Source organism: Petromyzon marinus, chromosome 18 (genome assembly GCF_048934315.1).
Source record: "Petromyzon marinus isolate PM22_M1 ecotype Great Lakes invasive population chromosome 18, UKy_Petmar_22M1.pri1.0, whole genome shotgun sequence".
Taxonomy (NCBI): domain Eukaryota; kingdom Metazoa; phylum Chordata; class Hyperoartia; order Petromyzontiformes; family Petromyzontidae; genus Petromyzon; species Petromyzon marinus.
This window is the reverse complement of record NC_133684.1, coordinates 2747026-2813345: the sequence shown is the minus strand read 5'-3', so window position 1 is coordinate 2813345 and position 66320 is coordinate 2747026. Positions and strand designations below refer to the sequence as shown.

The following is a 66320-nucleotide window of genomic DNA, read 5'->3' as shown; positions in this document are numbered from 1 at the left end:
AAGCAGTGGGAAGGCCTTTATCCGGGACTGGATAGAATGAATGTTGATGATGATGGACGAGTCATTATCATGAATGATGTGCAGAAATCTTACAACCCTAGTTCAAGAATAAGGATTGTCTGACCATATCGTACCACGCTAATCAATGCGGGTTGGTGATGGGGAGCAGACAGGCCCGGTTCAGACATCACTTTGCCACTGATGTTCACCGTGGCCTGGAATACAGTAAGATCTTAAGTTTCCCAGGTGTGGTACGCTAACCGCTGCACCACCGCTCAATCGACTCACTCCCGGGCGATTACATGAATTGGTTGCGATCCGTGCAGCGATCTAATCGACTGAGCGGTTCTCAGAGAAGCACAACAGCTCCCGTTGTCACTGAACGGCGGCGGCATCACCTATTGTGCCAGGCTAGGTGTTGCGGATTTGATTGACAGATGACATGGCAGATGCCCTCACCTGTCGCCACAAGTCATGATCCAGGCAACAATAACAAGACACAATCCATCCTCCAGTGCTGTTAGTGAGCGCAAATCACCCCATTCCGTTCGTATTTCAAAGCAAATGTTGGGGCGGAGGGGGGAGCGGGGAGTGGGTGTGCGTCTTATAATCCGGTAGCTGTGTGTTCATATTGCTAGATTTGTTGACACCGCGCGCACATATTTTTGGGGGTGGCCTTTGCTTTCAAAAACTGGCGTCTTACTTTCCGGAACTGGCGTCTTACTTTCCGGAACGTCTTCAATAATCTGGTTGGTGACTGTCACAGTCAGCTGAACGGCGCTGGCGAGGAATCATCCCCAGGGAGGAGCTCGCATCTGGCCCCAATTACAAATGGCTCACGTCGCGCAGCCTAAAGAGACTGAGAGTGGGTTTCGGCAAATGCAACTCCCTCGTGAAATCTTCACGGGGCTTCTGCGCAACCGAACAATCTGCTTGTCAGGAGAAGCGAACCTGAGATGGCCTGCAGAACCCACAATGCGCTCCTCAAGATTTGGAAATGCCAACTCCAGGCACGGTGGCCTGTGCAGAATATTGGCCCCGGACGATATAGATCATGGGACCTCCCTTGCCAGTATCAAAATATAAGAATAGGTTTTACCCTGTGTTAAGATGTTAAAACACCAATATTTTGCAAGGAATCATGTCTGCATTAACCGCATATACTTGTGGTGAACATGCAAAAAAGACATGCTCTGGTCGCGTATAATGCATCGTCTTTGAAACTGATTGGTCCACACCAGAGACAGCTTTCTTTAGAGCCTCGTCTCAGGCAGTGTTCGACCAGAGGACAACACCAAAAGGCGATTATATCGGTTGGACAGGATACAAGAAGAAGTTGAACGGCAAACTCACTCTACTGGACGTCTGTGGTAGAAAACCAAAAAGGAGCATTCGCAGGCTCATCGCATTCGCAGGCTCATCGCATTCCTTCAGTCGACAAAGGAACTCCGACTGTGAATGCAGCAGGGGGCGCAGTGGCTTCAACGCCACGCCGGGGTTCTGGAGCGCGCGCCCAGGCCACGCCTCACCAAACTGGGTCGGGCACCCCACTCCGAGGTTGGCAGAACTTCAGCGGTTCTCATTCGCTCACGCGATCATTGGCGGCGAGGCACGTAGCTCTGATGACCCCGGGGGGGGGGGGAGGAATGCGTGGGCTGAACCAAATACCTCGCCCGTACAAAGTCATGCCAATCCATCGGTACGACCGGAGTTTTGCGAACTTGGGTGGTGTTGCTACCAATTTCTGCTCTTGCCCTATTGACTCGAACTAGCGGTATGGCACCGCGTGCACGGCGAGCTAAGGACTTGCTCGATTGCTTTGGCGACACACGAACCGCATTCCGCAAAATTGGGATGGGTCTTATAATCCGGTAGCTCTGGGTGTGTGGGGGGGCGGTAGTGTGGCAGTCAGCACGCGCTACGAACCCGGCGGCCCGGGTTCGATTCGATTCCCACTCACGGATACCAACACCGGCGACGATTATCTGCACCGGATCCTGGGCCTCCCCTAGGTCGACTCAGCCTCAAATGACTACCCGGTGGTGCGATGCGTAAACATCGCCACTGGGGGAGACAAAGGCGGCCGGGCGTGGTGCTGGCCACCCACCCCCTCGTGTGCCGTTGCGGCCTTCATAGGTGCTCACGAACAGCACTTGCCCCAACGGTCTGTTAAGGCCATACGGGGGATCTTTGTCTATATTTGTCTACCTTTATTGACACGGGGCACACATTTGGGGCGCGCGCCTCTGATTTTCCGAAGCGTTTTTTTCTAATGCGTTAGTAGCTCGTATGCTCCGGGTTTCAAGAATCTTTCAAAACATACATCTTGAGAGTAGCGGGGTCTACCCAAATTCATGGGCTAATCAATTAGTGTCGTTTATTTAAGGAATACCAAGTCCATGGGGGACCCCCCCTCCCCCACGCCTTCAAACTAAACCAAGAAGTATTACATCTGGCATTGTGACGTCGAAGCGCGACCCCCCCTTCCCCCCCCCAAAGCGCGGGGCCCAGGACGACCACCCCAATTCGCCGTGTAGAACGGGCCCTGCCAGGACAATCCAAAGAAAAAATACCGGTTATATTCGCCCTCCTGGCGTGGCAACTCAGACACTGGGGTTACCGTCCCTTGCACCGTTGTGCCTCTGTTCTCCCTGCACTGTGAACGGGTGCACCACAGTCGGTTGGCAGGCTGGTCACGTGCGGTGGGGTAAATTGTGGGCAACTCTCACCGATTCCAAGACGTCTGGACCAGCGTGGCAGAGTTGGCCAGCCACCCTCGACAGGTGACTCGTCTTGAGAGCTCCTTGGCGAGGCAGCTCTTCCGCAGGCAGTGGCTTGAGCAAGTGATTGCAAGGCTGCACGTTTTGCTTTTTAAATTACAGCTCACGATCAACCCCACCGGGCAGTGTTATTCTTCGTTGCAAGGCCCCTGGTGGCCTTTAGTGCGGCCCCTGGCAATACACAAAGAGTGAAAACGACCCCCATCGACTGCTTAACACGTAGGAGTAGTAGCAGGCTTTCGCGACCAATATTATCCATAATAGAGGTTTGTTGGGTTAGATCGCGTAAAAATAAATGTGTCGTTAAACCCCGCCACCACCCGACACAGACAATTAGCAAGGTCAGTCACGTAAACAGAACGTGCCAATTCGTTGCTAGACCAGCACACCGGTGTGTTGGAGGGCAAAATCCACAACATTTACAATTCATCAGGCGGGCAGCAATCGTGCTGCTGTCAAACTCCAATGGTGTCAAATGTCTAGCGGCCCTCAAACTGATGATGTCTTATTGGCGAAAGTGCCACCCCCCTTTGAAAATTAGAGTGAAGAACACTGACCTCTCGCGTGACCTTGACTCAAGGCCTTGGGGAGGGGGGGACATACAGGATCTCAGCGGGAGGCACAGCGCTCAGGAGTCAACGTTAAACTGACGGGAAACAATGCAACACGCTGGACAAGCAGAAAGAGGAACGATGTGGTGACGACCATTTGATTTCGTCTGTCACCCACTCGGCTGCAGCAGCTCTCGTTCCCCCCGAATGTGCAAATTATGATGCACTTGAATCTTGATTTGAAGCTTTCGTGACTGCAGGAATCCATACTCTTTGGTTCTTTCGGTAAAGTTACGTAAGTATATATATTTAAAAAAATTATGATGCACAGTATATGTATGCTGCATCGGCCCCCTCCCCTCCCCGACTTGCCTACTCACGATTATTATACAGGGGGGGGGGGGTATATTCTCACTGGATATGTTCTAAGTACTCTACAAGATGGTCCAGATGTCTTGTGATTCCCCCCCCCCCCAATTAATTTAACCCTTAACATTAGTTTCCTTTCCGTATTTACTTGTGTTTTAAATGAACTTTGAAAAAATAGTTTTAGGGAATGAAATGGCGGGGTTCACAAGACATCTGGACCACCCTGTCCTGTCGGCTGGTGTCGGCAGGCGGCAAGTGGCCAGGGCGTTACAGCTCGAGGTATATACTCGACGTTGATGTTTCGGGTGAGGAAATACCTTCTGGGTCGCCGGAGGGCACAGATCGGGCTGAAACAAAGCACTGCGTAGGCACATCAACGTCTGTGACTAGAATCGGGGTTTTTTTTGTCAGAATGGACGAATGGATTTTTGTCGTTATATTTTGCGAATTGTCAGCCGATGAATAAATATTTCGGAACCCGCCCGATCTCGTCAGAAGCTAAGCAGCGTTGATCCTGGTCAGCACTTGGATGAGTTTACCACCACGACTAGTCAGGCGTTTGAGGTTGGCCAGGGAATGGCATTGCTCAGTGCAACCTCCTCGCATGCGTGATGGAGTGCCCGGAGAAACCCACCCACACGCACGAGGGCATAACACCCAAATCACTCCCACAGATTACATTTATTCAACAATTCTGTACTGCCTTCCCACGGCCACCTCGCAGACCAGATAAAAACATTATGAAACCCAGGATACAACAATTATTTGTTGGCCTTCATCCAGCAGTGGATAGACAATGTCTGATGATTATGTTGATGACGAACATGTATTTAAATGCACTCAATGTATGCAACGTGCCTATGTGCGTGCATATACCGTCAAGTAGTCTAGTTAATTACACACATTTATATATTCCCTGCTGTGAACGTGCTGCACAGGCATTCATAATTGGCACTAATTTGGTGGGGGGGAGTTGTAATTGTTTCTTTTTAAGAATGTTAGGACATTGTTAAAGAACGTAATACGATAAAAGTTTGTAAAGTTGGGCTGTTGTTGAGTCACACACAACAGGTTTGGTTAAACACGTTACAAAACGTGACGTGTTTAATAACAAGCGTAGTTATAACCCGAGAAGAACCCGGGTCGTGTTGATGTAATACAGAGTAAGAGAGGGAGGTGGGAGAGCAGGTTTTTTTTACTATTTTGGAAAACCAAACCTTGATCCTGAAAAGTAACTCCAATGTGCCAAAAGAAAAGAAACCGCTTTCACTCAGTGGGCAGTACCTGTTACGCCTCCTTAATGGATAATGAGCACCGGCATGAGACCGAGAACATCGGACCAAGTCGATCAGTGCGCAAATGAGAGACATCCTAAAATTACGATAGGTTTTGCCCTTTCTGCCAATAAAACAGTTGTGTTAGGATGTTAAAACACCAAACAGAATCCCTTTTTCAAGGAATCCTGTCTGCATTAACCACACGTACTTGTGGTGAACATGCAAACAAACAAAAAACATGCTAATGATAAGAAATGCATTGTCTTTGAAACTGATTGGACCACACTAGAGACAGCTTTCTGTGGACTTGTCACTGGGAAGGAGAGGCGCAGTGCCGAATTGTTCTCGTAGCAAAAGTAGCTACATATGTAGTGGCTACTATATATGTAGTAGCTACGGGCCCCGCACTTTCAAGGGCCCCGCGCTAAATGCTTTCAAGCTATCAATTCCAGTTCAGTGATTCTGCACTTGCTCTATTACTATAGCACTATGCTGCCTTCAACTTTAATGAACGACTGTGTGTTTAAGGTTAGCGATTTGTCGTATTATCTGGCTGTATAGTATATTTAAAAATAAGATACAATTATTTTACTATGCAAGTACAAATTTGTGTTTTAATATGTACGTGTTTATTTATTTATTTAATGACCCTTTATAACATCATGCTACAGGCCCCGCACTTTCTTAATCCGGCACTGGAGAGGCGTTCGGGCTTTGCTAGAAGTCGACGGTGGCCGATTGTCATCACCGACGGTGGCCGATTGTCATCACCGACGGTGGCCGATTGTCATCACCGACGGTGGCCGATTGTCATCACCGACGATGGAACGGCAGCCAGGGAGAGGGACGCCCACCCGGGAGATGTAGCGATGAGATCAGGGTGTGCTCAAGATGGATGTTGTGGCGTCGCACGAACTTTTAGAGATGGCCACGATTGGGGGGGGGGGGGAGGCCTCTATCCAGCAGTGGATAGATCATAGCCTATGATCATGAATTGCTTGGACTGGAAAATTGTTCCTTGCTACGGTATTGCTAAATTGTCATTGTTGCCAAGAGTGACGTTCACTTCTGTGTGTAGGCGCGCTCCAATCCTGAGTTCACTTCGGTGTGCGTTGGAAGAAGCACGTGCTGACAATGTATCGGCGCACGTGCATCCATTTCCCACCGCCGGCAATCGTGCGCACTCAGCAGTCTGGGCTGCGTAGTGAAACATCTCCCCACCTCTAAACACGCACAGCCACTGACGGAGGGAGCGGTACACGCTGTGACGTGTGGGGGATGATGCCAAATAGTTCATGGAACTGCAGACAGCCACCGCTACAAAGAAAAGGCAAGCATCCCGAGTGTTGGGACACGTGCTGTTCGCGAGCACCTATGAAGCCCGACACGGCACACGAGGTGACGGTGTGGCCGGGTACCACGCTCGTGCCGCCTTTGTCTCCCCGGTGCTGCTGTTTACACGCCAGGTTCTCGTTTGAGGCTGCTTTGACCTAGGAGAGGCCCAGGACTGCTTCGGACAACATTTAGCAGCGGCCGGGGATCGAACTCTGGTGACCCGGGTCCGTAGCGCGGCGCGCTGAAAGCTGCGCGACCGCTCCACCCCTTGTCACTATAACCACCACATCACCACGAGCGCGCCTCCCCTCGCACTCTCCTCCCTCTCCCCTCCCACTCTTTCCCGTGGTTTCAACGCGCGCTCCACGGGAGTAGTGAAGCAGATGAAGCTGGCGCTGGACTTTCAGAACACTTCGTTCATTCCTCGCCGCCGCCGCTGCTGGGTTAAGCTCGTGTATTTTTATCCTGCGTGAGTTACATCAGAGTGGAAGCGGACCCGTGGATGTACGAACGGCACTGGCGTTTGTCGGTTTACGGAGAGGTGTTTGTGGTAGTCGTAGAGTGCGCCGTGCGAGCGACCGCATCGGTTTTACGCACAGCATCTGACCGTCGTGATGCCTCCCCTGCCTTCCTCCGCGATCTCAAAGGTAACCATAGAACGACATCATTATTATTGCATCGGTGTCCAATGTTCGTGTCACACGTGCATACACTGGGCTGGGATGCTGCCGTGATTGCCGTGGTTTGGAGACGGGACATTTTACAATCCAGAGGTCCCCGGTTCGATCTTCCGGCGCGGCAGTTACAACCGCAGCTACAATTCTAAAGTCTCGCGTGTTCGTCCACAGCAGTCTCAATGGGTACAATACAGTTGGCGGGTCGCGCCGTGGTGGGGTAAAGAGTGGGTAGTAGACGTCTAGCTAGCGTGGAAGAGTAGGCCAATTACTTATGCCGGTTGGAGCGGTGGAACAATAATAATTAGTACGCTGCGCAATGAACCTGACCACCCAAATTCGATTCCCATCCACGGCTAACATCTGTGGCAGGTGGCTGCCCCCCCCCCCCCCAACCGGCTCACTGACGAGCGCGATGATTTGAGCATGGCAGCAGTGAAAATGTGTTCATAATTGAACATGCGTGTGCTCGCTGCCGTCCGCGCCGAGTGTTGGGTTCGTTAAGACGGCACGTGCGAGGCGGAATGCGGCACACGGCTCCGTGATGAGTTGCGTTGCGTGCCTGCTATTGTTATATAACAACGCATTGAAGCGAGCCCCTTGCGCCCATGTGCGCGGCCAATCGTTAAACAATGCGCGCGCGCCAAGGGTGCACTGCTGCTCAGTCTTAAACCCGGTGGTCGCCGTGTGCCCGCGATCCCCGACGGTCACGCGGGTCGCTGCAGATGATTATAAGAGACCGCTAAAGACACACTGCATTATTCATTATCTCTCACCCCCCATTCCTGCCCCACCCCTTCGTCTCCGGCAGTGAGTGGGACTCGGCGTGCGGATTGCACTGCCTCGCCTGAGCGGTCGGCAACGAGCAACGCAGAGAGATCGCGACGGGGGGAGGCCGAGGAGGCTCGCGGACGCCGCCTTGACGGACGATGACGGTGGCAGAGAGGAGGCGAAGTGCAGCCACCGCATCCACTTCCCGCTCGTTGGCCCATTGATGCCGTTGCTGGCTATGTGGTGCGCCGTGGCGGAGTCCTTTTGAAAGGCAGTATCTGTTGATGTATCGCACGCTTTTATACGCCGACCGCTTTGAAGTGTGTTCATAAATAGCGCATGACAAAAAAAACAATCCCACCCCCCTTCCCCCGCTGCCCACCCCATGAAGATAGAACACAGTAGTGTCAACGTTAAGAATACCGACTCGAGAGAGCAGAGTGGTATTTGATGGCGCAAAGCGAGTGCAGCTGCTTGGCCACTCCACCAGTGCCCCTGTCGTCGATGATCGCGACTTTGTGATCTCGTGGAAGACGCGACGGAAGAAGGGGAGCGACGCGGTGGTGGTGGTGGCATGCAGAGCGGACATGTGACTGCTGCTGTGGCTGGGGATCGTGCGATGCTCTGACGATGCGGGCTGCCACCCGCTGTGCCGCACGCGTGCAACAACAGTGACGACGTCGAGGGGCACCACCGCTCTCACCGAATCGAGAGAGCCACGGTGAAGGTGTTGAAGTGACACTGCCCACGACGCGCGAGCACGCGATGGGACGCAGTGTCCGCGATGACTCCTCGAGGCAATTTGCTTCTCGAAGATCCTCGTACTAAATGCGCTACAAGTGGAACCCAATTCTTGACACCCCCTTCCTCCCAATCTTCCCCCCTCCCAACCCCACACGCAGACGAGAGCTAGAGTCAACGGTTGCTGCTATGCACGGCACGCGGGTGTAGAATGGTAGCAGAAGCAGCGGCAGTAGCGGCAGTAGCAGCAGCAGCAGGAACCTCCCCACCTTCAGCATGGACAGCGAAGCGAACAGCAGCGAAGGGCGCAACGGCCGAAAGGTCTCCACCGCCTCGAGCCATTCCAGCGAGGGCGGATCTCCCGATCGAGTTGAGGGCGGCGGCTGGGCAGGAGGAGGTGGTGGTTTTGGAGGCGGCTGTCCGTTCAGCCGCTTTGGGAGGCTGCAGGCCGGTCCACCTGTGGCTCCCGGGGCCACGTCTCCCGGACCCCGCTCCGCCGCGCGCAGGCCAGTCAATTTGGACGTGCTGGGAGAATGCATTCGCAAGATGGTGTGTCCCACGGTGAGTGGGGTCCCCTCCGAGACCCCCCCCCCCCCCATCACACCCCCCCCCCCTCGGATGGGAGCGATTGAGCGCAGAGGGCAGGAATGCGTACAGGAGGTGTATGCGTGTTGAACTTCGTTTGTACCGTACGTAGCCAACCGTGCTAATCGGAGGTGCGGGGTGGGGAGGGACAACAAGCCAAACACACAAATCGGCTCTAAGTGAATGAGTTCTAATCTTCGATCATTTAAACGAGCATCGCTCCACTGGCTTCCTGCGATGGCGATGAGATACGTGAATGAGTGTGAAGCGCGCGCAAGCGTTGTCAGCCACTTTGTTTTACAATCATACGAAATGTAGTCGACTCAAAGCTAAAGAATGATTGTTGTAAAGCTCACCGATACGGTGTCATTTGTTGGTAGTGTGGCAAAATAACTCCCACGACCAGCGCGGCGTGGGAAGGTCCTCATCCAGCAGTGGATTGATAAAGGGCTGTTTGAATTGCAAAAAAAAAACGATTCCAAACACTTCCGTTGATTTTAGTTGTAATGTAAAACAGCGTAATGTATCTCCTGAGCGCGTCTCGCGTGCGAATGGAGTGTCTGTACCATCTAGTGAAGTGTCTGCTTGGAGAGATCTTCGTTCGTAGACCGATATCCGACACACTTCGATCGCGAGCTTGTCCATGTTGGAGAGTAAAAATCTGAACAGGTTACGGGGATCCCAGTCCGCCTCCACCCTCCCCCCATGCCCTGCCCCTCACTTACCAATGTGGTGAAGTATATTCCAAACTGCTTCAGCAGTGGATTGACAATCGGACTTTAACAATAGGTGTCAGCTGGGTGATGAGTGTTCGCAGACACTGCTGTGCGCACGTGTTCGCGGTTGTGCTTGCAAAGCTTCTGCCGATGTGTTTTCTGTCGGTACGTATGTTGAACTTCTTTCGCACCGTGCGAAAGCCGACCGTGCTAATCGGTTCATCTACCGTTCGAATCTATCGGCATGTGGAGCAAAACGTCGGACATTCATGGTTAACACAAGCACGCGGTAATCCATAATAATATCGTGCTAATTATGACTCGGCACTGCAGGCACGCGTGCGGAGCGATGTTGCCGTGATTGCACAGCGCGAGAGAGAGCGAGCGAGCAGCAGCACCAGACCCTCGCAGACAGCTTGCACTGTTGACGGCAGGGCATTCAACAACGTTTTCCTAAATTTAGACGCGAGCAATTGGGTGTTTCTGCTTTGTTCCTTGAACGTGCGGCGCATCTGTGCAGAGCAAATTATGTCCCTCTCTCCGTCTCCCTGTGGCCATTCCGTGTGCTATTAATCACAAATATGGGGTTTATATGATGATGATTTTTTTTTCTTCTCTTTGTTTATAACTTCTCATCCACGCGTGCACAACAAAGTAATAGGTGGACCGAAGGTGATAACGTGGGGTTTTTATTTATTTACTGTCACCGTGATGAAAAGAATATCTCGACGTTTCGGCTGACTGGCCGTCTTCATGAAATACTGAGATTTACACAGATAGTCTTGAATATACTAGAGGGCGTAGGTGTGTGTGCTCGTGTGATGTAAGATGATGGAATTTGGTGAATTGAGCCTGGACAAATGACCGTCTCACCACATCTCAAAATAAAGATCAGTCCACCAGCCAGCCTATCAGCCTACCGGACGAATGTTTAAGAAATTGATTTATTTAAACAGGCAAATTCCGCACCGGTATTCGACATTATGGGTTTTAACAAATGCTACTGTCATGTATTATATGATAGCTAATACTATTATTGTTTACAGCCCCTTGATCATGCCGCTGCTGGATACATTCCTCGGTCATGGAGGCGGTCCATTCGACCATATTCCACCACCTTGGTCAATACGGGTTGGTGACAAGCACTCGCCACCGATGTTAGCTGCAATCAGGAATTGAGCTCGGGTCACCGGGGCGGTTGACATATCCCGATGTGCCGACCATTGCACAACCGCTGTACACTCATGTACCGCTGTACACTCATGTACCGCTGTACACTCATGTTCCGCTGTACACTCACGTATGGAGCCATACGTTATTATTCACGACAGCCACCGTCCACTTACAGCAGCGGTTCTCAGAGTGTGGTCCCGGGAGCAGCACCAGCGGTCCGTGACGGTCCTCCAAATCAGGGTGTCGGCAACCAACATAACAAGTAGAACCTTTTTTTAATTGTTGTTGCGAATTCGGTAATATGAGACAAAGATCCAAACGCAATATTTCCGGAGCCGCAATGCACTGTGCGGTGAATGCGGCACGGTGCTCCTCCTCGATAAACGACGTCACGCAGCGGGCTTTAAAGAGCCGCCGCAGGTTGCAGACTCCTGTTCCACGTGGTTCGCGGGCTGATGCAAATGCAGGTTGATTCGGAAATGATGACGATTGGTTACTATTTTACACCTGTATCATATTTTATTTAAAAATGAAGCTCGGTAAATTACTCCCGATTAAACTAATCTAACACTAAGATCTTAATGCCAGCCCTAAAAAAAATTGTATAGCTGCGTTAAACAAAAATATCGAGATGTTTCGATAATATGAATCGTAACTTAAAGCTTCCGTGACTGCAGGAATTCATATTCTTTGGGTCTTTCGGTAAAGTCAGGTAGATAGAATTTTAAAAAAATCACGACGTTTCGATCGCAACACAACGTGGCTTTACCGAAAGACCCAAATAATATGAATAATATGAATCATGTTGTATTACAGTCCTGGCATTTTGAGATTCGCAAATGCGTTTTTTCACGAGGGTTGGGCTTGGCTGGGTGGTCCGTGGAAATGTGTGCATCGACTGAGGGTAGCCCGCAGTGCAAAAGAGTTTAATAATCGCCGATAATCACTGATCATTACACGCTCCACCAGCAGCGCCGTGCCCATGCGATTGCTATGCCAAACGGCACGGCCCTTTCGCTCAAGTGCCTAATCGAGACGCAAATCTACGACGATGGACTGCCTCTCCTAATTGGTCGACAGATGTGAGGTGCGGCACTGCAAAGGACTTCACGGTACAAAAGCCCGAACGTGTGCACGAGGCAATTGCACTGCGGCAGAAATGACCCCCCCCCCCGCACCATCCCCCCCACCATCCCCCCCACCATCCCCCCACCATCCTCCCTCACCATCCACCCCCCATAGTTCCCCCCCCCCACATCCCCCAACCACCATAAACCCACCCCACCATCCACCTCGCACCACCACCACCCCCACAGTCATCCCCCGCACCATCCACCCCCCACTATCCCCCCACCATACCCCCACCACCGCGCCCCCCCGCACCATCCCCCCCGCCCCACAGTCATCCCCCGCACCATCCCTCCGACACCATCCCCCCCACCATCCCCCCCACCATCCCCCCCACCACCCCCCCCCCGACCATCCCCCCCACCACCCCCCCCCGACCATCCCCCCCACCACCCCCCCCCCCGACCATCCCCCCCACCACCCCCCCCCCACCCCCCCACCACCCCCCCCCACCATCCCCCAGTGTTTCTAGTGGTGGTTGTTGTAGAGAGACTCGCCTGTCCCTCTGGTGCTCCCGCAAAATTACAAAAATAAAACAGTGACGAGGGATGATTTAGAGATCATTGGAGAGGGTTGGGAGATGGGAGGGGGAGATGGTGGGTGGAGTCGAGATGGTGGGTGGAGTCGAGATGGTGGGTGGAGTCGAGGTGGTGGGTGGAGTCGAGATGGTGGGTGGAGTCGAGGGAGGTGGGTGGAGTCGAGATGGTGGGTAGAGTCGAGATGGTGGGTGGAGTCGAGATGGTGGGTGGAGTCGAGATGGTGGGTGGAGTCGAGATGGTGGGTGGAGTCGAGATGGTGGGTAGAGTCGAGATGGTGGGTGGAGTCGAGATGGTGGGTGGAGTCGAGATGGTGGGTGGAGTCGAGATGGTGGGTGGAGTCGAGATGGTGGGTGGAGTCGAGATGGTGGGTGGAGTCGAGATGGTGGGTGGAGTCGAGATGGTGGGTGGAGTCGAGATGGTGGGTGGAGTCGAGATGGTGGGTGGAGTCGAGATGGGTGCAGTCGAGATGATGGGTGGAGTCGAGATGGTGGGTGGAGTCGAGATGGTGGGTAGAGTCGAGATGGTGGGTAGAGTCGAGATGGTGGGTAAAGTCGAGATGGTGGGTAGAGTCGAGATGGTGGGTGGAATCGAGGTGGTGGGTGGAGTCGAGATGGTGGGTAGAGTCGAGATGGTGGGTGGAGTCGAGGTGGTGGGTGGAGTCGAGATGGTGGGTGGAGTCGAGGTGGTGGGTGGAGTCGAGATAGTGGGTGGAGTCGAGATGGTGGGTAGAGTCGAGATGGTGGGTAGAGTCGAGATGGTGGGTAGAGTCGAGATGGTGGGTGGAGTCGAGATGGTGGGTGGAGTCGAGGTGGTGGGTGGGGTCGAAATGGTGGGTAGAGTCGAGATGGTGCGTGGAGTCGAGATGGTGCGTGGAGTCGAGATGGTGGGTGGAGTCGAGATGGTGGGTGGAGTCAAAGATGGTGGGTAGAGTCGAGATGGTAAGTGGAGTCGAAATGGTGGGTGGAGTCGAGGTGGTGGGTGGAGTCGAACACGGTTGAGTGCACACAACAGCCAAAGTCTCTCCAACGTCTCAATGTAACGGAACCCTCCGACCAAAACTATTCCTGAACATGGCATTGCCAATCAAACCAGACCATCAGCTCACTTAATTTGATGACATCGCCCAATTGCCGCTGCCAAACTTCATGGCCCTCGTCCCAGCGGTGACGGATTGCTGCCCCGCGCCCTGAGGCCGGCCACCTGAAACGTGTGTGCACGTTGCGAGTGTCCTCATCCCACGCGAAAGATTCAGTAAGCCTCACGAGGCAATGGATAATAACCATAACAACATACAATCAACTGAAAAGCGTCTTGAGACAGGAGTCATCATTTACAACCCTTTGTTATTGCACTGCTGGATGAAGGCCTCCCCATGCCGTGGTGGTCATGGGGCGGGAGAGGGGCACGGTTTGACCATACTTCACCACACCGGTTAACATGGATTTGTGTTTTGGATTAGTGAAAGGGACCAAGGACTGATTGTCGTGCCTGACCACACCATTCGTGTTAGCTGTCGTTAACCAGATTCATGGTCCTAGCCAGTAGAAAAAAATATAAAATACAGCATGACGAAGAAGAAGATGATGAGTGGACGTCTCCAAAAGCAATCGCGTTTGTCATTGTAGCATAACAACCGGCTCATTTCACACAGATGCATTACACATACCCACACACACACACACGCGCGCGCGCGTAGATCCGTGTAAATTCAAATGTATGTGCCACTTTACATGTAAACTATTTTGATATTACACATTAAGCAGGCCTTGACCGCTAAAACGCAGTGACTCTGTGCGTTGATGCGTGGAACGAATCGGGGGAACTTTACTTTCGGGCGAGTCGAATTCGTCAATACCGTGCTGGTGCGGCGATGATGAAGTCGGGTGGGCGGAAAGGGAAGGCGAGTGAGCTTGCACGACTTCTGTTTGGATGTCACTCGCCACCTGTATTTAAGTTCGAGCCCCCTTTAACCTGTATTTAAGCTGGAGGCTCTCAGAGCCTCCCCACTTTATGCAGCTATCTTGCTGTGACTGTCCCACCTGAAGACGGAAGCTTGTGTTGCCTCCGAAACGTCGTGAGAATTTTTAATGTTTATTTTATTTTTATTATTATTTTTATTATTATTTTATCCCCATTCTACGTGACTTTACCGAAATAACCAAGAAGTTGTTGCTGTTTTCATTGTTTGTGTTTGTTGACGCGGGTAAAAAAATATTCAGACTGTGAAGCTGTTTTACAAGAACGACCCGCGAAGGACCTCGGTGAAAATAATAGAAAGAAAGAAAGAGCAGTTCTCAGACTTGAGTAGCGAAACACAAACATGGGAGGGTCACTCGAGTGGTCCTGGCAGGTGACACGCATCAACACTGACGCACCGGGATCGCTCAACCACGTGCAAGAGAATGGAGATATTCAATGTACGTGTGTAAGTATGTATGTTTGAACTTCTTTCGCACTGCACGTAGCCAACCGTGCTACTGAAGGGGGAGGAGGATCTAAGGTGACGTGATGAGGACTGTCGTAAAATGTGTTCACGAAAGTGATGTGCTGATTTGTTTCGGAGTATTTTGTGGATGAATGAGTGTCAAGGTTCGCCGTGGCCAGGAATCGATAGCTGGGTTTATATCACTGTGTGCTAACCCCTGCACCACCACTCCACCCACCAAGCTTTTAATTAATAATAATCATGCTCTTAGTTGAATTCTAATGAATGTAGCAAGATTATATGAATTCATATTGTGTGTGTGCATGTGTGTGTGTGGTGTTCAAATGGGAGCGGTTGTGTAACGGTTAGCACGCTACACTATGAACCCGGCGACCAGAGTTCTATTCCCGCTCACGGCCAACACCAGTGACAATTATTTGAACTGGTCCTGGGCCTCCCCTAGGTCGACTCGGCCTCAAATGAGTACCTAATGCGGCGTGTAAACATCGCCACTCGGGAGACAAAGGCGTTCGGGCGTGGTGCTGGCCATCCACCCCCTCGTGTATCGTTCCAGCCTTCATAAGTGCTGCTCGCTAACGACACTTGCCCCAACAGTCTGTTCAAGCTATACTGGGGGGGATTGTTGTCTTTGTGGTGTCCACAAGTGTATTTGTTGATGACCGTGAGGAATTCGTACGCGCGCGAAAGGCGTTACATCTCAGAAATCACGGTTTGGGCGGCACGTGGGGAAACCAACACTGGAGCTGATCACCGTGACACCCTGTCACTCTCTCTCTCTCTAATTGTGATAAATCCAAAGTGCCGATGTGTTAACTTGACGGCGAGATCTTGCCGTTGCAACAGGCGGACACTTTGAGGGAAGCATTGGAAAGGACGCTGCAGTGCTACGCAGAGAGTCGCCGAGATTGGTGAGTCGCCTTGTTCAGTGGGTCACGCCAATGTCACGGCAAACCGGCACAGCGGGCCGAGGAGTGCGCGCGGGGAGCGGTGGGGGGTGGATGGGGGAAGATTGCCTATTCAATGCAGACAGTCTTGCCCCCTTGGCATCACGTGGGCTATTTGCCCCCCCCCCACCGCGTTCTGCACGCGGCAATGCTCCACACACGCTGCCATCTCCCCTGTGCCTTTCCCCGCGCTGTGTCTCGGAGAAGATTCAAGTCATCGCTTGGCGTCATTCAATTCCCGAGCTGGCGACACGCCACGCGCATTCACCCTTGTCGTCTTTCTATTGTTATTTTATTATTATTATTTGAGGGGCACACTTTAGATTCCGCGCGGGATTTGTGGCCGCTTTTATGACAGCACACTGCTGTGACTCTTGATGGGCTGTACAAAATAAAATGTACAAATTCTAAACCTTAGCCCTGCATCCATTGCTCGGAATATTTGAGCCGTTCCCAACCGGTGTAAACTTAACGTTTTTTTTGCGGACTACGGTGTTGTGATTAGAATTTTATCATTGGGCCCGAGGCCACACATTTCTGCTGTGACGTTTCATTTTTCAACAACCTCAAACACCATTGGGACAAGATGAAAGACGTCAGAATAACAATCCAGGAAAGCGTATGACAGCTCTGGTGAGATCATTATATGGTCCGACCCAACAAATCAATTATTCCTATTAAGTATTAAAGCATTTTTGTGGATTATGGCCTGCCCAGAGAGGAATGAACATTTATTTTCTCCCAATTTAGCATTGAGGCTGTGCTCATCTCCCATGTAAATTCCACATTCCTTTGCCGGGAGTGAGTCCATCCATAGGACAATGACTGTGGACTTCCCCACAAAAGTGTTTTTTTTTATTTTATCGATCCCAGGGGCAGGATGGGCTGAGTCAACACCTCCCAAAATCAGGAGACAAAAACTCGCAGATTTCCAATCGCGAGCCGCTCTCTCTGCCACCGAGCCACCCGGTGGAGTAAAACCAACTGCACGCGAGTGGATAGCTCAATTCGCACGGACAGTTTAATGACTCGCCTTGCTTGGAGTGGCTTTCTGGTGGTCTGCACAATGGTCTTGTGTTCCCCCTAACCCCACCTATTGTGTCATCCGATGACCATTGATGCGAGTGTCCCTAACGATCCCCATTGTGCTTACGTTGTGGTGCGGCTTTCACGCGCCAATTGTGAAGCTCCGCAGGACGCAATAACTGCGCGGGCGCCGGAGACCGGCCCACGTGGCTTCACGGTGGATTTTCAGAACTCGAGGGCCAAGAGGGCCTCCTTCCGACTCTCCAGTCACTCGCCTCGTTTCTGAGTACGTATTAACGTGATTCGAATAGCCCTATCGTGCTTGAATCGTTTCAAAGCAAATCTGGAAGAAAGAACGAAGAGTTGGTTTCACGTGATTTTGTGAGTAAAATTATACCCTACAAAATGTGAAATATGTTCCATGTAGTGTCCTTGCAGACATTTATATCATAGCAGTGCACCTCATTGAATACGTTGCAGATGGATGAGTCTTGTTCTTTTTGATGTTACTATTGGACTTTGTCTGAAATGTCAGCAAAGACACTTTTCGTAAACACGCACCACCAGCAGTGGATTCATCGTGGCTGATGATCATGACGACGATGATGATGATGACAATGCTGATGATGTTTATCGCAGGCGTGAGTTCCGAGGGCTTCCAGGAGAAGTTTGGTGAGGAGCTGTTTGGGATTTGCTTCGAGGAGAACGAGCGGATCCTGCGTGCGGTGGGCACCACGCTGCAGGACTTCCTCAACAGCCTCGACGCGCTGCTGGGCCAAGGCCACGTGAGGCCCGACGGCGGCTCCACGACCTCCGAGGGCCCCTCGCCGGCCTCCGACGCGACCCCCGTTCCCTACTTCTGCTGCACGGAGCTCGCTCCCCACGACCCCGGCGGAGCCGCCGCCGCCGCCGGGCCCTCGGACTCGGGCCTGCTGCTGCACTGCTTCCAGCCCAACGCCGTCGTGTCCGTGGCGCTGCCAGGGCTGCTGCGGGCGTCGAGCGCGCGCCTCTACGGCGCGGACGTCTCCGTGGAGCGGCTGGAGCGCGCCGAGTGCGAGCGGCGCCGCTGCTTCTGCCGCGACGGCGGCGCCGGCGGCTCCACGGGGGACGACCGCGTTGCGGCCTTCGCCATCCGGAGCGCCGACGGGCGCCCGACGCGGGGCCTGCGCTCGTGCCGTCCGGCCGTGTCGAGGTCGCCCGGCGACCTTCGCGTCGACCTGGCGACGTTCTGCAAGGTGTTCCCCTTCCACGTGATGCTCGACCGCGGGCTGCGTCTCCTGCAGACGGGCGACGGCGTGCGGAGGCTGCTGCGCGACGCCCAGCCCGGCGCGCTCTTCCACGACTGCTTCCGCGTGCTGTCCCCGCCGGCGATGCGCGGCTGCTCCTTCGCCGGGGTGCTCCGCCGCCTCAACACCCCCTTCGTGGTGCGCACGCGGGGCGACGGGGCCGACGCCAAGGTGAGGCTCGGAGGCTCGGACAGCGACGGCCGGATGGACGCGGTTGCCCCCGGCTCGGGGCGGGTGAGCGGGGACGCCAGTCGGAAGGAGGCGCACGCCCGGTGACGCGCGACGCTCGGGATGAGGCGATTCAGTGGCGGGCCGAGCTCTTGTTGAACGACTGATTGTGGCGGTGCTCGGCACTTCAAGTATAATTGGAAAAAAAAACTTTAATTTTTCCGTATCGTACTGATAAACAGCAACTTACTTGAGCTTATTCCTGAAAGCAAGATATGGTCATCATCGTCGGGATATCTCTATGTTGTCCGTGGCAGCGCTATACATAAGCAAACCCAGCAAAAGCGTCGGGCCCCTATCTTATCTGCATCTCTCTCTTTGCATCTAACTACTACATCTTTACGTGTCTCTATATTTCTCCTATCTCACGACATCTATATCTCTTGTCTGAATCTCTTCTGTCGCCTTATTGTATATAAATATAAATAAATAAAACAACAACCTTTCCCACCTTTGCTCAACGGGACAGCACTGCGGCAAACAACTGTCCGCAAAAGTGCAAAAGGTCGCACACAACGGTGACATCACTGGGGTGCACCTGGGAGTCGCGCAAGGTTCAAGACGTGCTGCATGCACTGAGCTTCGCACTCGTGTCGGATAGCCCGAGCCACCCAGCTGAGACATCCTTCCACTACAAGTATTGGGAAAACTTGCCTTGATTACGAGTACCTGATGCGGTGTGTAAGCGTTAGCATTGGGGAGACCTAGACGGGCCCGGGTGTGGTGCTGGCCACCCACCCCTCCCTCCTTATGTGCCATGTCGGCCTTAATAGGTGCTCGCTAACGGCACTCTCCCCAACGGACTGTTAAAGGCTACACGGGGGGGGGCGAGGCATCTTTGGTGTGTGCCCTATTAGGTCTGACCAATCAGTAAAAGGTTGTTGAGCTGAACGCATTGATTTCATAGTTTTAAAAAAAGAAAGTGAATCTGGAAGGCTGTGGGGTGAATCAAGTTTCGAAATGAATCAGTCGCGCAGAAAAATGGGCCAGTGTACTCACCTGTTGTAACTTCTAAAATATGGGCAAATATTTTTTTTTTATATTTCAATCTCAATGTCGTTTTGCGAATAATAATGGCCGATGCATCGCAGCTTCTTTAAAAAAAATTATAATGTTTGTGACAATAATGAGATGTGTAAGGTATTTTAATAGCTTCCTTTACTGTATGCAAGCGGTTCTTTAGAATTCAGATTTTGTCTTTGTTGGGCAAAAAGAAGGTTCCGCTGATCGGCCTTGTTTTTATTATTGTAATCATATTTAATAATGAACTTCACTCTGGGCGCTCTCTGTCGGCAGTAATAATGAGCCAGGGAAAGCATTATTATCATTGCAAGGGTAATTAGAGAGAGAGAGTGACAGGGTTTCACGGTGATCAGCTCCAGTGTTGGTTTCCCCACGTGCCGCCCAAACCGTGATTTCTGAGATGTAACGCCTTTCGCGCGCGGACGAATTCCTCACGGTCATCAACAAATACACTTGTGGACACCACAAAGACAAGAATAAACCCCGTATAGCGTGAACAGACTGTTGGGGCAAGTGTCGTTAGCGAGCAGCACTTATGAAGGCTGGAACGATACACGAGGGGGTGGGTGGCCAGCACCACGCCCGACCGCCTTTGTCTCCCGAGTGGCGATGTTTACACACCGCATTAGGTACTCATTTGAGGCCGAGTCGACCTAGGGGAGGCCCAGGACCAGTTCAAATAATTGCCACTGGTGTTGGCCGTGAGCGGGAATAGAACTCGGGTCGCCGGGTTCATAGTGTAGCGTGCTAACCGTTACACAACCGCTCCCCATTTGTGAACACCACACACACACATGCACACACACAATATGAATTCATATAATCTTGCTACATTCATTAGAATTCAACTAAGAGCATGATTATTAATTAAAAGCTTGGTGGGTGGAGTGGTGGTGCAGGGGTTAGCACACAGCGATATAAACCCAGCTATCGATTCCTGGCCACGGCGAACCTTGACACTCATTCATCCACAAAATACTCCAAAACAAATCAGCACATCACTTTCGTGAACACATTTCACGACAGTCCTCATCACGTCACCTTAGATCCTCCTCCCCTTTCAGTAGCACGGTTGGCTACGTGCAGTGCGAAAGAAGTTCAAACATACATACTTACACACGTACATTGAATATCTCCATTCTCTTGCACGTGGTTGAGCAAACCCGGTGCGTCAGTGTTGATGCGTGTATATGTGGGTTATGAAAATTTGATGAAAATAATGCTATTTAAATGAAATTTTGAATTCGCATAATTTATCCGAAGTTATGTTAAGATGTGTAATTATGCGTATGAATCATGCTAATTCAAAATTTCATTTAAATTACATTTCTTTCATCAAATTTTCATAATGTTGATGCGTGTCACCTGCCAGGACCACTCGAGTGACCCTCCCATGTTTGTGTTTCGCTGCTCAGGTGTGAGAACTGTTCTTTCTTTCTATTATTTTCACCGAGGTCCTTCGCGGGTCATTCTTGTAAAACAGCTTCACGGTCTGAATGTTTTCTTACCCGCGTTAACAAACACGAACAATAAAAACAGCAACAACAACAACAACAAGTTGCGAGTGACATCCAAACAGAAGTCGTGCAAGCTCACTCGCCTTCCCTTTCCGCCCACCCGACTTCATCATCGCCGCACCAGCACGGTGTTGACGAATTCGACTCGCCCGAAAGTAAAGTTCCCCCGATTCGTTCCACACATCAACGCACAGAGTCACTGCGTTTTAGCGGTCAAGGCCCGCTTAATGTGTATTATCAAAATAGTTTACATGTAAAGTGACAAATACATTTGAAGTGACACTGCTCTACGCGCGCGTGTGTGTGTGTGGGTATGTGTAATGCATCTGTGTGAAAGGAGCCGGTTGTTATGCTGCGATGTAACACCTTTCGCGCGCGTACGAATTCCTCACGGTCATTCGCGAATACATGTCAATTATTCAAGCACTTTGCAGAACCATTTTCATTAACATGCTAGCTTAGCAAATACAAACGACACGCCGAGGTGCCGATTTAGTGGTGACGCATTCCACTTGCATTCAAATTTTCTTCGTACATTTGTGAACGTTTAAATCAAACTCGGCAATGTCAATTATAACAAAATAAATATGTCGCGATGAGAGACACGTATATATTGTTTTAGCCGTGCGTTTGTTTTGTAGAATTCAACACAGCTTGCACGAGTGCAAATTCAATTACCCGTTTGCGATATCAAAATCAGCTCGGTATTTACCTGCCATTTCTCTACCCATTAAAAAAAACCCCACATAAAATCTCGGACGTGCCTCTGTTTGCCCATTGACCATTCCTAGATGGACGACGACAACGAGCCACTCGTCCACCTATCGGTTCATGTCATCTCGTAGCTTTAGTATACAGGGGTGGGTGGGGGGGCTTTGGCTTTCGATGTGAGGCAATCTGACACACGCAAAGGCTCCTCCTGCAAATGGACAGGACCCCCAGGTGTGTTTGGTTTTCATTTTATGGCCTTGAGGCCGGTGGTCCCTCGGTACAGCACCAACATCCGCACCTGGAGAGACAATGTTTGATTTGTTAGTCATGGCGTTGGGCTCCGGGAATCCGTGGTCATTGATCTGCTTGCTTAGCATCCCGATAGAGTTCAAGAGATCCCAGTTTCCTGGAGACGTCTGTCCTTTAGCCCCAAACGACTAATCCGGTGTTACGTGGTGTACATGACTAACGGGGCACTCTTATCTTGAACTCAACCTCCAGCCCGCATCCCACCACCACGCTGTGTGGGTCGTGGGGCAAATTTCTTAGACTACACTTCTCTGCTCATATTCTTGGTTCTTTAGGTAAAGTCACGTAAATAGAAAACAAAAAAACTAAAACATTTGCTGTACTGCCATCTGCTGCCGACAAAATAGCCCCACAGCAACCTATAGCACCTATAAGTAGGGCCATGGAGATCGGCCATCCAAGCGCTGTGCAGGCTGAAAATCCTGCTTAACCTCTGAAAGCTGATGAGATCTGGTGCATTCTGGGTTATTAAGTCATAGACACAAAGCATGTACATAATAATAATGATTGCTTTTGATAATCCATTGCTGGATGAATGCCTCACCATGCGGGTTGTTTGGCCATACTTCACCACGCTGGTCAGTGTGGGTTGGTAAAGGGGGAGGCCAAGACCAGTTCAGATATCAATCGCCACTGATGTTACTCGTGGACGGGAAACAAACTCACTTTGCTGGGATCTTAGCACAGTGTGCTAACCGTTGCTCCACCCCAGTGTGTAGTTCATGTCAAATATTCATATTTATGTCAATCGTCAAATTGTGGTTAAAATTTCAATTATTGATTGAGAAGTTCATTCAAATTTCCAATGAATGGATGGAGAGGATGGCATTTTGCACTATTTCAAATGCGTGGGGGTATTTAACAACGTTACGTAGATACGGGAATGCTGTCGTGGTTAAATGGTTTGCACGCTGGTTGCCGGTATGATCTCCCTGTGCTACAGCTGAAACAATGGGCCTGTTTTAGGTCCCCCAACTTATGTTCACCTGGCAGTGTAAATGGATACACCATAGTTAGTCCATAATAGAGGGGGGGGGGGGTTGGGGGGGGTTAAATCGTGTAAATGTAAACGTGTCGTTAAACCCGCCACCACCAAACACAGGCAATTGGTAAGGTTTGTCGCGTAAACAAAACGTGCCGATTAGTTACTACATCAGCACACCCGGTGTGTTGGAGAGTAAACCCACATCATTTACAATGTGAGTCCGACGTTTGTTTGGCTGTGGTTTACAACAACCAGCCTCATCAGGCGATTAGCCAGATTTGTGAAGAAGTCTTCTCGTTTCGGTCTTGAATAGAGGACTCATCACCCTGAGTCTATCACAGTTTTCGTTGATGGGCAGCTCACATGCAGAACGGCAAAGTGTGTGGAATAGAAGGCCAAAAATAGCCCCTAGGGGGAGGATCTGTCTGGCTCCGTCCAGTGGAGTCCTTCCCATCAGCTGTGGCACGAGAAAACTATATGGCAGGGCTGCACCTTCCTTGTCAACCACAATGGGGTTCGGCTCGTTTGAAACGTGCAGCTGAATAATTTCCTCTCCGTCATTAACAAGCCCAATCCTCCATCTCCGCACCCAGGCCAAGCGTCGTTATTTTTTTTTTCATTGGGCTATATTGATGTGAGCGACAGCTGGAAATTGAATTGTGAGGAAATGTGCACGACGAATCGTGTCCTCTGGAGAATTTACACGTTTTTTTTAGGGGACAAACTGGTCCACGAATTCTTAGAATGATCAAATATACAATAATCACAAACACACTATTGGTACTGTATAACCAAATCCTTTCATTACCTCTTAAGTGCTAGTTTGCCCAAAGGTGAATGCGTATTGGCAGGGATTATGCTATAATTGTGTAATTTTTAAATCCTTTTGTCAAGATGGCAGCAGATGTGCTCACCCGCGCTCTCTCTCTCCCCGGCTCTCCGACCCATTTTGCATGGCGTACAACACACGGGCAAAATCCACTGAACACGTCACCCGCTGTGTACATTGAAGGACCTTGACACAGGAGCGCTGCCTTTTAGCCATCTGTGAAGAGCACAGGGGTAGAACAAAGCACATGATTAGGGGGCATATGCCGGGCATTTAATGATTTCTAAGTTAAATCATTGACCAAACAGTGGTTGGTGGTGGTGGTGGGGGGGGAGGCAGCGCGTGCAACATCTGCGTTTACTTTCGCCGCTCCTGCTTCATTGGCTACGCCGTGATTGAATTTCTAGCCGAGAGCATTGGCCTCGCGCGCACCTCCGATTTGCGCGATTGGCTTACGTGCGGTGACGGAAGACAAGACGCACGCACGTTGTTCGAGCAGCTCGTGTCGGGCAGCGGACAACAGCTTTCCGAGCTTGGGGGGGGGGGTGGCGTTCGTGGAGAGGACATTCTCTGTTGAACCACCGCGGACTCGGGGAGGTAGGGGGGGGGGGTCTCTGCTGTGATTGGAAAATCCGCACGAAGCTTGACACGATGACGGCGTGGAGTTTCGTGAATTTGCTCACGACGTGTCGGCTAACTGCTGCGATGTCAACCGACGTCAACTCGACACACGGCCCTGAAAGAGATGCCACCTCCACCGCAAACAATAAAACCGCGTAGGTCTGTCGGAGGTCTTTATTCAGCAGCGGATTGTTCAAGGTTGGATGGTGATTGTTTAAAAGTAATTTGCTTGACCTTTAAAATGACATTGACTTCAGCACTCTTGGAAAAAAATGGGCCAAAGGTTACAATCTTGATAGTGTGAGCTGTGGGGTAAATATTTTAGATCCATTAGATAGTTTTATCACTGTTTTTCCACGGTGAGGCCTAGAGACCTGCGGTCGTTTTTTTTCCACATTTCTCATCTTGTACTGCAATACTGTGTGCTTTTTTAAATCAAACCTTGGAAGGCATTGTGTAAATATTCGTCTCGATTTTACATGGATTTACCTATTGCAAGCACACCCACCCCCTCCCCCACCATCGGCATTACTATATTATTAACCATTTAATCTCCAACAAAAATCATTCTATGGATAGTACTTAAATTAAGATTCCATGGATTCCTGATTATTTCTGTGGATGAGGGCGCGGGGTTTTGTAAACAAGGCATCGAGACGTCTAACACCGATGCTTAACGCTCTGTGTAAAGTAAAATAAAAAAAAGGTGATCAAGGTGCAGCCCTCGAATTTCTTGCTGGCGTCACTGCTCGTGGAAGGGCATCCACTGGAGGGAGATGTAGAGAGCCCCACTAGCGGCGGCGTTCTTCATTACGTGCGGCTCCTGGCAATACACAACGAGTGAAAACAACCATCCCCCCCCCCCCAGCATCATCGTCGTGCTGCTGTCAAATCCGGCAATGGCTTCAAATGGCGTGACGGCCCTCATACTGATGATGTCTTATCGGCGAAAGTGCCCTCCTCCCTCCTGAAAGTTAGCGAAGAACACTGCTCTAGCGGGTATTTGACCTACTCTTCCATGCTGGCAAAACGTCTTGGAAGACGTCTTGTGACCTGGCAGTCGACTAACTGCGTTGCACCCGTTGATAGAGTTGAGTAGACGGAGGCTGCGGTTAAGGGTGAAATTACTCGCCCCCATTGTATCAACTAATCGAACCTGCGACCTCGGGATTGCAAGTCGAGTGTGCTGACCGTTACGCCACCGTGACTTTTGAAGCTTGATCAATAAAATATATATATAAGAAAACTAATCCAGTGCTTCGCGCGCTCTGGAAATGTCGTCAGTACTCTGACACTCCATTGAAGCGTGTGGAAGAGACATCACAGTGATGGGTGCCACCTTGATACGCTTGTCCGTTTCTTGAGTCCTTCCTGACGGCCTTCCCACCACTGCGGCCTCTGCCTTCATGCTCCCATTTCTCCACTCATTCCTGTCCTGGGCCACCATCTGCAACATCCACTCCCAGGGTCCTTCCTTCACGCGTCGGGGTTCCCCACTTCGAACTGCCTCTCTCGAGACGTGCAACCACGGTCCCCGCACCCTGGCGCTTCCACGTTCATCACCTCCCTCCTTCCCACGCGGTTTTCCCTCTCCTCATGCGACACGTCGGAGCCATCTGCGTCGACCTTATTTCAGATTGTCCGTTACTTAAGGCTCGACCTGGAGAGCCCGAGGATCCACGACCGAGACGATTAACATGGTTGGCTGCGCACGGTGTGAAAGAAGTGCAACGTACATACGTCCATAATTTATCGACAAAATTATAGGGTTTTTTTTGTATTTGACACCTTCCTTTAATCGCGAGTAAGACGGTAGTGGGATTGTTATATAATTAGCATTATTAAATAACTTGTGGCTCAGAGGCAGAGCAAGCAGCCCGCAATGGAGGAGGTTGTGAGTTCAAACCCTGGGTGGGGACTTGACTCAGCCAGCCAAACATCAACCCCGACATAGGAATGTGGAATTTCCACCACTGGCTCAGGGGCTATAAACGGGACATGAGTCCAGCCTGAAAGGTCACGTGCACGTGAAATGACTGTGACTTGTTGTCAGTTGTAATTATGAAGCTAATTGGGTGGCATAATCAGGATTACATTCCGTTATTTCTAAAACTTTGCATCATCGGCAATATTAAATTGTAAGAAAATCGCCGTCCCTCAGCCTGCCAACTGCTTCATGAGACACCAGCAGGCACACACTGTTTAAACCGGGCGAGTGCCCTTTGTGACAGTCACTTTTTCATGGCAGTCTTGGGTCACAAAATCAGCACCGTGTATATATACGTACATACACACACATCAAATAGCAACACATTCTGTTGAAATCCTGTGCAGTTTTAAACAATAAATACTGTGAATATTGTACTTCGTGCATTGAACCATAAACCTTTATAAAGTGTGAAATTTTAATTTGAATTCCAGTGAGATAATTTTAAATGAGGCATGGGGCACGGTTCACATCAGTGCCCAAACGGCGCATGCATTGCTCAATAAACAGTGACGGGGAAGCAATCGTTTTAAAACATAAATGAGATGCAGAGATGGCTCAGAAGACAGAGCCCTGGGCCAGCACCGCTGAGACCCTGGATTTAATTCCTGGGTTTAATTCCAGGCAGCTTTCTCTGGTTAAAAATTGAAACAGCTCGTCGCATTCGTCAGCAACACTGCCTTAAAATAATGCAATGCTAGGCCACGCTTCAGGCAACGGCTGTTCTTCATAGCAGAAAGATGGAGTGGATAATAAGAGCTTGTTGACTGCACTTTACACCATGGGCCCTGGTTAAACTGAATTTTCACGTTGTATTGAATCGATAGTCTGAGCCTGTGCACACACACACAAAACCGCCACTTAATTTTACTTAAAATTGGTTTGTCCATCAAATGACGGGCATTATTAACTCTCTGTAAACGAGCGGGTTGTAAAGTGCTGCCCCGCCTCGTGTGTGGGACGGAGGGCTCTTGAAGGGATATCAGAAGTAGTTCTGCGATATCGGCTCTTGTGGCCATTCTATGTACGTATGTTGAACTTCTATCGCACACCGTACGTAGCCAACCGTGCTAATCGGAGGTGCGGGGGAAGAGCAAACTCAACACAGCAAACACAGTTGTAAAGAAGTGCATTGCTCCAGTGGCTTCCAAATATCAATAGATGATGCAAGAAAAATGCTTCCACACGCAGTTCCCCCCTCTTCCATTATTGTGACATCATCTCCTTCATCTTCTTCATCTCCTTCATCTTCTCCTTCATCTTCTCCTTACAATTACATCCGCCTGTTATTTTGCCTTTCAAGAGTTCACAACCCCACAGTTGTTGTTGAAGTTTGTTGATGGCTCCTAAAATTGCACAGGCCTTTTTGACGCACAACAACAACAGAAAACGCTCGCCGCCTCCCCCCCCCCTCTCCCCCCTCTGCTGCCAGGTGATGGAGCTCAAGGGGCAGATGGTGTTCGTGGCCGAGTCGGACGCGCTGCTCTTCCTGGGCTCCCCGTGCGTCGACAAGCTAGAGGAGCTGGTGGGCCGAGGCCTGCACCTGTCCGACATCCCTGTGCATGACGCGACGCGCGACGTCGTGCTCGTCGGGAAGCAGGCGCAGGCCCAGGACGGCCTCCGCAAGCGTCTCGACAAGCTCAAGGCAAGCGGGGTGGGGAGTGGGGGGGGGGGGTGGTGGAGAGAGAGGGGGGGGGGGGACGCGGAGGAAGGCGATTGCCCATTGCGCACCGATTTGTGGATTCGCCGATTATAGTTGGCGGTTGTCGCTCGCGATGCGCGTGTTTCGCCGTGCGCGTGAGAATGCAAGTGGTGTGCTGATTGTACCCTGGTGTTAGATTTTTGGTTACAAGAGCGAGACAAAAACATCTGTTCAAACGAGCTGGGAAAATAAAATGATACGACTGAGACGTTAACTACCTCGCCTGGTATAAAGGAGGTCGTGGGTTCTATCCCGACCACAATGCCTGTATATTGGGAGTTTGCATGTGTGTCTCTCCCTGTGGTCGCGTGGACTTTTCTCCGGGTCCTCCGGTTTTTGCCTCAACATTTTTCGCTGCTATAAATTTCGACATTGTAAGCCACTTCGTTGAACTATCATTTGTGGCCAGGTCGCTCCGGAAAATGAGCTATATAGCTCAGTGGGCCTTACCTGGTAAAATTTAAACAAAAAATGTTTGTGGTTCAATGCTCATTATGGATATCACTGATACTGGTAGGAACCTCCTGGTGACACCAGCCCACAGGGGATGGTTGTGTCCGTCCGTCGCGCATCCAAAAATGGGAGGGGTGGGGCTGGGTGGAGAGGGGAGGGTGGGGAGGGAGGGGCTGGGTGGGGAGGGGAGGGTGGGGAGGGGCTGGGTGGGGAGGGTGGGGAGGGGCTGGGTGGGGAGGGTGGGGTGGGGAGGGTGGGGAGGCGCTGGGTGGGGAGGGTGGGGCTGGGTGGTGAGGGTGGGGCTGGGTGGGGGGTGGGAGGGGTGGGGTTGGGTGGGGAGGGGCTGGTCACCCCGTGGTGCCCTTATAAACCTCAACGTTTAACCTACTCACGCCGGCTTGTCCCCGCCCTCACAGTCAGGCATATTTGCGGAATACACCACGTGGTGCCGCCGTTGACCCTGGCCATTGACCGAGCAACCCAACGTCCCGATCAGCTCCCTCCGCAGGAATGTGTTACTAGCCTTGGCCGGGAATCAAACTCGGGGTCACTGAGCTTATAGTGCAATGCATTAACCACTGAACCATCACGCATCGAATTGACAATTTAATGGTTTGAAAAAAAAGAATCAAGCTAATACCGTTTAATAAGGCCACGATAATAAGCGTGACCTTTGTATCCATGGCTTAGATATTGTTCGCAAAAAAAACGACATGCTTTATGTACAAAACAATCAACAGCTGGCGTCTCTGATCATAAACCACTGTTCTTGAACAACCATCGGGGTGGGGGTTATATTCATGGTAGCCCATTTTTAAAACTCATAGTCTTGTTATGTTAAATATCTTTTACCCTTTTGTGTGTACACCACCTCTGGCTGGTTGATTGTATGGCAGTTCTAGTTTCGTGGAGCCGTGAGGCTCCACGCTGCTGTGGTGCCGTCACCTGTCACGAGTGACGGTGGCTCACAGCAACGCTTGACGCTGTGCAAATGGATTTCTAGTTGTGAAGGATTTCCTTGACTTTGTCACCAAACTATTTAAAAACTATATTTTATTTTACCAGGTAAGGCCCACTGAGCTATGTAGCTCTTTTTCAGAAGCGACCTGGCCATCACAAATCAAAGCTCACCAAAGTGGCTTATCGCGTGGAAATGTATAGCAGCCCTATACTCCAAACGCACGATGCTGATTCTAAATGTGGAGGGAAAAACCGGAGGACCCGAATAAAAATGCACGCGACCACGGGGAGAAATGCAAACTCCAAATATACAGCAGGCGTCAGCGTCGGGATCGAATCCACGACCTCCTGCACATCCAGGCGAGGTGGTTAACATCTTACACACCGTGGTCCCTTGCCAGAAGATTACGATGCCCTTACACCGTCCCATTGAATGTTCCGTATTATTTATTTATTTACTTAGAGCATTTGTAAAGCAACTGGTTAAACGAAAAAACTAAAATCATCGTGAGTTTGTCTTTGCTTATCTGAGGACGGTTGGCGTTGTTGGGTCGGCAATTTGGGTGACATGCTTTGTCTTGTTTCACACGGAACGGGGAAGACTGCACGAAGATTGTCTCGTTCCCCATTGCTCGCATGGATAGAATAAATTAATAGATTAACATTGAACAACTGCAAAATAAACGGAAATAATTATGAACAAGTCTGCCGTGTTTACGCATTTCATGGGCAATGTACGAGGAGCGGCCACAATGAGATTGTAAAAAAAAAGTCCCAGCGACCTCGTTCTGTAGCCCGAGGAAATCCACACGCAAAATTAAAATGCAACATTCTCACATTCGGTACCGTTTTCAAATACAGTTATAAAATAAACCACAAAGTTGGGACTGTCATTTAACATTCCCCGACTAAAACTCCCGAACCAATTCTTCCGTTACATACCAGCGAATGTGGTATGGAATGGAGTAGATATCAGGCGGAACTGGGCCGATGGCGGGTTTGCGCACGCCCAGCCACGCCTGCCAGGCGTGGCCCACTTCTACCTGGGTTAAGTAGCTCGGTTTATTCAGGGAGTTACCGAATAAATAACATTAAAACACAGTGGAAAATTCCAAAATGCGTACAAATTTACTTGGGGAAAGTGTAAACTTATTTAAGTGCACATCGAATATATATATTTTTGGGAAAAAAAACAATTATGACCACGTCCCCCTAGCCATGGACGAGGGAAGGCAGAGGGAGGTGGCTAGGAGAACGATCTGGTCCCAGGAAAATACGCAATGAGATGGAACCCAATCCGTGCCAATCCGTTCCAGGACCCGATTCGTGCCAATCCGTTCCAGGACCAGCCCAAGCATGGCTGTGGGTCCAGTTTTAATTGCCGTGTAAACACAGCGCAGGGCTCCATTATAAGGCCACGTGTAATGAGGCTTTAATTTTCTGGCAGCACTTTAGTAAACATTTGGTTGATGGCTTTTAAGGCACCTGGCGGTGCGACGCTAAACAGAGGTTTGCCCTTTCCCCATTCTGCTTCCCTGGCCCCTGACGGAGCCCTTAATGCACGCGTGGGGACTGAATGCTGACTCCCGCAGCGCTCCCACGATTGTGTTTGCTTCTCTTTCCCACCTGACATGCCAAATTAAACGCAGCCCCGCAGCGCGTTGCCCCACTTTCATAATTAATTTCCGCTTCAGAAGCACGCGGGGGGTGCCCTGGTTGGCGAACACTCCCGTAGGTCACTGGTTATCTCACGCCCCCCCCCCTCCCCGCTGCTTGTGTCCCCCACTCAATCCCCGCACCGGAGAGCCGGACCGTTCGTAGGATTGGCGGAGAGCTCGATGGGTCTCCTTTGAGAAGTGGTAGAAAATAACTCGGCTTAATGCGGATTTAAACAAAAAAAGTATTTGTACAAGCTGCGTAATGAAACCTTTTCTAAAAAGGAATTGTTTCTCTCTAATGGCTACATCTGGCATCATGCGGTGGCGATTATTTACGATAATCAACCGATCACCCAGTAAATATGGAAAGTTGGGCCAACGGTTTTAACCACGTGCCAATGTTGGCCCGACGTTGCATGTTTACTGGGTGTAACTCTCATCGGTTGAAATCGATAAGGCGGAGCTCATTTCATGAGTTGAAATATCTGTGGATGGAATACATTACATTGAATGTATTTCCTGATAATGACCAATATTGCATGTAAGTTGTCACATGTTAGCTTATTTTGACCTTTTCACAACATCCAAAGTGATTCTTTACGTAATTGCATTTACTTGATAAAAATGCAAAGGGCGTGTACATGATCACCCTTGATCGCAAGTAACATGGGCTTTGTTGAAAGGACATGTACACTTTCGTTTCACATCGTATCTCCTCTTCCGTACTTTGCTTTGCATTTGCCATTTTGGCGACGTAGGTCACGCTTGCATATGAAACTCATACTTTATCGCTTGTGTTTTTACCAGGTTAAAAAAGATGGCACGCACATCTGAAACCTCCAAACCATTTTTAATCACATAACCATGGGGTTTAATTTCAACTGGGTCCATCAAGTTCGGCAACCGGGAACATTTTCCGAATCCGGCACACCACACCCAGTATTTCTCTCACCACGGCTGTGGCCACTCGCCACGCGCCTGCCCCAGCCTACCAGCTACTCGTAAAACAACCCGTGAGAATTTAAGCCCTGAATAAACTATGTTGAAAATTCTAAACGCCCAGGAACCAGGCCAAAGGGCTGGCCTTATTGTGAGTCTTCATGCATGTTCTCCCTGCGGTCATGTGGATTTTTCCCCAGGTCCTCCGATTTTTCCCTCCACATTTAGAAACACGCGTCTTGAGTGTTTAGCTGCTATACATTTCCACGCGATAAGCCACTTCGCGTTGAGCCATCGTTTGCGATGGCCAGGTCACTCCTGGCAAGTAGCTACATACCCGGTGAAATAACAAACAAAAAAATAGTCCGATAAGTTTTTTTCGTTTAACGTCGACGTCCGCCGTGCGAACGCAGGAAACCCTGGAGCAGACGCGACGCGCGCTCGAGGAGGAAAAGAAGCGCACGGTGGATCTGCTCGACTCCATCTTCCCGGGCGACGTGGCGCGCTGCCTCTGGCAGGGCCTCGCCATGCCCGCGCGCAAGTTCGACGACGTCACGGTGCTCTTCTCTGACATCGTAGGCTTCACGGCCATCTGCGCGCAGTGCACGCCCCTGCAGGTCATCGGCATGCTCAACGCGCTCTACACCAGGTTCGACCACCAGTGCGGGTTGCTCGACATTTACAAGGTGAGGCGTGGGCAAAGCTGCCGCGGCTGTCGTGCTCGCGGTGACGGCGGCGAAACAAAGATGGCCACCGCATCGCGCGCGTTCAGATGCGCGGCTTCTGCGGCCGTCTGGAAGGCTCTTCCCTTCCGATATTAGGAAGCCACTGGGAGCTGTGCACTTTTAAATAATAATCTCGATTGAAAACTCATTTCTTTACAACTGCTTTTTGTGTTTAGGTTGCTGTCCTTCCCCCGCACCTCCTATTAGCACGGTTGGCTATGTTCGGTGCGAAAGAGGTTCAACATGCGTACATATGAAGCACAATCGTGTAGGGTTGTGATAGACCATAGAGAGGTGATGAAATTACTCAAGCGCCAGTGTCACTGCGTGCATTGCCGCAATTTACTTGCCAAAATTAAAACAGTTTTGTTTGTTTCAAGGATGGTTTAGCCCTACAGCTCGCGTATCACAATAATAAAAAGAACTGCTAAATCAGAGGTGAATACCGACGGAGCGTTTGGCATCGGGTGTGTGTGTGGTGATGAACATTAAAGGGAAGGAATTGAATGTACAAAAGGGAGGCCTCCATCATTGCAAGAGCCCCAGGCCCCCATCAAATCAAAAATCCGGTCCTGGATGTGCCACATGAAACCGTTTTAGAAACTTTGCTGGCATAGGTTACTCCGTAAAGTGTATTCTTTACGGAGTAACTATCATGGCCTAAAATCCCGAGCTTTCAAAATCGCAAATTGCTCCATCATGAATCGTCACCGGCTCCTCTTCGAGAAGCCATTTAAACGAAAGAGGCAGTTAAGAAAGTAAATTTTGCTGACACGAATGCTACATCCATCCGCGCAAGTATTTAACGTGTACAATTGCCAGAGAATAAGGGAACGCGAGCGTTGCGATGATTAAACCACAGCCACAGGTTTCAAGAGAGAGCCAGCTGCGCTTCATTAAATATGGCTTCTACCCATGGCGATGAGCTGTTCAACATAGGCCCCTTTCTGAACGCCTGCAACAAGGCTCGGCAACGCAGGCGCATGCAACACGTTGAACTGTGCAACACACCGAGCCCGCTGTGCCAAAGTAGGCAGAAAACAGCTGTCGTGTCGGAGAATTGCAACGATAAAATAGCCACAGGCACTGTGATTCATTCAACCATATCCCCTGTTGTGTGACCTCCAACATTAATTCCAGAGTTTATCATTATTATTGTTAACCATGATCATCAGCCATCGCCAATCCACTGCTGGATGAAAGCCTTCCCAAACCTTCACCATATCGCGTGATCGTGCCATTGAACGATCCACCTAGCAACCTGAACACGAGCGTTACAAGACTAAAATAGAAACAGGCAAACGTGCAGCCTTGCCATTGCTTTCTCGTGTCACCGCTTGCAGAACGGCATACCCTAGAGATAGCACAAAACAGCCACGGGCCTACTCTTCCACACTTGTCAGGCATCTTGGAAGAGGTGGGAGTATGCACACTTTTCTCATTTGTACTGTTGACTAGCCATTGTTTTAACTGCGACGCTGCACAAACTCAGCATGGTGAAGTATGGTAAACCAACCCCTATGACTGACACGGCATGGGGGTGGAGGGGGGGACCTTCGTGCATTATTTTAATTATAAAGGGCCGAAAGTTCGTTATTATACACTCTTATCTTGCACGATCTCATAAAGTGAAATTTCACTGCGAACCCACAGCTCTAAATTGGCCTTCGTGAGCACCCTCCCAGCTTGCTTGCCGATGATGTTTGCGTGCTTTTCTTTTTTGAAGCTCCATTTCCAGATGGCTGAAACTCATTAAATGAATGCGCGGGACACAAAGGTCTCCTGTCTTTTTTGTAGTCTTGCAAGCTTCCATGGATCACGTGCACGTATCTTAGTTAAGGCCAGCACTCCAGAATTACTTTCAAGCTCGGGCTATGGTGTCACGAGATTATTATTATTATTTTCACAATGCGAAGTCACCTTTCGCGCACCCCTTGCAACCTTCGGTCCACGCGTGCGTGTATTTATAGATGAATGGATACGGTGGATACGATTCTCTTTTTTGTTCGCCACCCCCTCCTCCCCCGTACGGCATGCGTTGTCTTTCATTCTCAGGTGGATCGATGGCATACCGCGAGCCAGCGGACACTGGCTAATGGACCCAATGGCTGTCCCATCAGCGCTAAATAATTAGCAATTAGCGGGAGCAATACGCACGCCGCTTTGTGATGTCGCAGCAATGAATAGGCCGCGGCGACGCATTCCGGCCTCCATCATCAACCACGCGTTGCGACTCTCTGCCCGCGTAGGCCAGCACTATAACGCGGCTCTGACACAAATTCTTGCGCTTCTACATATTTTTTTTATCACTGAATAGTACGCGTAATTGCGTGTTCTACGAGCGTTAAAGGAACGTATACGTAACGTGAATAAAATGCTAAGGAATTGTACGTTTTTTGTTTTAAGATGCATCTCAAGGTGGCTGTTGTCCGTGGTTGTCACCGGACAGTGTGAAGCCAGCCCATCATGTCTTCAGGGTTGTTAAATACACTCAATTGCAATGCTTGGTAGAAGGTCAACACTAATCTTTTCCACATGAATGTGGAATTTCCACTCAAATTAGGCCGTAATATTCTAACACTGGGGGGTGCATGGGCTCTATCTTAGAAATGGCAAACATGTTTGTTTTGTATTGGTTAGACCAACGGATTGTGAAGTATTGTACAATAATAAAATTATTCCTGGCCCAATTACCAGGCTCGAGCCCTGCTTAGCTTCCAAGGTCACACAATATTGAGCACTCAAAGGATGACATCATCGACTGTGAACCTAGCGATCTAAATTCAATTCCTGGCCACGGCTAATAGGAGTGGCAAGTGATATCTGAACCAGTCCTGCCCCCCACCTGCCCCCCCCCTCTCACCTTTCACCAGCCCCCACTAACAAAGTGTGACGAAGTATGGTCAAACAACAAAATAACACATATGTACGACAAGTGGACGGTGGTAACCCGTGACGTGTGTCCGCTGGCCACGTGCTGCTACGGCAATAGCCCTCGTGCGCAGCGGCTCCCGCTGAAATTGACTCGCGCCACCCCTGCGTTTGGTTGTGATTGGCCCTCACCCGCCACGGGGCTTGTGACAATGACGTCACAGGAGGGGGGCGGCCACGTGCAAGAAAATGGCAACAACGGCGAGCTCGTTTGCCCGCGACTGCCACGCGACTAGACCTCCTCCTCCCCCTTCCATGGAAAACTAAAAAAACACCCGGTGTTCGGAAGAAACAAAACCACACTCCACATGCTACTCTGCGAATGGCCTCCCGAGCCTGCTGCTAATGCTGCCCTGGTTTCGAAGGGGGGGGGGGGGGGGGGATGCCACTTAAGAGGGGAGGGATGTGAGACTGAGCTGGCTGTGAGAGGTGCGACTCCGGAACACCTGAGGGACTTCGCGCTGTGCAGTAATTACGCGGCGTGGACACGTCTAAAGAGCTATGCGCTCCGGGGGGGATTTGAGTAACCCGTTATCACGATCGTGCGTACACCATTGTGGCCAAGCAATGAGAATTCTAATGCTGTAACTGTGTACGGGTGACAGCCATTTTCCCAGTTCACTGCTGGATGAGTGCCTCCCCAAAGCAATGTTGGTCATGTGGGTTATTTGGCCATACTTCACCAAGATGATCAGTACATGTTTGGTGAATTAAAGTTCCAAGACTGGTCCTGATATCACTCGCCACCACTGATGTTAGCCGTGGCTAGGAATTGAACTCGGCTTGCCGGGTGTATAGCGGATCGCGCTATAGACTACGCCACAGCTCCACCCCAGCACTCTAATATAGGCCTTTGTAGTATCAGTAAGAGCTCATGCACACAACATTGACTAAACCGGCAGGAAATGCAAGATAAATTGTCCATGCCCAGGGGACGCCGCACTGACTCCAGAGGCATGCCCGTTACGCACATTCCTGATATATTTTTAACATTTTCAATATCTATATATGCATCTAACACACGCAGATATGGTTTGGAATTTTCAGTAAAGCCTATTTTTGTTTGCTGGCAACTCGAGCATCCTGGCTGCTTGGTATTCACAGGCCACTTCCTACTCAGACACAATAGCCGAGATGCACCTGCTCAGCCTCGGAGTTCAGTATTCTGCACCATATGTCTTAATTTAGTGCATCAAGCTTCAACGCCCAATGGCGTGCGGAGAAAATCAATGCGATAGCTCTCTGTGTTTTGGCGTTGAACCGCACGTCACTCGGCATGGTGTCCGACGTTTCGCTCCATGTGATATGAGCTTCTTTAGGAACACTGGAGAGCTATACAGTACAACCACAACCGCAGATACCCGATGCATCCCCCCCCGTGTCATATCAGTGGGGGTGATCCATTCCCGTGGCAGGCTCGATACGTCGGCACGCATCTGCACACGGACTTTGCGTATCACCATTAATTATAGAGCAAGTAAATTTGTACAGCTGCGATATGTGAAACTGTCTTGTTTTTTATCGTGCCTCTTGAATAACAATAAGTTGCGCGGTTGCACTAAAACCCAGGGCTTGAGATTTTACAGAGATGGAATTAATTGCTTTGAGCCGTAGGTCACCATACAAGGTCTATTCCAGTGGCATTTCACTTCAGATGCTTGCAGCAGTCTTACAGGAGGCTGGTACCCCGAGCATTATGCAGCTGGTGAAAGCTATTGAGGAGTTATTTAAAGTACTTCAAAATGCCTGGCAAATAAAGCGCTGTTTTCTTATTTGCAAACTCATGTTAAGAGTGCAAGTATGCATTCGCACAGTCTGTGCGGCCCCTCTCTCGATATCACGTTTCTCTTTCAGATCAGGTGTGTTGTAATGGAACGAGGGTAAGGGTTTGCATTCCTTTATTAAGCAACCATTTTTCGGTGTATTTTTAGCTTCTATTTCTGGAATTCAGTTTCATGCAAAGACAAAGCCGCACATTCTTAATGAAATTTTCACGGCTAATTTCCAGCGTCTGCATCTATCACGTGCAAACAAGCATTGCCGTGTGCGTAATGTCCTTATTAATGTTGCCAACCTTGTATTTGTTCTCCATGCTGACAAATTCTTCTCATAAATATGTTTTTTATATAAATAAATGTAGCATAATTACCCACGGCTCCGAGAGCTGCCTGACAAATCAGCGCAGGCTGCGCAGAGTGCCAAAAGAACACGCTGGCACGTATCTTGCCAAACTCCAGCTCGCGGAATTAATATGACTCAACTCATATTCTTGGTTCTTTCGGTAAAGTCACGTAGAAGGCAAACAATAAAAGAATAAAAATATTAAAACATTTTTATTGTTTCCCTTCTACGTGACTTTACAATGAAATAATAAAAATATAAAACAATTTTATTGTTTCTCATTGGTTTTTTCGGTAAAGTCACGTATGTAGAAATACAATAAAATTATATTAAAACAAAAAACAATCACGACGTTTCGATCACAACGCAAGCGATCTTCATCAGGTGTCAAGAACAAATCACTGAGGTAAATACAACAAAAAGATGAGAGACGAGAATTCAACAAACCTGAAAAAACATTATGTGAAGCACATCCAGTCAGGCCAACAACACAGTTAGACACTTCCTGGCGGACCACGAATTTCAGAAGTGTTAAATTTCGTGTTCAACCTTTGGATTGCACATACCAGCATAGATAGAATGAAAAATACGAGATACACGGTCAGTAGAAATATAATTTTATTGTATTTCTACATACGTGACTTTACCGAAAAAAACAATGAGTAATTTTATGCAGTCACGAAAGCTTTAATACTTTATTAATTTTATTGTTTCCCTTCTACGTGACTTTACCGAAAGAACCAAGAATATGAATCCCTGCAGTCACGAAAGCTTTAAATAAAAATGTATGACTCAACTCGTATAGCTATGCTCCAGCTAAGAGGTTACGCCGAGCTTTTGTCGAAACAAAGCAAATAATGAACTGCAGAACATGTAGATTTAGTTGTTAGCAGTCTTTTATTCCAGGCAAGAGCCCGTTGAGACTGCACATCTCTTTTGCGAGGTACACCGAGATCTTGAAAATGTAACACATTAAACGTCTTAATTAAAGGGTTAAAAACATGAGGCATATGCTATGGAACAAAAGCAATTATGTTCATAATGTGAAAACAATCCAATTGTACAGTAAACATTTATTGGGAAGTAAGTGTGTTAACGTATATTCAAAGCTGCTGGGTAGTCAATAAAAAAAAATATATAAGTTGTGGATAATTACTTAAGGCCCCTTTAAAAATGTCACCTGCCTCCCTGCAAGCCACGTGCAGCGTGACATGGCTGATGATGCCAATGATGTCACCAAACCCCACCCATTACATCCCAACCAGCGGCACACATGGGAAACAGAGCAAGCGCACCGATGGCCGTTGAGTTATCGATTATTTGAAGAATCTTATAGTCACTCTCTACCGCAGAGCGCCTGTGAACAAAAACCCGGACGACGTTTACGCATGTTAAGTTTCAACGACGTTGCAATGTGGCTCCACAATGCGATGCTGTCGCCCAAGTCTGTGACGCGTAGAATTGTGTCAAACAATCATTGGCCCGTGGGAGAAACACTCGGCTTTCATGGGAGGCCAAGTTGAGGATTTGGTGACGTCGCCAATATATCTGCGGCGCAACTACTGCTCTCGCTGGGAGATTTTCCACGGTGTTGCGCGGGCACGCTATTTTTGGCCGCGAGTCGATGATCGCTTGCACAAGCACGCGGCGGTGACTGCTCGTGCCCACGCACGTCAGGCCCAGTCGAGTAATTGACGGGACACGCCGCTGCCGATCGCCGTGGCGTTGTCGGAAGGCCTGACCGCGCTTGAACAGATGCCTGCCGGACACGCACGCGCGCACTCACAGGGGGGGTTAACGTACACGCCTGGAACGCAGGAGGTTCGTGGGTTCAATCCCGACCCTGACGCCTGCTGCTGTATTTGGAGTTTGCGTGTCTCTCTCCCCGTGGTCGCGTGGATTTTTCTCCGGGTTCCTCAGGTTTTTCCCTCCACGTTTAGAACGGTGCATTTCGAGTATTTAGCTGCTATACATTTCCACGTGATAAGCCACTTCGTAGCGCGATCATTTGTGGCCAGGTCGTTTTTGAAAAACAATATAGCTCAGTGGGCCTTACCTCGTAAAATTGTAATAATTTTAGCTTAGTTTGATGATGACGACGGTGATAATACTGACGGCGTTCTATAAATGAACTGAGCGTGAGATGTTCACAGCAAATATTACTGACCGATAAATGTATTATATTATTATTCCGAGATACTTATTTTGCTAAATAATTAATATTTCATAGTTTTACTTTGCAGCCAAATTGGGTTCGGGTGATTGCATCATGCATGGTGTGAGAACACCTTCGCAAAGTGAAAGGTTAATGGAGGTGCCGCAGCCCTGTGGGACATTCTTGAGTCGCAATGTTTGATACCATTGCCTTGTTAATCCACCACACAACCGTGGGCAATGTTTAGCTCTTGTTTGCTGACGTGGATCTTAGATATTAGTGACTGTTCGTGTCAGGAAACTTTGCAGCATGTTGATGGGATGGTGAAACAATCCCCCCACGACCAACTTGGTACCGGAAGAGAGACATTCGTCCAGCAGTGGATGGACAAAGGTCTGTAAACGGTGATTATCATTGCAAATTACCAGCCGGCGTGCAGATGATGGAGTAGTGCTGTTTGCTGGATGGCATGAATGCCTGGCCATGGTTGCAATTGCAGTCTCGCACCGTGTGCAGTGCCCTGCCCCTGTCCGCCAGGCCCAACAAAATCTAAATGACTCTTTTTATACCTACGTGACTTTACCGAAAGAACCAAAGAGATTCGTGCAGTCACAAAAGCTTCAAATTTAGATTGAAATCTAAATTAGTTTTACCCCCTCTGGGTGTAATGTTGTCGGGTTTCCCCACCTACAAGGTACATAAATCTGGCACATATCATGGGAAGGATAATATCTCAATGCTAGAAGAGGGGAGAGCTCACATGTAAAATAAAACCCATAGCTATATCTGAGTGGCACGCACGGACACATAGGGTCTTCTTGAATGAGGTATTGTTACAAAACAGACTTTCATGTCCCAGCAGCTATGTCAATACGCGGACGATCATGGGAAAACCACAAGTGGAAGCTATGCATAACAATCTTATTTATTCACGATGTACTTACAAAAAAATCCGCAGACTACCTGCTGGATCCCCTCTCTGTTTGAAAGAACAAATTTGACCTAAGGTCTTCGCTCATTTACCAACTTCACATACCTTATTGCCGTACAAATACTGGAGGAAGGGCCTTTGCTATTGATGCCCCTAGGGTCTGGAATGCTATTGCCAATAAACTGCAACATGAGATCTTCACTCAAAACTGCTCTAGTGGAGTTGTACACCCCTAGCTGCCACTGCTATTCAGTGGCCTAAAATAAAATGTTTCGCTCCGGATAACCGCTGCGAAGTATTATCTTGTGTTTTGATTTAGTGTGCAAATCTTTAAAGGTGCATTGAAAAATGTTGATACTCCAACTGATGCTCCTACTGTTGTGGAGTGACTCATGAAGCCAGCTATGGCTGCAGGGTTTGGTGGTACATGTTGTTTATGTCGTTTATTGTGAAATTTCGGTCACAGTTCTTATAACCACTGTTACATGATTTTATGGCTTTATTTTGGTGATTTCGAAAAGTTTTTTTGGTTTGGCCATGTTTTTTTGTTGTAGTACGGAGTTAGAATGATGGCTTTAATCTAAGTTGGCTTGTGGTTCTTGTTGTTTGACTTGCATCCCACTGGGATTTTTGCACAGAGCGTTGGTGTACGGTGCTTTTTATGGAAGATTATTGCTGTTTTTTCCTGGATTTTTCTGTTTGCGCATAGTCACTTTAAGATGTTTTCTTGTTCATGTTTTTGTTTGTTGCGGTTGCACCCGATTCAAAAGCCGAATGGTTCACAGGGCTATACCAAATAAATGAAATGAAAATGAAATGAAAAGCAATGCCTTGATTGATAAATATTGGTGCTTAAGCTCACAATTTACATGATCAGCCCCTCTTGTCAATCTATTGATGAATGAGGATCTCTCTGCCACACTTCACCACACTGGTCAGTGCGGATTCGTGAAGGAGGGGAGCATAGATGTGGGAGCATAGTCCAGTACAACAGTGGATCTTGCTGTGCTGTCCTTTTCCAGCCCCACCACGTGGCCAAATTGTGCTACTTACAATAATAAATTGAGAAGGGGGACCGTACTACCACAACCCGGACAGGGTGGCAACCCGAGCAGTAACGCGTCCGCGCGTGCGTCCTAATGAACGAACGAGTGGTTACCGGTGCGGTGCGAGCGTGCAGGTGGAGACGATCGGAGATGCGTACTGCGTGGCGGGCGGCCTGCACAAGCCGAGCGCGGAGCACGCCCAGCGGGTGGCCTGGATGGCCCTGCGCATGATCGACCTGGCGCAGAAGGTGCTCACGCCCGACGGAGAGCCCATCAAGGTGGGATTTTTTCCAGCTCTGCCTGGCGTCCCACCAGCCACACTTCCACCATGCCCACCAGAGACAAAGACCCCCCCCCCCGCCACCCATATAGCCTTAACAGACTGTCGGGGCAAGTGCTGTTAGAGAGTCGCACCTATGAAGGCCGGCACGGCACACGAGGGGGTGGGCGGCCAGCACCGCACGCGGCCGCCTTTGTCTCCCCCATTAGTGATGTTTACACACCACACCAGGTACTCATTTGCGGCTGAGGCGACCTAGGGGAGGCCCAGGACCGGTTTAGATAATCGTCGCTGGGGTTAGCCGTGAGCGGGAATCAAACCCAGGTCCGCCGGGTTTGTAGCGCAGCGCGCTAACCGCTACGCCACCACGCCCAAAGACCCCCCCCCCTCTCTCCCAGCTTTCCCTCGTCCCTGTAGCTTACACAGGCTGTTGGGGCAATCGCTGTTAGCGAGCAACAACCACCACCTCTCCCTTGCGATGCGATGTACAGCTGTGAAGGTCACGAAATCCGGGCACTGTAGCAAATCAAGCTGATCTCAGAGGCCACGTGAACTGCAGGTTGAAGCAGCCCTGCTGGGGCATGAGAGAGCTATTAACTCTTTTGAGTGCTGGTGATGCGACAACCGGGGTTTAATTCCACCTGGGCCTGGTCTGGGTTGATGACCCCTGGGAAAATACATCTGTCTGCACCCGGCACACCATGTCCCGTGTAACTGTCGCTGTGACTACTAAGGCACGTGTCACCTCCAGGCTACCAGGCAACTCTGAGAATATTCCGTCATGAATCACGCCTCGGTGAAAATACGACAACGGAGCAATGCACCGTGCTCTCACTGCCGAGCTGGGCAATATTGAATCAATCTATGGATATTCGTTCACTCATTGGTTAAAACAACAATGGTCGTGTGGTGTACTTGACCTTGCATTTGACCTTGACGAAGACTGCCATCATGTCACAAAGACGAGCGTTGAAAATTTGCCGAGGTTGCGAGTGTAAAGCTCTTGGTCGTTGAAGAGTTAACCTGTAGGTGCGCACACGGGCACGAGTGCACCCTATTTATATCTGGAGACGGCGCCCAGCCGGTGTGTGATTACGTTGGGATTTGAGTCATTGTGGGGAGGTGGAGGGGGGGCTATTGGGCTTTTAAGGGGTCTGAACAGCCAATGACCAACCCAATTTCAATTGTTGTCAAATCAACTCCACAGCAAGAATTATATACAAGGTGCTTTAAATAAATGTTAACACTTCTGAGAATATCCTTGGTTCTTTCGGTGAAGTCACGTAGAAGGGAATTTGCACGTAGAAGAGAATTTGCAACAACACCACGTGGCATGTGCTGCTGCCTCCGGGCTCTGGAGACCACGTGGAGAAGATCCCAGGCCACGTGTTGACAACGATGGCGAACACGTGGGAGACTAAGTTTCGATTTAAAGCTTTCGTGACTGCAAGGATTCATCTTCTTTGGTTCTTTCGGTAAAGTAGGCTTTGACTTTAACACTTTAACAGAGCTATTTCTGTGACCAGTCACAAGCTAATCCCTCAACTGTTTCAATGCTTAATTCTCCTGTTTGATATGTAAACCCCGTTGTCAAGGTGCCTCACTTCTCTCAACCAGCTTAAAAGACGCTGCGAATCTTAGCAGCGTTCATTGAAGCTCTGTCGTCCCGACAGGTTTGTTCCTTTCACCTGAAGAAGGCCACTTGTGTTGTGGCCGAAACGTCGTGAGAATTTTATTTGTTTTATTTTATTCTTTTATTCTCATTCTACGTGACTTTACCGAAAGAACCAAAGAAGAAATGGGAGACTCTTTGACTTTTTGAAGCTATTAACATTGCATATGTTATCACGTTAGTGTATTATTATCCGTTCTTTTTCCATTAAAAAAGATCGTCCCATATAAGTGTAAAAACATTTTTTGAAGCACTGTGTGTGTGCGTGTATATATGTGTTTGTATATTTACGCGCACACACAGACACGTTTCATAATGACATTGTTGTGGAGCATTATGGGTAAAAGCGAAAACTCCCTCGTGTGCCTCGCCGTAAAAATAGAAAGTGCACGTTGTCACATCTCATTGTCGTGGCACCAGGCGTTGCGATGGCGTAGTCACCCACGTATACGCGTCACTCTTCCGTTGCCCAACAAAACGTGAACTCAAACGGCGCCTCCTTTATTTGTAAGGTCGCGTTAATGGCGAGGATGGAAATCTAATTATTTTTTGTTGTTGCTGAATAATAACAACTCGCCTTTTGCCCGTCCAAGGACGGGTGTATTGCAGTAAATCTGAAACTTGCAAGCGAAAATCAGACCGCGACATTGATATTCATTGCATCAATTCGTGTGCAATTTGTAAGGCCGCGGTGACACAGACTTATTGAATTTAAAGGTTATAATCCCGTGTTGATCATGACGTCCTTTTTATTTCTATATCTCAATAACAGTGTTACGGAGATCACGTGACGTGAGGGTTCTGCCTTTGTAGTGAGGGTTGTGAGTTGACGCCGAGGAGGGGGGAGGAGGCGCCTCGCCCCCCCCTTCATGTGGAGTGACGTTGCCTGCTCATGATTATTAATGAGGGGGGGGTGCATGTGGAGGACGTCACCTGTTCATTATTATTAATGAGGGGGGCTGGTCGATGTGGAGTGACGTAACTTGCGCATGATTATTAGTGAGGGGGGGTGTGGGGGGGGTGTCCATTTGGAGGACGTCACCTGCTCATGAATATTAATGAGGGGGGCTGGTCGATGTGGCGTGACGTCACGAGCGTTAAGGACAGACATTCCTGGGTGATTATCGTAGGTATTATTGTATTTATATCGAAGCTCATTCGCAAGGCAAACTTTCTAGCCCCGCGCATCTTTCCCTAAACGCGGTCGCAGCCTCTCGCTGCAGCGTCCGATCCACTCGCAGAGTCCACCGGGGAAATGTCAGCACCCCGCAGCTGAAGCTCTCGGGAAAGGAAAGGGGAAAACAACCCCACAAACACCAAGCGATGGGGAAAGATGGGAAAGATGGGCCTTATTATTCAATACTGTACTCCCATTATACGAGTCTCCCATTGATCATTGATCTTGATAACAATCCTCCCCCCATCCCCCCCCCCCAACACCGCGGCCCCCACCGCCACCTATTTGCCCTCATCCACAGATGGGTGGGGTCATCTTGAAGTGACTGAAGATCCATCCTCGTCTGTGTTTATTCTTGGACGAGTCACCTCGTGTTCCTAAATAGAGGTTTTTTTTGGGAGGGTTAGATCGCACGTATACAAATGTGTCGTTAAACCCGCCACCACCCGACACAGCCAATTATAGTAAGGCTTGTCACGTAAACAAAACATGCCAATTAGTTACTCTTTCAGCACACCAGTACAGTGAGGGAAAAAAGTATTTGATCCCCTGCTGATTTTGTACGTTTGCCCACTGACAAAGAAATGATCAGTCTATAATTTTAATGGTAGGTTTATTTGAACAGTGAGAGACAGAATAACAACAACAAAATCCAGAAAAACGCATGTCTAAAATGTTATAAATTGATTTGCATTTTCATGAGGGAAATAAGTATTTGACGCCCTCTCAATCAGAAAGATGTCTGGCTCCCAGGTGTCTTTTATATAGGTAACGAGCTGAGATTAGGAGCACACTCTTAAAGGGAGTGCTCCTAATCTTAGCTTGTTACCTGTATAAAAGACACCTGTCCACAGAAGCAATCAATCAGATTCCGAACTCTCCACCATGGCCAAGACCAAAGAGCTCTCTAAGGATGTCAGGGACAAGATTGTAGACCTACACAAGGCTGGAATGGGCTACAAGACCATTGCCAAGCAGCTTGGTGAGAAGTTGACAACAGTTGGTGCGATTATTCGCAAATGGAAGAAACACAAAAGAACTGTCAATCTCACTCGGCCTGGGGCTTCATGCAAGATCTCACCTCGTGGAGTTGCAATGATCATGAGAACGGTGAGGAATCAGCCCAGAACTACACGGGAGGATCTTGTCAATGATCTCAAGGCAGCTGGGACCATAGTCACCAAGAAAACAATTGGTAACACACTACGCCGTGAAGGACTGAAATCCTGAAGCGCCCGCAAGGTCCCCCTGCTCAAGAAAGCACACATACATGCCCGTTTGAAGTTTGCCAATGAACATCTGAATGATTCAGAGGACAACTGGGTGAAAGTGTTGTGGTCAGATGAGACCAAAATGGAGCTCTTTGGCATCAACTCAACTCGCCGTGTTTGGAGGAGGAGGAATGCTGCCTATGACCCCAAGAACACCATCCCCACCGTCAAACATGGAGGTGGAAACATTATGCTTTGGGGGTGTTTTTCTGCTCAGGGGACAGGACAACTTCACCACATCAAAGGGACGATGGACGGGGCCATGTACCGTCAAATCTTGGGTGAGAACTTCCTCCCCTCAGCCAGGGCATTGAAAATTGGTCGTGGATGGGTATTCCAGCATGACAATGACCCAAAACATACGGCCAAGGCAACAAAGGAGTGGCTCAAGAAGAAGCAAATTAAGGTCCTGGAGTGGCCTAGCCAATCTCCAGACCTTAATCCCATAGAAAATCTGTGGAGTGAGCTGAAGGTTCGAGTTGCCAAACGTCAGCCTCGAAACCTTAATGACTTGGAGAAGATCTGCAAAGAGGAGTGGGACAAAATCCCTCCTGAGATGTGTGCAAACCTGGTGGCCAACTACAAGAAACGTCTGACCTCTGTGATTGCCAACAAGGGTTTTGCACAAAGTAATAAGTCATGTTTTGCAGAGGTTCAAATACTTATTTCCCTCATTAAAATGCAAATCAATTTATAATATTTTTGACATACGTTTTTCTGGATTTTTTTGTTGTTATTCTGTCTCTCACTGTTCAAATAAACCTACCATTAAAATTATAGGCTGATCATTTCTTTGTCAGTGGGCAAACGTACAAAATCAGCAGGGGATGAAATACTTTTTTCCCTCACTGTATATTGGAGAATTAACCCACAACATTTCTAATTTGCTCTCCAAAACACCGGGGTGCTGAACTAGTAACAAACTGGCCTTTTTTGTTTACTTGACAAACCTTACTAATTAGCTGTGTCGGGTGGTGGTGGTGGATTTAAAGACACCTTTATTTGCGCGATCTAACCCAAAAAAACCTCTTATGGATAATATTGGTCGCAAAAGCGTACTACTACATGTTAAACTCACCTTGTATTTCATTCGTGATATTATTCGAGCCTTTGCATGCCTAAGAGGAGTGACCCAAAGTGGCAGAAAATTCATCTCATCGTTCGGCATGGGTAATCAGATCTGCCACCAAATGCCCCTTACGTCACCTCGATCGAGACAATTCTGCCGTATTTAATTTGAATTTCCCTTTCATTTCGGGGGGTATCGGCAGCACACTCATTCTCCCATCTCTGCTGTGAATTGAATTCCCAGCCGTGGCTAACATCAGTGGTGAGTAATATATTGTAATATCTTGGTCTGTCCTTTGGATTCCCAGCCATGACCCTGAACTCCAACCCACACTGATCAGCATGGTGGCATGTGGTCAAACAACCGCCCGTGACTGGCATGGCACTGGGAGGCCTTAAACCAACAGTGGATTGACTTTGGGCTGTACATTATTATTATTATGCAGGGTGGCCCAAAGGGAAGGACACATAGAGTTGCTATATATATTTTAACATCATATGTGGTTATTTAATTTATGTTAACAATGTTAACACTGACTTCCATTAATATTAATACATGCATGCATTCTCTTTTGAAATGAATGTAGGACTTTTTTTTAAGATTACAGCGGCCTTGTTTGCAATCATAAAAGCTAATTAAACTCGTTCATCTTGAGTAAATTTTCTTTCCATTTTTGTCATCTGAAAAGAAAGAAGAAAAATAGATATTAATCATGATATGTAAAATATGAACTTAAAGAATGAACAATTAAAATGTTTTCATGCCAGTATTAAAATATATTCAATTACCCAATGTGCGCTGGCTTTTTGGCCACTGTGTATTAAACTGAAACGAAACTAAAACAATGTTTCATTTTACCAGCTAAGGCCCACTGAGCTATGTAGCTCTTTTTCAGAAGCCAGAAATTATAGCTCAACGAAGTGGCTTAATACGTGGAAAGTTGTAGCAGCCAAATACTCTAAACGCACGTTTCTAAAATGTGGAGGAAAAAAACAGAGGACACGGAGAAAAATCCATGCGACCAAGGGGAGAACACGCAAACTCCAAATATGCAGGCGTCACGGTCAGGATTGAACCCACGATCTCCTGCATACCAGGCAAGGGAGTTAACATTCGCCACCCCAAAGTACTAAAAAAAACTGTCTGTGCACAAACACAGTTTTGGCTTTTCCATTGCATAACGAATGTAATTTTGTCTTTCAAATAAAAAGTGCTGCTTTAATATCACATTTTCCCTGCACGTGGGGAGACGGCAGAGTGGAGTTAGTAGGGGAGGAGGGGTAGGCGGAGGGTGTAGAGGAAAAAAGTGTAAACGGAGCTCGGCGCACCCGAAGTTTCATCATCGCCTGCGCCTAAATTCGAATCCTACTCATGCGCTCACCGTTCCCACGGGCGTGCTCCGGAGACCGTGGCTGGCGGACGCCGCTGCGCAACAGCCTTGGGCACGCTGCTATGAATCATTGAGAAAGCGCGAGGTGTTTTAGCCGCGGGTGCTCGCCCGGCCAGGAGGTCCCCAAGGCGGTTCGCTGGCCGCAAAGAGTCCGGGCGCGACCTCCTCCCTCGCTGTGGCGGAGCGCGAGGCGGTGACGCGTCCCCAACGCAGCGCTCCCGCCCCCCCCACCGCACAGCCCAGGGATCGAGCGCCGCGCGCGTCGCGAACGCACGAACACGCCGCGCCAAATATAACGATTGTGGGACGCTGCGTTTGGTGCGTTGGGGAATGACACATCACGCGCGGAAACATGACGTGGTTTTAGGGGTTTTTTTTTGTAGTCTGACATGGAAACGTGCGTTATGCTTTGGGCACGCGACGCGTTGAGGTGCACGGCGCCGCATACTTCTTCCTGTAACGCGTTGTGCTCTTTATCTCCCTCTCATTGTTCGTGCAAATTCTGGTCATCCATCCCATCAGCATCGAACAAAGACGGTCACTGCATTGCGTCCTTTCAGATGCGCTTCTGCGGCCGTCTGAAAAACTCCGTTCGATATCCGGAAGTCGGGTGCACGTTTAAATCTAAGATTGAAAACTCATTTCTTTACAACTGCGTTTGTTGTTCTTCCCCCGCACCTCCGATTAGTACGGTTGGCTACGTACGGCACGAAAGAAGTTCAACTTTAGTCTCAGAGCTGCATATCCGTGAAATTAAGTTAAAATCAAAGTGAAATGTTACAGGGATTTTTTTTTGCGTAGCTGTTCGCGATTGGGTTAAGACCATCAACTCGCTATGTTTGTGAACCTGGTTTAATCACAGGTGGCTGAAACATGGATTGGAACCCAGGCTTAGCAGGGGGGTGCTGACTCGGCTACTGTGCATTTTTATAGCCCTGCTCAAGGATTTTAGATGGGTTTTTTATACGCATATATAAATGTAGACTCATCGTATTTTCTTCCGTGAAATATAAGGAATTACATATATAGGTTAATTTATATAATTACTTTCATGTCATCTTCCAGTGCTCAATTTATACTTTGCAACAATTTGTGATCATTAATTTGATGGTGATGATAGTTGTGGTGGTGGTGACAATTTTGATGATCTGGTTAACCTGTTGACGGTAAATATATTTAAGTTTTCTTTGAAAACCCATCTCTTTAAAGTGTCCTTCCCTCTTCAGATTGGTCGGTGCTCTGGTTCTGGTTTTGTTTCCTGCTTTTCATGCATTGTGCATTGGGATCTTCGCATTATCAATTTTATTTATTATTATTTTGCGTTGATGCTATAATCGTGTTATTGACATCCTCAACCACTACTATGGTGCAGTGCTGTGCATAATGCACCACGACCACGGCTAACATCGGTCTGAACCTGCTCTCGCCCCGTATGTATGTTGAACTTCTTTCTCACAGTACGTAGCCAACCTCGCAAATCGGAGGTACGCCCTCCGATTTGCACTGACCAACATGGTGAAGTATCTTGACTTAAAGCTTTCGTGACTGCAGGATTCATATTCTTTGTGTCTTTCGGTAAAGTCACGTAGATAGAACAATAAAATAAGAAAAAATCATGACGTTTCGATCGCAACACAAGCGGTTGTCACCATTTTTACCTGATGACGACCGCTTGTGTTGCGATCGAAACGTCGTGATATTTGTATTATTATTATTATTTTCTATCGACGTGACTTTACGGAAAGACCCAAATAATATGGTGAAGTATGGTCAAAGAACCCCCCACGACTGACGTGGCAGCGGGGAGGCCTTCACCCAACAGCGGATTGACAAAGGGCTTTCAACTAATTGAGGACATTTTAAGGCTGCCCGTTAAAAACAGCGTTCTTGTTCTAAGCACCAGCAATGGATGAGCGCTATCCCACCAACTGCTTGTCGCAGGCGATGCGTCTCTAACCCGCACGCGTGCCCCGGCCGCCCCTCAGATGCGGATTGGGCTGCACTCGGGGCCCGTGCTGGCCGGCGTGGTCGGGGTCAACATGCCGCGCTACTGCCTCTTCGGGAACAACGTGGCGCTCGCAAACCGCTTCGAGTCCGGCAGCCACCCGTGCCGCGTGAACGTCAGCCCCACGACGCACCGGTGAGCGAGCACCGTGACCGCGCACGCGCCTGGGAGAGGGGTACCTGCCGTCTCAGTCCCGTGAGAGAGGGGTACCATCCTTCTCAGTCCCGTGAGAGAGGGGTACCTGCCGTCTCAGTCTCTTGAGAGAGGGGTACCTGCCTTCTCAATCCCGTGAGAGAGGGGTACCTGCCTTCTCAGTCCCGTGAAATGTGGAGATATTTTAAAGCGTGCCGGTCACGCAGGTTTGTTTTAGTGGTGGCGCTGTCTGGCGATCCGATGTTTTTTTTTCTTGTCTGGGAATGCTCCGGGCACTCCAGCTTACTCCCAGGCGAAGCAAAAAAAAACGAAACGTGGCCCGGCCTACCACCAGAGAGCCGAGCCCAAATCGGAACCAGCAATAGCGGCAGTAGCCAGCAACGCTCTATGATTGAGAGGGAAAGGCGCAGGTCAAATCGGTTCCTTAAACGTGATGGCAAACAACACGCGGTACACAGCGAAGATTTATAAAAATAACTTTTTTTAAACATATATTTCAGGGTTTTTTTCCTCTTTGTTTTCCATTTGCACTCTGTGCATCATGTCATGACAAATAGAAGGCATTTGTGAAGTTCACAGAGCAGTGCGCCTCATGTGTCAGAGAATGGCTGCAGAAGAGATGGTTTTATAAGGCCTCTCACTAAAAATTATTTAAGCGATCTTTTAATAATTTACACAGTCAGGGTTGCATTTCCCCACACACTTTACTCCGAGGTAGGATTGTCGCATGATAATCAAATCAACATTTGTCACTTCTTAGAGCTGTAAATCAGTCAAATTAAGTGCATTACCCAATGTAACGTGATGGATTTTCGTACAGTAATTGGTGACTGGGTAGAAACCATCAACTCGCTTAAACTTGGAGTTGAAATCTGGGCAAGTGGCTGCCCTGATTTAAACCCAGGACCTCAGCGGCGTGCCACATAGTACCCTGACCTCTGAGCCACTCCGTCCTTTTGTTTTATCTCATCAAATGAGCAAGGATATCGAAGCTTTGGAAATTATATGGCCCGAGAGGGTTCCAGGGTCCAGCAGTACGAGAAGAGACAATCCTGCATCCTATATGAGCAAAATATCGATGAGAGTAATTATTCAATTGAGTCGTCACGACTGCATCTCACCAATGTCGGGGATACCTGAAGTAGAGGAGTGATCGTAGGGAGAGTGTGAAGCAGTGGGGGAATGCTGGGCAGAGAGGAAGAGAGAAATAATGGTGTAGAAACTTGTGAATGAAGACACTTCGTGGCAAAGAGCGATAGAATGAGGGAAAGAAGAGGAAGAAGAACATCCTACCCTCCTCTCCCCGGTGTGGCCCGGCTTCACCAATGTCATAATCAGTTGTGGTATATCCACTGCTGGATGCAGGCCTCCCCACTCCATCGGTATCCCTTCTGGTCCTGTGATGACTTAATCCATCTCGCTCCTGCGCGTGAGCTAATCTGCTTTTTGTCTTTGCTTTGTTGTCCTTCACCCGCACCTCCGATTAGCACGGCTGGTTATGTTTGATGCGAAAGAAGTTCAACATTCCTACGTACAACCTAATTGCTCCTTCTCCACAGTGGTTGTCCTGTCGGGCATGTTCGCTGCTTCAGCTGGCATTCCATAGCCAGTCTTGTCGATCTGCTACCATCCCTTCTGGTGATGTGCCCTGGACAAGCCCACTCGCTCTTATTCACTAGCCAAACGTGACCTCTCTAAGTTATGTGTTCTTCGATCAAAGTGTTCTTGCAGTCTGTCTCTCTGAAATTCCCAGCATGCACCTCTCCACGCTGCTTTGCATATGTTCAGCCTTGGTTCTATCTTCTTTCTCAGTGTCCAGGTTTACGATTCGTATATCATAGCAGGCACTCTGCAAGTAATAATAATCATGCCATTTGATTATCCAGGCGTCACAGAGTCCTAAGATTTTTCACGAGGATCCTTTTAAATGTGGATGTTTGGTCAATTGCATTCATTTGTGCTTGGATTAATTGGTTGCGTATTACGTACACTCGCTTTTCTGCAAGCAGTCCCTCGTTTCATCTTACGGAAAATAAAAATAAAACCCATCGTCATTACTTACAAAACCTAAAAACCTTCGACGGGCATATTAAGAATGACGGGGGCCCTGAAGCGTAAACTGAAGCGCGTCCTCACAAACCGCACTCACGCACGAAGCGTCACAGAGTGACCGCCGCTGCTTCCACCGCTGCACTTGCTGCCGCTGTTGTCAAAAGGCTCCTGAGCGGTGACGAAGGCTTCCGCTTCACGCCACGGTCGCGGGGAGAGCTTCCAGCCAACTTCCCCGGCGACGTGCCGGGCATCTGCTACTTCCTTGACTCGTACGAGCCCGCGGCGTCGCACGGCCCTCACTGTGGGCCGCCCAATAAGGGCGGCGGCGGCGGCGATGGTGACGGCGGCGGCGGCGATGGTGACGGCGGCGGTGGTGACGGCGGCGGCGGCGGTGGTGACGGCGGCGGCGACGGCGGCGGCGGCGGTGGTGGCGGCGGCGGTGGTGGCGGCGGCGGTGATGGCGGCGGCGGTGATGGTGACGGCGGTGACTGCGGCGGTGGTGATGGTGGCGGTGACGGCGGTGGTGACGGCGGCGGCGACGGCGGCGGCGGCGGTGGTGGCGGCGGCGGTGATGGCGGCGGCGGTGATGGCGGCGGCGGTGATGGTGACGGCGGTGACTGCGGCGGTGGCGGAAGCGGCGACTGTGGCGGCGGTAACGGACCTTGCGACGTCACCGACAGACCACCCGCTGAGCACTCCTCCCACACCGCTCCTCTTGTCGTCGTCGCTGACGCACTCGGGGCGGTGGGAAGTCCGCGAGGCGATGAAGAACTGGGAAACCTGGATGGTAATATTGGTGGTGATGGTGGCGCAGACGGTGCATCTGCCAGCCTTCTCAGTCACTCAACCCTTTGCACCTCCGATTAGCACGGTTGGCTACGTTCCGTGGGAAAGAAGTTCAACACACGTACGTAAATACCCAGATCTGTCCCGTGACCCGTCCTGTCGGCGAGCCTTCGACACTTCACGTGGCCTCAGAGTGCACCTGGCATGGCACGAGCGCCGTAGTGACGTCACCGCCACTGAGAGGCGATCGGCGGCTGTTGGTGCTGTCGGCGGTGGTGATGGCGCAGATGTAGCCGGTGGAGACGGTGGTGGCACGGCCAGGGCTTGTGCCGGCGAGGGTGGTGGTGGGCGCTGCGGCGAGACGCCCGCGATTCTCGTGGAGATTCCAGAATTCGGAAGCCGATGCGACGCTCAAAGAAAGCCGACTCTGAACCCACGGCGCGGGCCGCTGACCCCGCGCTCTGGAAAAGAAACATGTAGGCACGAAACGCTTATTGTCGGTAGGTTTTCTTTTTTTAATGTTCTCAACGCCTTGGTAAAACGCTCCTTCCAAGCTTGCCGCAAAATGCCTGTTGCATCACACCGTGCGGTCTGTCCTTGGCAAGCTTTTACTTCTCGTCAGCCAAATTGTTTCGGTGAAGAATGCCAGCGTGGTGAAAGGTTCTGAGACTGGGACAATAGGAATGCAAATCCGCACATGTGTTACTTTATTGATGAACGTGATTTTGCCCATGTCACTACGTGCCTCTCTTTCATAACAAGGCCGATGATATATCACCACTCACACGCTCGCTCGCTCGCTCACCTCATACCGACTCGCCAAACGCAGCATCTCACCAGACAGTCACCACTCATCACGCACCACACATTTAAGACACCAACCAGACACTAACCACTCACACCAGACACCGACACTAACCAAAAACTCACCATGGACCGCACACTCACCACTTACCCGGACACTCAACGTGAGGCTCACAACTCACCAGATACTCGCCTAATGCATACTCGCCTGATACAATTTACCAGACACCCAACGCTTACCAATTAACATGCACCACGTGACACTTGGAAGCGTTCCACGTGATTAATGAGGGTGGGTGGACATTAACTTTTAAATATGTTCGTATTGTTTACAGTGCGTGTCACTTATATAATTGTCCAAATTCTACATTATGCATCTGCTAGATTGAGACAAGGTTTAACATGAAGTTGAATTTTGGGAGCTATGCCCCACTGTTACCTTCTCAAATATTATATTCTTGGTTCTTTCGGTAAAGTCACGTAGAAGGGAAACAATAAAATAATAATATATGTATAGAAAACAATAAAATTATCACGACATTTTGACTGCAACACAAGCAATCATCATCAGGTGTGAAAACCACTGCAAGAAAATTTGAAAAAAGTGGCGGTTTTTTTAACGTTAGCACCACGGAGAGCGATTTGGCAGTTATTCAGATGGACGAGTCCATCTATGTTCGGAAAAGAGGAGGGGGGAGACGAAAATAATGGATGCGGTCTGAAAGCCACCGTAAGCGTGAACAATCAATTAAGACCCGAAATGGTTTATCAAATCCTTCCAATGATTGCTAAGCCAGAATCCATCTTCTCGGTTGAAATTGTCTCTGTGTTTGCATATGTGAGAGCCTCATGAACGAATCTTTCATGGAAGCCAGATGGCTTGCAAAGAACCTCTGTCTTGGAGAAGTCAATGTCATGTGAGCCTAATGAATTATAACAGTGATCTGCCACGGCCGAGGTGTTGGTCCTACCGTGTTTTAGGTCTGCTTTTTATTCACGAATGCGGTCGGAGACATGTCGTTTGGTTTCTCCAATGTAACTACTACCACAGAGGCAACTTGTTGACTTTTTTTGCTGGTCAATTATAACGAGTGGCAGTGTGGATGCAGCATACCATGCATGTATTACCATTGATTACACTTCTCATGTCCAAGCCATGGTGCAGTGTTTGTGCTTTTAGAAGGAGAACTCCAGTTTGTCTCTTTGAAGCGCTATTCCTTTTGGCTTGAAATCCATTTCGGGTTTTCATTTCCACCAATACAAATTTCAGCGCTTAGAGGAAATGCAGACGACGATCGTTGGATGTTAAAATGTGTATCAAATCGCGTTGATATAGTAAAGATACATTTTTAATGACACATAATAGTAATGATTTATAAGCACAAGGCTATATAAACTGCAGCAGTCCCCAACCTTTTTGGCAGCAGGGACCGGTTTCGTAGAAGAATTTTTTTTCATGGACGGGGGGGGGAGGTTCATCATTGGGTCTTTCCCCCTTTTCAAAGAATCTCTCCAGCGACGTTTGTTTTTTACTCATTGTGGCTACTAGGGGTTAGAGCTTGTGGGCTTACTCATTGTGGCTACTAGGGGTTAGAGCTTGTGGGCTTTATACCAACACTGTGACTGAGACAAGTGCGCAGCACGGGAAAGAGGCGCGGACGGAAGTGGTAAATAATAAAATAATGGGGGCGGGCCACGCGCGGGCTCACCGCTCTCACCTCCTGCTGATGTGCGGCCCGGTTCCTAACAGGCCACGGACCGGTACCGGTCCGTGGCCCCGGGGGTTCGGAACCCCTGTGTGGACATTATAGTCCTTGCAATATGAGTTGGAATAATAATATAAGCCCTACTAATAAAAATACCCAGACGTAATAACTTATTTGAACAAATTAATATTCATTTTAAAAACTCACATTATTTATTAACGTCATTTTGCGTTGCAGTTCCTTGAGACATTTGAACGTACGCGCGAGTGTGCCATTCCTTATATTTAAATTCCCAAGCGAGATTATTTTACACATTTTTTTTATTTTCACTAAATGCTAATAAAGTAAAGTTATGCTGTTTTGTAGATTTGTAAGTAGTCTAAGCAAATATTCTTTACTCCACACATGTAAGCAATGCGCTGTCTCCATTAACTGCAGCCACTAACCCAAGATTCATCATCATCATCGTCAGCCATGATCTATCCACTGCCAGATGAAGGCCTCCCAATTGCCGTAACTGGTTCCGTAATGCCACGATCCATCTTGTTCCTGAGCGCGAGCTTATCGCATCGTCTCATCGTCTCATCGTTCGATCTCCGTGGGTGCTCGCTGACCGACGTTCCGCCACCGGTCTCATCCGAGCGATGTGTCCTGCCCAAGCCCCCCTACTGCTGTGTTTCCTTCACGGTAAAAAAAAGAGCACCCGAATTTGTGTTCATTCCCTGATGCACGTGTCCTTATCCACGTCTCGCATTCCAGAATTATACCGTAGACTATTACGGTGGCACCTTTGCTATTTTTAGAAACAAAGTAAGAATTATTCAAATGGTATTAATGTAAAAAGTGCACAAGATTCTGCTCTCTGGTGGAGGATATATTGGATGACATATAATTAATGGACAGGAAATCCATTCCTCCATGTAATATACAGTTCTATACAGCCCATCAGACTTCTGGCCTTCCGAACTAATGATTTCCAGCAGCGCTGATTGAACAGGCAAACTCTGATCCAGTTTTGACCTTCAGCGCCTCTCGTCAGCAGAGTCGGGCTTCTTAAGCACCTGCCGTTGCAGTTTGACCGAAGGCAATCTGGAAATGCTGATATATTAGACTATATACTGTGGCTCACACACAAGCCACAGTAATGGTCAATACCAGACAGTCATCAACACGAATTAAAATGCTTCTTAAATTAATTGGACTTTTTTTGTGTGCCACACCATTAGCTTCTCAGTATTTTCGTGATCGTGTGCAATAGTGTGACAGAGAGTTGAGGTCACGGCATTAAATTGGAATATGTTGACCTTGTGTCAGTGCATGTCCATCATTAAGCCCAATAAATATAGATTTGAATAAACAGCTTAACAGCGACGAACTCGCGGGCGGCCCAAGACACGCCCGGCGGGACTACGTCGCTCGAACGCCTGGGAATTCCCCAGGAAGAGCTGCAGGCTGTCGCCAGGGAACGGGAGGTGTGGACCGCCACTACTCAACACGCTGCCGCCGCGACCCTCAGGCGGGGCAAGCGGATTGAGAAATGAACGAACGAGAAGTGAGCTTAGCAGCGACATTTCTTAGTTAAACCGTTGCGTTGCATACTTGACATACGAATGCGTTGCAGCGCAGCTGGGGCTACGAATGTCCATGAAAACGAGTTTCGGCGGGGGGTGTGGGGGGTACGATGGATTTTTTTTATTTTTAAGTGAGAGACGTTTTGACCCTCGCGAGAAAATCGTAGTTATCTTAAGTCTTGAAATATCCCCACTGTCGCGAGAGGCTTGCGTAAAGAGGGACCCCACAGAGCGGAAGAGGAGGCCGTGTGTGCGGCTTGTCTCGTAAAATAACAATCTAACTAATTCGTCATCCGAGTGGAAATGCACGACTCTGGCGTTAGTTGCCGCGATCCGACTGCTGATTTGCTACGGCGATTCAGCAAGAAGAGACAAAAAGATTATCGCGGGAAAATCGAATCGCTCCGTTGAAAACTCATTTCTTTAGAATCGCTGTTTGTGTTTAGTTGTCCAATTTTTTGATCACTGGCAATTTATCAAGAGTGGCATGCAACTACAAACCATGAATGCATCATTTAAAATTACGAAATTTGAGTTTTGTTTTTACATAATCAGAATTTTGCACTGCAGAGGAAACTCGCGGCTAAACCCCCGGGATTTTTGTGTTTAGTTTGTCTATTCCGAGCACCTCCGATTAGCACGGTTTGCTACGTACTGTGCGAAAGAAGTTCAGCATACAGACATACAATCGGCAGACGGCGTGAACTTACCTTGGCCATTGCCGAGTAAAAACCTGGCCTGGCTGTTGGGATGAATGGAGTGGAGTTTGTGTAAGAAGTGCTCTGTGTCCTACGTACAGGGTACCTTTACAACCAGGCCACGTCACTTGATGTCACGTCGCAATGCTGGCACAGCAGATATAGCACAAGTGAACAATTTGGGGATGGTCGGGGGCGATGTCCATGTTTTGTATATATGTTTACATTTCTTTTTTTATTTTCCAAGGAGAGGGGGGGAAAAAAATGTGGATGTGAATGAAAACTGATCATTGTGATCGTTTCCTCAAGACTAACAGGGTCTCGTAATTAGTCGACATTAATATGCAGCGCCTCAATTAATATCGTGCGGGATGATGAAGGGCTTCCCGTGCGACGTCTGGCACGGAGGTCCTTTGACCCAAACTTCACCACGCCGGTCTGGCCGGGTTGGTGAAGGCTTGGCGGTGCCCAGGACCGGTTCATACATCGCGATTCCATAATAGAGGTTTTTATTTTTTAGTTAGAGCGCGTAAATATAAATGTGTCGTTAAACCCGCCACCACCCGACACAGCCAATTAGTAAGGTTTGTCACGTAAACAAAACATGGCAATTCGTTACTGTGTTGGAGAGTAAACCCCATAACACGTGACAAACCTTACTAATTGGCTGTGTCGGCGAGTTTAACGACACATTTATATTTACACGATCTAACCCCAAAAAAACCTCTTATGGATAATTGTTTGGCCGCAAAAGCCTACTACTACGACTACTACGTGTCAACCCCGTCGCTATTCTACTCGTACTGACCCCCGGCCGGGAAATGAGTCTCAAGTCGCCACGTTCGTTACGCATTGCGCTAACCGTTGCGCCACCGCTCCACCCCAGAGCTCGTGATTGAGATCACGTGAGCGCTCTGGCCGCTGCACATGTGTGCGTTAGTAGTAGTGGCAGCAGCAGCAGTAAGCATTGTGTGATATGCGTTGTTCAATAGCACATGATCTGTACTGCGAAAAAAACCCTGCGTTTTAAAATAGCACGCGCACACACGTGTATATGATAACGACGACGATGATGATGATCATTGCGATCGTTCACAAAACGATCTTGTTCAGGGTGGAATTTGTGTTTGCTGACTAGCACGATACTCGTATCATCTCTGTACATTCGAATGAAATTGTTTAATTGCCGCGTCTTGAACTGTCTCGTCCATACATGGAGTACGTTATTTTAATGTGTACATCCCTCATCGATGAAACGTAGCCGTCAGCTCTTTTTGTATAAACAAAGGCAAGCGAATGGAAATGTGTGGGATTAAGGTTTTTTTTTCTCTCTTCCTGTAATATAATCTTCGCTGGATATAACGTTTTAAAAACTCTGCACCGTGTATATTTTCTTAAGCATTCAGCACGCGTGTCTGAGTGCAGGTGACACGCAGCTCGACTATCAGATGTTTCAAACGACTCTTGAGATCTTTTGATTCGAGTTGCTGTTCACTTGAATACCACAATCAAGCCGGTGCACATATTGGAATGCTTGCGGCTGGTTAAGCTATGAATACGCCACTCTGTTGTGATGATGAGCACAATGCATGCTGCAGACTGAGCTGGTGTAGTCACTTACAATGTCCTGCGTATCGCAATGAGGACGGAATGCAGGTTATGAACAGAGCCGGTTACCGATTGCCCCGATGTATAGTTGCTGTCGTGAAACGGAGAGAGAACGTCTTTGGCGTGATCATTTTCTAATCTTACCAACGCTGGCATCATATGGCTGGCAGAGGCCCCGGTTCAAGTATGCAAGCGATGATAAAAAAAAACGATATCAACATATATATTAGCGTAGGTCGGAAATCAACACATTTTTATTATTCTCAGCACGGGAGCCTGATGCGAGGAATTCGTTGGGGGCCCCTTTCCAATGACCCCGCCCCCCTCTCTTCGATACTCAGTGCCTGGACCAGTGCCGGATGAAGCTAGTGCGGAGCCTGTAGCATACGTTATAAAGGGGCCCTAAATTTAATTAAATTAAAACTTAAATCTTCTTTGGTTCTTTCGGTAAAGTCACGTGACTTTACCGAAAGAACCAAAGAAGATGAATCCTTGCAGTCACGAAAGCTTTAAATCGAAAATTAAAACTGAAATATTAATACACATAAATGTTTTACTTGCATAGTAAAGTAATTGTACTTTTTCATTTGCTATGCAGCCAGATAATACGACGAATCTCTAACTTTAAACACCCGGTCGTTCATAAAAGTTTAAGGCGATATAGTACTATAGTAATAGAGCAAGTGCAGAATCACTGAACCGGAATTGATAGCTTGTGAAAGCATTTAGCACGGGGCCCTTGAAAGTGCGGGGCCCGTAGCGACTATATATATAGTAGCTACATGTGTAGTAGCTACTACACGTGTAGCTACTTTTGCTACGAGGATAATCCGGCAGTGGCCTGGACCCCTCTGGCTCGTGGGTCCCGTTGCAGTTGCACCGCCTGCACACTCAATGGCTAAGCCGCTCTCCTTGCAAGGTCCCCTCCCCCTTCATCTGAATTTGTAATCAAAGTCTGAATGGTTTCCCTCTCAATTAGGTATGGGGCACTAGTTATCTCTTTTTTTACATCTCTAAGACATTGGTTGAAGTTCCACATTTCTTTGGCAGGGTGTGAATCTTCCCACAGGACAACTGTTGACCTTCCCACAAAATTATACTGACTTTGTCCACCTTGGATGGATGAGGGGCAAGAGTCGACCACTGACCACAATTTGAGTTTGCGACCTACCACTTACGATATGGTGCTCGACTGCTGTGCCACCCACACATATTACCTCCTATAATCACCCAGACATAGAATATTGAATAACCGGGTAAATAACAAGCATATACAAACCTGGGATTTCTACATCAGAGGGGGGGGGGGGTAAATAATATTTTCACTCCCTCATACATGAAAGGGAATCCACACGAGTCGTCCGAGGAAGGGAGCGCTCAGTAACACACACCTGTAGCTCATTCTACTGCCACTTGTCCTCTCTAGGAGCCCAGAGCTCTCGACTCACACCCCGTATCTCCCCCCCCACCCCCCTTTCTGGAACCTTCCACAAGTCCCCCTCAGCCCCTCCTCGTTTCCCACCAAATCAATCTTATTCGGGTTTCCTTCAATTCCCCCCCCCGCCATCTCCTTTCTCGCGCCTTCGTTACCACCAATTTAAATTATTTCTCTTCGGCGTGGTTCATGTGTTCCCCCACCTCACCTCAGCGTGCCCCCCCCCCCCCCCTTACGCCCTCTACAAGATGTTCTCCCTCGCCCTAAGCCGTATTTTTTCCCGAAGGTCAATTGGCCAAAAACGCCAAGGTCATCGTTGTCCTCTTGGCAGCAGCCACGGGTTGTTGTTGTGTGGTTTTCGTTATTTCCCCAAGATGTGTTTCTATGTGTATGTGTGTATTGTTTTTTCACGCTCACTGGCTTGGCAACAAATTGCGTTATCTCGCGTCTCTTGTTCACCTGCGCTCGGTCAAACTCGCCGGGTTTTTTGTGTTTTGTAAAAAAAAATTACAAACATGGAAACGATGGTGCTGGTGGTGGTGACATGCGAGCAACCCGCACGTGGCACCGACGCAACGGCAACAAAGCACCCAGCCGACCCCCTCCCACCCCGCCCGTGGCTCGTGTGTAACGCGCGGACTGAAGGTTTACCTGCCCAGACCGTGTCGTGCGAGTTGGACGAGAGTAGACGCTGCATCTTGACTGCCGGTTCCATGCGTAGAGCGAGTAAGCGCGTGCGCGCTTGTGCGTGTGCTTTTATTCGCGCCGAAGCGCTTTGGCGAGTCCGGATGGTCACACAATTCAGCGCATGGGTTGGTTGTTTTTTTGTTTTAGGCTCCGTTTAAAAGCGAAAGCTTGAAGCACATTACAGCAAGTCCTCCATTTACGTTTGCACTTTGTGTTGTTTCACTATAACGTCGCCAACGAATTTGGGAACGTAATCCGAATTGGAAATGCGTTGATTCACTGCCGACGTTGTTTCTGATGAAACTGAAAGAAAGAGCACAGTGGTTTGGGCAGAGAAACCTGACCAGGCGCCACGGCCACTTAGGCCTCAGCAGTTTGCTGCCATACTAGATTACTGTACTCGCCTTCACCCCACACCAAGCCTCGAAATGTCATCTCCACCACCGCCAATTCTCGTGAGGACTCTGTATGTGTTAACTTATGTTATTCATTTAAATTTGTTATATTATGTATTTTTTGGGATTCTTTTTTTGGTACTTCGTGTTTTTTTTCTGCAAATTTTGACTAAAACATGACCCCCAGGAACGTATCTTAAAATCATATAATGAAGTCAATGGTTAAAGAGGTTTCGATTTACGTTGTTTCGCCTTAACTCCGCATTTTTCAGGGATGCATCCTCAACATAAACAGAGGACTTATTGTTCACCCATAATGCTCCCTGGAAACGCAAAATGACTGTGTGTGCAGAATCGCTTTTCTTGCTTAGGAACAAGGCCTGATGATCTGGATAGAGTGCTCTTGCCAACATCATCTGGTCATCCAGCAGCCTTTGCTTAACAAGCCTATCTCTGCTGATGGGACCCAAAGTATGGAAATTGGCCCAGGATTTGCTTGCTTAAGCAACAGTTCCTTGATAATATTGGTCTGGAAATTCAATAGGCTGATGGACTAAAAAAAAATATTTTCATATATTTTTGCTTAGGTGTGCTTTTTTGTTCACATGCAGACATTTCCAGGAAGGCCAACATGCATTTGTGTGCTCAAGTCATTGATGTTACGGCCTCTTAAACACCCTTTGATGGTTGCATTGGATGTACAGACCCGTATTGAAATCATGGCCACTTGTAAAATACCTTGTGTTGGGTGAATGTAGCCTGAAGCCACTCTTGATCAGAGATATTTAAATTTGGGCCATGTCGGACACAGATTGTGGAGTATAACAAATCTTTACGTTTGTAGCGGCTAGTCAGTCGGTGTGGCTGGGCTCGTGTGTCGCCGTGTGGCTGTTGGAATTGCGCATGATAAATCGTAGCGTTGTGTTGGCAAGGTTAAGTTGTGGTCAATTAACATCCGTGTGAGGTCGATTGACTTTCGTAATGTGCTTTTAGTTACTTGAAGCATTCTCGTTTAGTTTACCGATACAAAGGACGAATTGGTTTAGCCTTTGCTATTCTATGACATGTAATGTTTTATGTTGATTATCTATTTTTTTCGGTATTCAGCTGCAACATCGCATATTCAATGTGTGCAAAATAACGTCGCAAATGTGTAACTCACAGAAGTAGACACGATATTAATTTCCTCATACAAATAACTGTTTCAAATTTCAACGATATTCGGATTGACAATAAAGGCCCTGGGACAATGACAGGCTCAGAGTGTGTTTGTTTGGTGTGTTATTAATTCGAGCCGACACCATTTCACAGCTGGTTTGTTCAGCCCCGTGATCGGGGATTGTCAACATCATACAAACTCTGAATCTTGTTGGACGAGGGGTGGTGGATTAAAGGCCACGGCACACCCATCCTTACGTCCCAGGAGGCACCGCAGGTCTGAAATCGACCCCCCCCTCTCTCTCTCTATTGGAGGGCATCTCTCAGGTTGGATTTGGCCTAAAATAAGCGGCTCGCTCAGAGCACTTTTACTCCGCTGCTGAAAATAGGACGTTCAGCACAAGATGACTGCGTTGCAGTTTCTTTTTAAAAAAAGGGTGATTACGTCCCAGAACTGGCCTGATGTGTCCCGGTCGACTCCTAATTGAGGCACAATGGCATCGTAATTGTAAATGAATGACATTTAGTACAGATTTATTTCTCTTTTTAAAAAAAAATCTCGAACAAGTTGCCATCAAAGAAGAACGCGGTTCGGTGCCGGGTCGCCTGCTGTTGGCCTCCTGATGTCACCGATAGAGTTCCATGCAACAATTTATTTATTTAATTCGCAAATTAATTCACGAGACAAATATGGAACGCCGACGGTTCCTCTCCGTTGTGAACCGTTTAACGCTCGCGTCACGCAGCAGAGTGTCACGAGTCGTGTATCACGTGCCCCTATTAACGCTCCTCCTGGAGGCTACTTTCGAAGGGATCTCTCTCGTTCGCTTGACCAACGTTGACGCCATTCGTTTCGCTAAAACCTTTCACCGTTCGCACAGCGTCGCGTGGCATGTTCCTATACTTGCAAGAATGTGGGTAAATGTATAAGGGAACGCGTGGGTATATTTATTCACTTCGTTTATCTGAAACAGACGCGCGTCACCTATCCTTTACACCTTGTCGCAAGACAAGGCGGTGAGCTTGAAATTTGTAGTTGTGCGTCATCGTTTATGACGTTTCTTTATTCGTATTTGTTTAATTATTTATTGTAAGATAAAATAAAAGGAACTGGGCCCTGGGCAAGATGTGCCAGTGGAAGTGATTGTTGGCCGGCGGTCAAGAATAGTGTTCAGAGTGGCGGTCAAGAGGAGAAACGCGTCCAAGAGGACGTCCACAAGGGAGGCGGAGCAACGAAATCGGCTCGTGCGCGTGGATTGTTGCCTCGCGGAACCGCGGGAGGTTGGCTACGTACGGTGCGAAAGAAGTTCAACGTACAAACATGCACGTCGCGACGGCTTGGTTGGAGGCCTTCATCCGGTGAGTGGATTGGCTGATGTTGATTTACTTTATTTTAGATAGGTGATCAATTATAATGAATCCATCCCATTTGCAACGACCATCTTACAGCAGTGCTCTTCACTGCAAGGCCCGCGGGCCACTGGCGGCCCCCGACACTACACAAATATGAGAACATCTCCGTCATCATCATCATCATCGTGCTGCTGTCAACCCCCAATGGTTTCAGATGCGTGGCGACCCTCGCACTGACGATGTCTTATCGGCGAATGTGCCCCCCTCTCCCTTCTGCAAATTAGTGAAGAACACTGATCTATGGCATATTACCACCCACACCTCCTCTCATGAACGAGCGATAATGAATCTCACGTGACTAAATGCAGGGTGTGAATGAGTCACGGCAGTTGGTGCTTCTCCCTGGTGCTCCAGCACACGCTCTGCGCTTCACTTCTGATGGACTGGCACAATAGATAGCCCTTTGCAGAAGCCCCTCTCAGCTGTGGCCCTCGTAGGGCGTTCTGCAGAGGCCCTGGTGCAGCTAGAATGTTTCTTTCGATAGTGAGTAGAAGGCGAGTGTGCCGATGAAACCCGACATAAAGGCTGGGATGTGGGATGTCATTGTCTGCCGCACCTCCGATTAGCACGGTTGGATACGTGTGTTGCGAAACAAGTCCAACGTGCATGCATACGTGCAAAGCTGTGATAATCACGTCTGAGCTCAGATTCTCTGAATTGACATAATATTTTGGGATGTAGCAGCCAACCAGCGTGGGGGTGTATTTTTTTTGTTTAAATCCCCCTCTGGCAGATGGACACGGCAAGCACTTGCGAGAGAACGCACGGGTGAATGTTTAATCGCAAACACGAATTGAATGGCGTGAAGTTGCAGAAAA

General features: G+C 48.8%; 1 protein-coding gene across 2 annotated transcripts; it reads left to right on the top strand.

Moving 5' to 3' along the window:
• The first annotated feature begins 5892 nt into the window (after nucleotides 1–5892).
• GUCY1A2 (guanylate cyclase 1 soluble subunit alpha 2) lies at nucleotides 5893–51175 on the top strand. Of its 2 annotated transcripts, XM_032956496.2 has the most exons (9): nucleotides 5894–6959; nucleotides 7798–9059; nucleotides 15929–15993; nucleotides 17217–17341; nucleotides 17695–18512; nucleotides 27984–28196; nucleotides 32677–32949; nucleotides 42307–42450; nucleotides 51017–51175. In XM_032956496.2, the coding sequence occupies exons 2-9, from the start codon at nucleotides 8775–8777 to the stop codon at nucleotides 51173–51175; spliced, it is 2082 nt and encodes a 693-aa protein (XP_032812387.2). In that variant the 5' UTR covers nucleotides 5894–6959; nucleotides 7798–8774. The 2 variants fall into 2 exon arrangements, with proteins under 2 accessions (XP_032812388.2, XP_032812387.2); XM_032956497.2 differs by lacking the exons at nucleotides 42307–42450; nucleotides 51017–51175 and adding an exon at nucleotides 35044–39045 and having other exon boundaries at nucleotides 5893–6959.
• Nucleotides 51176–66320: the final 15145 nt, after the last annotated feature.

Bases quoted from the DNA above. Each gene is read 5' to 3' on its own strand.
- GUCY1A2 (XM_032956496.2), top strand. From the start codon at position 8,775: ATGGACAGCGAAGCGAACAGCAGCGAAGGGCGCAACGGCCGAAAGGTC. The intron at 28,197-32,676 runs GCAAGCGGGGTG...GTGCGAACGCAG, and splicing joins AGCGTCTCGACAAGCTCAAG to GAAACCCTGGAGCAGACGCG. The intron at 42,451-51,016 runs GTGGGATTTTTT...GCCGCCCCTCAG, and splicing joins CCGACGGAGAGCCCATCAAG to ATGCGGATTGGGCTGCACTC.